At 46.9% G+C, this 72,089-nt stretch overlaps 1 protein-coding gene across 1 annotated transcript; it reads right to left on the bottom strand.

The window, feature by feature from the left end:
- Positions 1-12,911: 12,911 nt before the first annotated feature.
- Positions 12,912-65,255, bottom strand: VPS51 (VPS51 subunit of GARP complex). The gene is made up of 10 exons (XM_063944843.1): positions 65,017-65,255; positions 60,161-60,290; positions 59,798-59,944; positions 50,269-50,488; positions 47,773-48,481; positions 32,743-32,958; positions 32,334-32,552; positions 32,094-32,215; positions 31,884-31,971; positions 12,912-13,268 (listed from the first exon to the last, which is right to left on the bottom strand). Exons 1-10 carry the CDS (start codon positions 65,185-65,187, stop codon positions 13,008-13,010), a joined length of 2,283 nt encoding a protein of 760 aa, XP_063800913.1. The 5' UTR covers positions 65,188-65,255; the 3' UTR covers positions 12,912-13,007.
- Between the last annotated feature and the right edge of the window lie 6,834 nt (positions 65,256-72,089).

Raw genomic sequence — 72,089 nt, 5'->3', positions numbered from 1 at the left:
CCATCTCATTACTTATACCCAGAAAACTCTGAGACTGTTCTTCCAGAACATCTGTATCAGGGTAGATGGATCTAGCGTTTCCTCTTTCATCCTACTGGGGTCTGACATTCCCAAAATATTGCTTTACAACCGTGTGTGTAGAATAATATTAATTTCTAAACTTCATTGTTTATAAAATAAAAAAAAATAGTAATTTAATTCCTTTTCTCGCAGTCCGTAGGGGATACTGGGATGGTCCATCGTACCATGGAGTATAGATGGGTCATTTGGAGCCTTGGCACTTTAAATTCTTCAGAGTGTGTGCTGGCTTCTCCCCTCTATGCCCCTCCTAGCAGACTCCGTTTAGAAACTGTGCCCGAGGAGACAGACAAACTTTGAGAGAAGGAAAATAGCAAAGTGGTGAGGTTCCGAACCAGCACACAACAAAACAAGAGGATAGCAATGCTAACCACAACTTGAAAAATAGGGACAGCAACAGCTGCACCAAACAACAAACCTACATAAACTTGCAGGAAAACCGAAGCACAGAGGCGGGCGCCCAGTATCTCCTACAGAGTACGAGAAAAGGAATTACTAGTAGGTATTAAATTCCTATTTTCTCTAACGTTCTAGGGGATACTGGGATGGTCCATAGGTCCATGGGGAAGTCAAAAATCTCCCAGAGTGGGAGAGTGCCGAGACATCTGCAAAACTGAGTGACCAACTGAAGGACCTCAGCAGCCAAGGTATCGAACTTGTAAACTTAAAAACAAGTTCGAACCTAACCAATAGCAGCTCGGCCTAGCTGTGAAGCCGAGACTCCCCAGGCAGCTGCCCAGGAAGAACCCACCGACCTAGCGGAGTGGGTTTGAAGTGACTTAGGACTCGGTAAGGCTACCGAGGAATAAGCCTGTTGGATAGCAAGCTTGATACAACGTGCAATCCACTGCTTTGAAGCAGGGCAACCAATCTTGTTGGCATCACACAAAACAAAAAGCGAGTCCGACTGTCTGGGCGAGCAGTCTTTTCGACATACATCATCAAAACTCGTACGACATCCAAGGACTTAGGAGTATTGGACGTGTCAACAATAACCAGAACCACTATCGGCTGGTTGGTATGAAATGCTGACACCACTTTAGGCAGGAACTGCTGACGAGTCTTGAGCTCCGCTTTGACCTCATGGAACACAAGGTAGGGGCCCCTGAGAAGAAAAGGCCCCTAACTCCGAGACACGTTACGCCAAGGCCAACAGCATTGACAGTCTTCCACATAAGATACGTTACTTCAACTGAGTGTAACGGTTCAAACCTGCCAGACTGGAGGAATGTTAGAACCAAATTGAGACCCCAAGGTGCCGTGGGAGGCACAAACGGTGGTTGTATATGAAAGACACCAACCAAGAATGTCTGGACATCTGGGAGAGCAGCCAATTGTTTCTGAAGGAAAACAGACGAGGCTGAAATCTGAACTTTTAAAGAGCCGAAACGTAGGCCCATATCCTCTCCTGACTGAAGGAAGTACAAGAAATGTCCCAGCTAAAATTCCACAGTGTAATATTGTCGAATTACACACAAAGAAACATATCCCATCCAAATGCAATGGTAATGTTTAGAGAGGACCACCTTCCTGGGTTGGATCATAGTTGAGATAACCCTGCCCAGAATTCCTTTCCTGGCTAAAGACTCCCTTTCAACTTTCATGCCATAAACCATAGCCGTAAGTCGGGATAGACGAACGGCCCCTGTTGTAGAAGATCTTCCCGAAGTAGCACAGGCCAAGAATTTTCGATTGACATGGCCAGGAGGTCTGTATACCAGGCTCTCCGTGGTCAGTCTGGGGCAATTAGGATTGCCAGAACTCTGTCCCTATGTATTCTTTAGAGAACTCAGGGAATTAAAGATTCTGGAGGGAACAAGTACACCAACTTTTAAATCCATGGCACCATTAGAGTGTCTACTGCTGCGGCCTGTGGATCCCTTGTCCTGGAGCAATAACGCAGGAGCTTCTTGTTGAGTCGAGAAGCCATCATGTCGAACAGCGGATAGCCCCACTGACTTATCAGATGAAACACTTGCGGGTGGAGGCCCCAGTCCCCCAGGCGCAGATCGTGTATGCTGAGGAAGTCTGCTTCCCAGTTGTCTACTCCTGGAATGAAGATGGCCGATATGGCTTTGGCATTCTGCTCCGCCCAGAGGAGTATCTTGGACACCTCCCTCATTGCAGCCCTGCTTTTATTTCTCCTCCTTGTCTAAGTACGCCACTGCCGGTGCGTAGTCAACTGTACTTGTATGACTGATCCTGAAGGTGGTAAGAGGCCTGCAGAAGGGCATAGTAGAGCGCCCTGAGTTCTGGAATATTTATCGGAAGGGAGGCATCTTGATTTGACCACCTTCCCAGGAACTGAGCCCCCTGGATTACTGCTCTCCAACCTCCAAGGCTTGCATCCGTGTTGAGTAGAATAGAAATTTTAAAAACCCGAAGGTTCGACACTCCACCAGGTGAGAGGTCTATAAACACCACAGCAGGGAAATTCTGGCTTTTGGCGATGCGGATCATCTTATGCATGTGCAGATGAGACCCTGATCATTTGTCCAACAGAACTAGTTGTAAAGGCCAGGCATGGACTCTTCAGTACTGAATTACCTCATAAGAGGCCATCATCTTTCCCAATAGGCGTATGCACAGATGCACTGAGATCCTGATCGGCGTCAGGATGGAATGAACCATCGCCTTTGCCGTTTCCAAAGGAAGGGACTTTATAGAGACACAGGGGTAAATTTACTAAGATGGGAGTTTTTTTTTTAGAACTGGTGATGTTGCCCATAGCAACCAATCAGATTCTACTTAACATTTATTAAGCTGCTTCTAGAAGATAATAGAATCTGATTCACCAGTTCTAAAAATACTCCCACCTTAGTAAATTTACCCCACAGTGTCCATTAGCAGTCCCAGGAACTGAAAACTCTGCCGGTTCCAGGTGGTATTTCTGCAGAATTAGAACCGCCCCTGAGACATGAGCAGTCGAGGCGTGAGGCTGATGCTTACCATCAACTGTCCTCCGGACATGGGGGGGTAATTCAGAGTTGTTTGCAGCAGAAAATTTGTTAGCAGTTGGCCAAAACCATGTGCATTGCAGGTGTGGCAGATATAACATTTGCAGAGAGAGTTAGATTTGGGTGTGTTATTTTGTTTCTGTGCAGGGTAAATACTGGCTGCTTTATTTTTGCACTGCAATTTAGATTTCAGTTTGAACACACCCCACCCACATCTAACTCTCTCTGCACGTTATATCTGCCCCCCCTGCAGTGCACATGGTTTTGCCCAACTGCAAACAAATTTGGTGCTGCGATAAACTCTGAATTACTCCCATAGCCATTAGCAGGAGATTGTCCAGGTATGGAACTAAGTTAACTCCCAGATTGCGGCGTAGTAGCATCATCTAAGCCATCACCTTTGTGAACACAGTTGGTGTTGTTGAGAGACCGAGTGATAGGGCCTGGAATTGATAGCGACTGTCCTGCAGTGCAAACCGTAGATAAGCCTGATGAGGCGACCACAGAGGGATGTGAAGTACGTATTCCTAACATTTAGAGACACTAGGAATTCCCCTTTTTTAGACCTGAGACCACCACTCTCAGAGACCCCATCATGAAGTTAAACACTCGTAAGCATGGGTTCAGTGATTGGAGGTGTAAGATTGGTCTTACTGAACCGTCCGGGTATGATACCACAAACAGGCTGGAATAACCACCCCTGCTTTGGGGTTGAGGCAGAACTCGAACAATAACCTGTGTCCGTAACAGTTTTTGAATAGCTTCCTGTAAGGTTACTCTTGTTTCTAGTGAAACTGGTAAGCCTGACTTGTACAATCGGAGTGGTGGGAGATATTGGAACACTAACCTGTAGCCCTGGGATAACATCATTGACCCAGGAGATCTGGTAGGAAACCTGCCCAGACGTGGCAGAAATATTTTAGGTGAGCTCCCACCAGCAGGTCCCTCAGCCATTGCAGCAAGCCATCATGCGGAAGGCGTTGGAGAGGCCGCGCTGGAGCTCAGCTCCTGTAAACGAGCGGCTGCTGGTTTGCGAGGCTTTCCTCCTTTTCCTCCAGCAGCAATGGAGGAACCCCTTGTCTAGCCTTTTAATCTGGCACTGCTGAGAGGGACCAGGGTAATTACGTCCAGTTGGCGGCGCTGTGGACGGTAAATAGGAGAACTTACCAGCTGTAGCTTCGGAGATCCTGTTGTTTAGAGAGACCGTGTAGGAGCTCAGCTCTTGTGTTAGTCACCCAATAAGGTCTCACTTGTAAAAGGTAGGATCTCTACTCCTTTTTCGGAATCATCGACTGCTGTCCACTGACACAGCCATAAACCACTGCGTGCTGACCCTGCCCTAGTTGTAGAACGTGCACACATTATATGCGTCTCTTGGGAATAGAACCTGGGCCCCAGTGTGTGTTGCACTGGTACTTCACCCACTAGGCTATTTAGCCTATTTTGTTAATTCACTCATAAAAGCATACACAGTGACAAAACCTGTGAGAGGAGCACCTGACCATGTAGTGATGGCTCCTGTAACCCAACCACGTTAAAATGTGGGTCCCTGAGCAACTCCCACTGCTGTATAATCGATTTGAGAATACACTCAATTTTTAGGTCAGCAGAGTCTTTTAGGGTGATAGCACCAGGTACAAGTAGTACCATCTTCTGTGACAACCTGGACACAGAAGTACTCTCCACACCTACATTCACCCCCCCCCCCCTTCCCTACCAGATCTGGCCTCTCCCCTGAGCCGTGGTCTGATAAATTATCATAAAATTAGCCATAGACTTCTCAAGTCCTGCGTCACTTGCTTGGGCGCAGCCAGCTCAGTTTGTAAACATTAACGGATTCCAGCCACGCTGGCTCCTGTGTACTGCTTCAAAATCCCCCCACTAGTGATCCCCCTGTTCCCACATTTTCCACCTGGAATGTGGCAGAATATTTTGGCTTTACTGGAAAAACATTTATTTTTCTCCATATCAGGGATATTGAAGATCTCCTTAATAGAGAATAAGAGATCTTCCACACTCTGAGACAGAGTACCATCACCCATATGTTCCCTCCAACAAGATGAAACATTGTAATACAGCACCTGCACTCAGTTTTACTGCCTGTCATTAGAGTATACACACACAGGAATAGGTTAACATACAATAACCCAAGGAAAAGCCTTGTCAGGAGAGAGAGACAGAGACAGAGAGGGGGGAACCAGCACACTGTGCCGCTATTGCTTTGTTGGCAGTGGACGAAGTTAAGGATTTAATACTCATAATTTGAGCTGCACCCTGCTACAACGTCCCAGCACTGATTAGGTGCTTTTGAGGGTACTGGAGAAGCAGTGATTCCCTGCAGTCAGTGTTTGTTGATGCAGGGAGAATGTCAGAGCCTGCTGTTTCCGCTCTCGGGGCACCCCTTCAATGGCGCGCAGTCTTCCCGCACTTTTTTATACTGGCAAGTCTCTATTTCACATGAAAACGGTGTAAAAATAAGATTTTAATCCTACCGGTAAAACTTTTTCTCCTAGTTCGTAGAGCATGCTGGGGACTCCGTAAGGACCATGGAGTATAGACGGGCTCCGCAGGAGACATGGGCACTATAAAGAACTTTAGAATGGGTGTGCACTGGCTCCTCCCTCTGTGCCCCTCCTTCAGACCTCAGTTAGAGAAACTGTGCCCAGAGGAGACGGACAGTACGAGGAAAGGATTTTGTTAATCTAAGGGCCAGATTCATACCAGCCCACACCATCCATACCGTATAACTTGGAGTATACGAACCAGTCAACAGCATGAAACAAACAGCATCAGTCAAGACTGATCAAAACTGTAACATAACCCTTATGCATGCAATAACTATATACAAGTCTTGCAGAATGTTGTCCGCACTGGGACGGGCGCCCAGCATCCTCTACGGACTAGGAGAAAAAGATTTACCGGTAGGTTTAAAATCTTATTTTCGCTTACGTCCTAGAGGATGCTGGGGACTCCGTAAGGACCATGGGGATTATACCAAAGCTCCAAACCGGGCGGGAGAGTGCGGATGACTCTGCAGCACCGATTGAGCAAACATGAGGTCCTCATCAGCCAGGGTATCAAAATTGTAGAATTTAGCAAAAGTGTTTGAACCCGACCAAGTCGCCACTCGGCAAAGCTGTAATGCCGAGACGCCCCGGGCAGCCGCCCAAAAAGAGCCCACCTTCCTAGTGAAATGGGCCTTTACTGAATTAGGTAATGGCAATCCAGCCGTTGAATGAGCCTGCTGAATCGTGTTACAGATCCAGCGAGCAATAGTCTGCTTAGAAGCAGGAGCGCCAACCTTGTTGGCTGCATACAGGACAAACAGTGCCTCTGTTTTCCCAAACCCGAGCCGTCCTGGCTACATATATTTTTAAGGCCCTGACTACATCAAGGGACTTGGAATCCCCCAAGTCCTTCGTAGCCACAGGTACCACAATAGGTTGGTTCATATGAAACGAGGAAACCACCTTAGGCAAAAATTGAGGACGAGTCCTTAACTCCGCTCTATCCACATGGAAAATCAGTTAGGGGCTTTTGTGAGACAAAGCCGCCAATTCAGACACCCGCCTTGCAGATGCCAAGGCCAACAACATGACCACCTTCCAAGTGAGAAATTTAAATTCAACCGTTTGAAGAGGTTCAAACCAGTGAGATTTTAGGAACTGTAACACCACGTTAAGGTCCCATGGTGCCACTGGAGGCACAAAAGGAGGCTGTATGTGCAGCACTCCCTTCACAAAAGTCTGGACTTCCGGGAGAGAAGCCAATTCCTTCTGAAAGAAAATGGATAGGGCCAAAATCTGAACCTTAATGGAGCCTTATTTTAGGCCCATATTCACTCCAGTCTGTAGGAAGTGGAGAAAACGGCCCAGATGGAAATCTACCGGAGGAGCATTTTTGGTTTCACACCAAGAGACATACTTCCTCCAGATACGGTGATAATGTTTCGCTGTCACCTCCTTCCTAGCCTTTATCAAAGTAGGGATGACTTCATCCGGAATGCCCTTCCCAGCTAGGATCCGGCGTTCAACCGCCATGCCGTCAAACGCAGCCACGGTAAGTCTTGGAACAGACAGGACCCCTGTTGCAACAGGTCCTCTCTGAGAGGAAGAGGCCACGGATCTTCTGTGAACATGTCCTGCACATCCGGATACCAGGCCCTTCGAGGCCAATCTGGAACAATGAGAATTGCCTGTACTCCCCTTCGTCTTATGATCCTCAATATTTTTGAGATAAGAGGAAGAGGAGGGAATACATAGACCGACTGAAACACCCACGGTGTCACCAGGGCGTCCACTGCCTGAGGGTCCCTTGACCTGGCACAATAACTCGGAAGCTTGTTGTTGAGGCGTAACGCTATCATGTCTATTTGAGGAAGTCCCCACTGACTTGCAGTCTCTGTAAAGACATCTTGAAGTCCCCACTCCCCTGGATGGAGATCGTGTCTGCTGAGGAAGTCTGCTTCCCAGTTGTCCACTCCCGGAATGAATACAGCCGTCAAGGCGCTTACATGATTTTCCGCCCAGCGAAGAATCCTGGCGGCTTCCGCCATCGCCACCCTGCTTCTTGTTCCGCCCTGGCGGTTTACATGAGCCAGGCTGTGACATTGTCTGACTGAATCAGAACAGGCAGGCCCCGAAGAAGAGTCTCCGCCCGACAGAGGCCGTTGTAGATGGCCCTCAATTCCAGTACGTTGATGTGTAGACAAGCCTCCTGGCTTGACCATAGTCCCTGAAAGTTTCTTCCTTGTGTGACTGCTCCCCATCCTCGGAGGCTCGCGTCCGTAGTCACCAGAACCCGGGTCCTGAATGCCGAACCTGCGACCCTCTAGAAGGTGAGCACTCTGCAGCCACCATAAGAGAGATACCCTGGCCCTGAGGGACAGGCTGATCTTCTGATGAATATGTAGATGGGATCCGGACCATTTGTCCAGAAAGTCCCACTGAAAAGTCCTCGCATGGAACCTGCCAAAGGGAATGGCCTCGTAAGACGCCACCATTTTTCCCAGAATTCGAGTGCATTGATGGACCGACACCTTTTTCGGCTTCAACAGGTCCCTGACCAAGATCTGGAGTTCCTGGGCTTTTTCCCTCGGAAGAAAAATTATTTTTTGTTCCGTGTCCAGAATCATGCCTAAGAAAGGCAATCGGGTCGTAGGAACCAACTGTGACTTTGGCAGATTGAGAATCCAGCCGTGTTGCAACACCCTCAGGGAGAGTACTACGCTTTTCAGCAACTGTTCTCTCGATCTCGCCTTTATCAGGAGATCGTCCAAGTACGGGATAATTGTGACTCCCTGCTAGCGCAGGAGCACCATCATTTCCGCCATTACCTTGGTGAAAATCCTCGGGGCCGTGGAAAGCCCAAACGGCAACGTCTGAAATTGGTAATGACAATCCTGTACAGCAAACCCCAGGAACGCCTGATGAGGAGGATATATGGGGACATGCAGGTATGCATCCTTTATGTCCAGAGACACCATAAACCCCCCCCCCCTCCAGGCTGGCGATGACCGCTCTGAGCGATTCCATCTTGAATTTGAACCTTTTCAAGTGTAGGTTTAGGGATTTTGAATTCAGAATGGGTCTGACCGAGCCGTCCGGTTTCGGGACCACAAACAGGGTTGAGTAGAACCCCGTCCCCTGTTGAAGCAGGGGAACTTTGATCATCACTTGTTGTTGACACAGTTTTTGAATTGCATCTAAAACTACTTACCTCTCTGGGGAAGAAGCTGGTAGGGCCGATTTGAAAAACCGGCGAGGAGGCACATCTTCGAATTCCAGCTCGTAACCCTGGGATACAATTTCTATTGCCCAGGGATCCACCTGTGATTGAACCCAGACATGGCTGAAAAGTCGAAGACGTGCCCCCACTAGGGCGGACTCCCTCAGCGGAGCCCCAGCGTCATGCGGTGGATTTAGTAGAAGCCGGGGAGGACTTCTGTTCCTAGGAACTAGCTGTAGCTGGCAGCTTTTTCCCTCTGACCTTACCTCTGGCAAGAAAGGAAGATCCCCAACCTCTTTTGGACTTATGCGACCGAAAGGACTGCATCTGATAATGTGGCGTTTTCTTTGGCTGTGAGGAAACATAAGGTAAAAAAGTAGATTTACCTGCAGTAGCTGTGGAAACCAGATCCGTGAGACCTTCCCCAAATAAGTCCTCACCTTTGTAAGGCAAAACCTCCATATGCCTCTTTGAGTCGGCATCACCCGTCCATTGGAGGGTCCACAGGGCTCGCCTAGCAGAAATCGCCATGGCGTTGGCTCTTGAACCCAGTAGGCCAACGTCTCTCTGAGCATCTCTCATATATAGTACCGCATCTTTATTATGACCCAAGGTCAATAAAATGGTATCCTTATCCAGGGTATCAATGTCAGCAGACAAGGTATCTGTCCAAGCTGCTACAGCGCTACAAACCCAAGCAGACTCTATCGCCGGTCTGAGCAAGGTACCAGTATGTGTATAAATCGACTTCAAGGTAGTCTCCTGTCTGCGATCAGCAGGATCCTTGAGGGCTGCGGTATCTCGAGACGGCAGCACCACCTTTATGGATAAGCGCGTTAACGCCTTGTCCACCCTGGGGGAGGATTCCCACTGTATCCTGTCCTTAGCCGGGAAAGGATACGCCATAAGAATCCTCTTGGGAATCTGCAATTTCTTGTCTGGAGTTTCCCAAGCCCTTTCAAACAACTCATTTAGCTCATGAGAAGGGGGGAAAGTAATCTCAGGTTTCTTTTCTTTAAACATGTGGACCCTCGTGTCAGGGACAGAGGGGTCATCAGTGATATGCAACACATCTTTTATTGCAATAACCATCTAACGAATACTTTTTGCCAACTTTGGCTGCAATTTCGCATCATCGTAGTCGACACTGGAGTCAGAATCTGTGTCGGTATCAGTGTCTGCTACTTGGGATAGTGGGCGCTTCTGAGACCCAGAAGGGCCCTGTGATATAGTGAAAGGCAAGGATTGACTCCCTGCATTTTCCCTGGACTCCGCTTTGTCCAATCTCTTATGTAATAAATTCACATTTAAAACATTCCACATATCCAACCAATCAGGTGTCGGCGTTGCCGACAGAGACACCACACTCATTTGCTCCACCTCCTCCCTAGAAGAGCCTTCCGCTTCAGACATGCCGACACACGCGTACCGACACCCCCACATACTCGGGGAAATATCTAATCTGGAGACAGTTCCCCAATAAGGCCCTTTGGAGAGACAGAGAGAGAGTATGCCAGCACACACCCAGCGCCAATGACCCTGGAAAACAATTTCCCAGACCCACAGCGCTTTAATATTATTAAATATACACTTACTGCCAAATTAAGTGCCCCCCCCCCCTCTTTTTAAGCCCTCTGTCACTGTGTTCAGCAGGGACGAGTCCGGGGAGCCAGCTTCTCTGCAGTGTGCTGTGGAGAAAATGGCGCTGGTCAGTGCTGTGGTATCAAGCTCTGCCCCCTCAGCGGCGGGCTTCGGTCCCGCTCAAAAATACAATACTGGCGGGGGATTTGTATATATATATTGCCTCCACAGCCCATATATACTAAAATGCCAGCCTAGAGGTTATATATTGCTGCCCAGGGCGCCCCCCTGCGCCCTGCACCCATCCGTGCCTCAGTGTGTGTTTGTGTGTGGGAGCAATGGCGCGCAGCGTTACCTCAGTGAAGATCTGAAGTTTTCTGCCGCCTGTGATGTCTTCTGTCTTCTAATACTCACCCGGCTTCTATCTTCCGGCTCTGCAAGGAGGACGGCGGCGCGGCTCTGGGACAAACGGCTAGGGTGAGACCTGCGTTCCGATCCCTCTGGAGCTAATGGTGTCCAGTAGCCTAAGAAGCAGAGCCTATCACTTAAGTAGGCCTGCTTCTCTCTCCTCAGTCCCACGACGCAGGGAGCCTGTTGACAGCAGGGCTCCCTGAAAACAAAAAACCTAACAAAATTCTTTTAATCAGAGAAACTCAGGAGAGCTCCCCTGTAATGCACCCAATCTCCTCTGGGCACAGGATCTAACTGAGGTCTGGAGGAGGGGCATAGAGGGAGGAGCCAGTGCACACCCATTCTAAAGTTCTTTATAGTGCCCATGTCTCCTGCGGAGCCCGTCTATACCCCATGGTCCTTACGGAGTCCCCAGCATCCTCTAGGACGTAAGAGAAACCCCCTTTTCTGCACCAGCGCCAGTACTGTGTACACATGCGGTGTACTGCTTTTCCTGAGACCCAGCCGCCATTTTCTGGAGCAGTGTGTCTCAGTACCCTTATGCCGCCATTGTAACCGGTGACCTGCTAATCAGGACACCGGCTAAGTGCTCATCACTCAGCTGTTAGGGGTGGCGGGTCTTCAGCTGTTAGGGGTGGCGGCATGTTGCAGGAATGTACACATGCCACTGTGGGCTTGCGAATAGTTCCCTCAGGACTGTGTCCTGTCAGCGGGGATCGGAACCATTAACCCTAGGTTGGTACTGTCCCCACCCTAAGACTCTCAAAGCAGGCAGGCTGTTGCCAATCAGCCTGCCTGAAAATAATAAAAGTAAACTGCAGAACTGCAAAATCTCTGGAGCTCAAGAGGATGTGACCGGCTCCTTTGGGCACATTTTTGATGATGTATGTTGAAAGGACTGCTCGCCAGACAATCGGACTCGCTGTTTGTCTTGTGTGATGCCAACAAGATTGGTTGCCCTGCTTCAAAGCAGTGGATTGCACGTTGGATCAGGCTTGCTATCCAACAGGATTATTCCTCGGTAGCCTTACTGAGTCCCAAGTCACTTCAAACCCACTCCGCTAGGTCGGTGGGTTCTTCCTGGGCGGCTACCTGGGGAGTCTCGGCTTCACAGCTAGGCCGAGCTGCTATTGGTCAGGTACGAATACGTTTACAAGTTCAATACCTTGGCTGCTGAGGTCCTTCAGTTGGTCACTCAGTTTTGCAGATGTCTCAGCACTCTCCCACTCGGTTTGGGAACTTTTGGACTTCCCCATGGACCTATGGACCATCCCAGTATCCCCTAGGATGTTAGAGAAAATAGGAATTTAATACCTACCGGTAATTCCTTTTCTCATAGTCCGGAGGGGATACTGGGCGCCCGCCTCTGTGCTTCGGTTTTCCTGCAAGTTCATATAGGTTTGTTGTTTGGTTCAGCTGTTGCTGTCCCTATTTTTCAAGTTGTGGTTAGCATTGCTATCCTCTTGTTTTGTTGTGTGCTGGTTCGGAACCTCACCACTTCACTCTATTTTCCTTCTCTCAAAGTATGTCTGTCTCCTCGGGCACAGTTTGTAAACTGAGTCTGCTAGGAGGGAAGGAGACATAGAGGGAAGGAGACAGCACAGCCTCTGAAGAATTTAAAGTGCCAAGGCTCCAAAGGAGCCATCTATACCCCATGGTACTATGGACCATCCCAGTATCCCCTAGGACGCTAGAGAAAAATGTGTTTGTCCATGGAGGAGATCTAAATAGTGGAACCACTAGAGACCATTTTCTGTGGCTTCCTAGCAACCACCCGGGAGCGTTAGGTTAGGTTTAGGCACCACCGGGGAGGGTTAGGGTAGGGGCGGGGAAGGGTTAGGGTACGTTAGAGTGGGCTGTTGGGACTCTGATGACCGCCAACATTCCGTATATCGGTAAATCATACTGATCCCACCCTAACACTTGTGATGTGGCTGATGTACAAATTGTAACAAATGTCAGTTTCTGAGGACTGTCTTAAAAGGAGATTGGTCTAAAAAAATAAAAAACAGCTGATGTGTACAGAAGAGTATAATTTCTGCCCAAGATTTATGCAGAAATACAAGTGCTGGTTTATAGGCAGACTGTAGAACACACACGTGGTAACAGGATACTAATATGCTGAATATACAGAAAAATACTGCCACCCAGTGACCATTATGTTTATTTCACCAGTTTATTCCATACTTCTATATACAGATCACACAGTAGTGCATTAGCATATATACAATAGACAGGTTGTCCATCCACGTGTCAGCCTCTTTCGCAGATGACCTCTATAACACTCTGCTCCATGGGTGCAGGATCCAAGCATCGGTGGGCAGCACTGCCCACCACCTCATCTAAGAGGCAATGGACGAGGTTCTCATCGCTGACAAAGCGCCACAGATAGAGCTGCAAGTAGTGGCAATCTACCTGTATCTGCTGCAGGCCAAAGCGGCCAAATGTTCGCAGGCGGACACACTCAAGGAAGGTCTTCAGGCTGATTTTTATAATACCAGTAAGAATGGAGACCTGAGATGAGAAAATGCAGTGTTAGGCAGTATTAAAATTTAATTTAATAAAGGTTTTCAGTCTTACAAATTAAAATGATAAAAACAGCAAAAAACTGTTTAAACGTCGCTAACATTATAAATGTTTGGAACTCAGTTTCCATATAAACAGATATCTTATGGAATGTAAAAATAAGATTTTAAACCTACCGGTAAATCTTTTTCTCCTAGTCCGTAGAGGATGCTGGGGACTCCGTAAGGACCATGGGGAATAGACGGGCTCCGCAGGAGACATGGGCACTAAAAAGAACTTTAGATATGGGTGTGCACTGGCTCCTCCCTCTATGCCCCTCCTCCAGACCTCAGTTAGAGAAACTGTGCCCAGAGGAGACGGACAGTACGAGGAAAGGATTTTGGTAATCCAAGGGCAAGATTCATACCAGCCACACCATCCACATCGTATAACTTGGACTATACGAACCAGTCAATAGCATGAAACAAACAGCATCAGTCAAGACTGATCAAAACTGTAACATAACCCTTACGCAAGCAACAACTATATACAAGTCTTGCAGAGAGTAGTCCGCACAGGGACGGGCACCCAGCATCCTCTACGGACTAGGAGAAAAAGATTTACCGGTAGGTTTAAAATCTTATTTTCTCTTACGTCCTAGAGGATGCTGGGAACTCCGTAAGGACCATGGGGATTATACCAAAGCTCCAAACCGGGCGGGAGAATGCGGATGACTCTGCAGCACCGAATGGGCAAACATGAGGTCCTCATCAGCCAGGGTATCAAACTTGTAGAATTTCCGCAAAGGTGTTTGAACCCGACCAAGTCGCCGCTCGGCACAGCTGTAAAGCCGAGACACCTCGGGTGGCCGCCCAAGAAGAGCCCACCTTCCTAGTGGAATGGGCCTTTACCGAATTTGGTAACGGCAATCCAGCCGTAGAATGAGCTTGCTGAATCGTATTACAGATCCAGCGAGCAATAGTCTGCTTAGAAGCAGGAGCGCCAACCTTGTTGGCTGCATACAGGACAAACAGTGCCTCTGTTTTCCTAACCCGAGCCGTTCTGGCTACATAAATTTTCAATGCCCTGACCACATCAAGGGACTCGGAATCCTCCAAGTCCCGCGTAGCCACAGGCACCACAATAGGTTGGTTCATATGAAAAGAGGAAACCACCTTAGGCAAAAATTGAGGACGAGTCCGCAACTCAGCTCTATCCACATGGAAGATCAGATAGCGGCTTTGTCTCACAAAAGCCCCTAACTCAGATACTCTCCAAGCAGATGCCAAGGCCAACAACATGACCACCTTCCAAGTGAGATACTTTAATTCCACCGTTTGAAGCGGCTCAAACCAGTGAGACTTAAGGAACCGTAACACCACGTTAAGGTCCCATGGTGCCACTGGAGGCACAAAAGGAGGCTGGATATGCAGCACTCCCTTCACAAAAGTCTGGACTTCTGGGAGAGAAGCCAATTCCTTCTGAAAGAAAATGGATAGGGCCGAAATCTGAACTTTAATGGAGCCTAATTTTAGGCCCAAATTCACTCCAGTCTGGAAGAAGTGAAGAAAACGGCCCAGATGGAATTCTTCCGGAGGAGCATTCTAGGACTCACACCAAGACACATACTTCCTCCAAATACGGTGATAATGTTTCGCCGTCACCTCCTTCCTAGCCTTTATCAGAGTAGGAATGACCTCATCCGGAATGCCCTTTTCAGCTAGGATCCGGCGTTCAACCGCCAAGCCGTCAAATGCAGCCGCGGTAAGTCTTGGAATAGACAGGGCCCCTGTTGCAACAGGTCCTCTCTGAGAGGAAGAGGCCACGGATCTTCTATGAGCATTTCCTGCAGATCCTAATACCAGGCCCTTCGAGGCCAATCTGGAACAATGAGAATTGTCTGTACTCCTCTTCGTCTTATGATTCTCAATATCTTTGAAATGAGAGGAAGAGGAGGGAACACATAGACCGACTGGAACACCCACGGTGTCACCAGGGCGTCCACAGCTATCGCCTGAGGGTCCCTTGATCTGGCGCAATATCTCGGAAGCTTCTTGTTGAGGCGTGACGCCATCATGTCTATTTGAGGCAGCCCCCACTGACTTGTAATCTCTGCAAAGACTTCCAGATGAAGTCTCCACTCTCCGGGATGTAGATCGTGTCTGCTGAGGAAGTCTGCTTCCCAGTTGTCTACTCCCGGAATGAAGACTGCTGTCAGAGCGCTTACATGATTTTCCGCCCAGCGAAGAATCCTGGTGGCTTCTGCCATTGCCACTCTGCTCTTTGTTCCGCCTTGGCGGTTTACTTGAGCCACTGCGGTGATGTTGTCTGACTGAATCAGAACCGGTAGGTCGCGAAGCAAATTCTCCGCTTGACGAAGGCCGTTGTACATGGCCCTTAATTCCAGTACGTTGATGTGTAGACAAGTCTCCTGGCTTGACCACAGACCTTGGAAGTTTCTTCCCTGTGTGAAAGCTCCCCATCCTCGGAGGCTCACGTCCGTGGTTACCAGAACCCAGTCCTGAATGCCGAACCTGCGACCCTCTAGAAGGTGAGCACTCTGCAGCCACCACAGGAGAGATACCCTGGCCCTTGGGGACAGGCTGATCATCTGATGTATATGTAGATGTGACCCGGACCACTTGTCCAGAAGGTCCCACTGAAAAGTCCTCGCATGGAACCTGCCGAATGGAATGGCCTCGTAAGACGCCACCATCTTTCCCAGAACTCGAGTGCATTAATGCACCGACACCCTTTTCGGCTTCAACAGGTCCCTGACCAAGCTCTGGAGTTCCTGGGCCTTTTTCATAGGGAGAAAAACCCTGTTCTGTATCCAGAATCATGCCTAAGAAAGGCAAAGGTGCGTTGGAACCAACTGTGACTTTTGTAGATTAAGAATCCAGCCGTGCTGCTACAACACCCTCAGGGAGAGTGATACGCTGTTCAGCAACTGCTCTCTTGATCTCGCTTTTATTAGGAGATCGTCCAAGTACGGGATAATTGTGACTCCCTGCCTGCGCAGGAGCACCATCATTTCCGCCATTACCTTGGTGAAAACCCTCGGGGCCGTGGAAAGCCCAAACGGCAACGTCTGAAATTGGTAATGACAATCCTGTACAGCAAATCTCAGGAACGCCTGATGAGGAGGATATATGTCCAGGGACAGCATATAATCCCCCCCCTCCAGGCTGGCGATGACCGCTCTGAGCGATTCCATCTTGAACTTGAACCTTTTTTAAGTACAGGTTTAAGGATTTTAAATTCAGAATGGGTCTGACCGAACCGTCCGGTTTCGGGACCACAAACAGGGTTGAGTAATACCCCATCCCCTGCTGAAGCAGGGGAACTTTTACCACCTGTGATTGAAACCAGACATGGCTGAAAAGTCGAAGACAAGCCCCCACTGGGGCGGACTCCCTCAGCGGAGCCCCAGCGTCATGCGGTGGATTTTGTAGAAGCTGGGGAGGACTTCTGCTCCTGGGAACTAGCTGTAGTTGGCAGCTTTTTCCCCTTGCCCTTACCTCTGGCAAGAAAGGAAGATCCCAGAACTCTCTTGGATTTATGCGACCGAAAGGACTGCATCTGATAATGTGGTGTTTTCTTAGGCTGTGAGGAAACATAAGGCAAAAAAGTTGATTTACCTGCAGTAGCTGTGGAAACCAGATTCGCGAGACCTTCCCCGAATAAGTCCTCACCTTTGTAAGGCAAAACCTCCATAAGCCTCTTTGAGTCTGTCCTTAGCCGGGAAAGGATACGCCATAAGAATCCTTTTGGGAATCTGCAGTTTCTTGTCTGGAGTTTCCCAAGCCCTTCCAAACAACTCATTTAGCTCATGTGAAGGGGGAAAATAAGAATTTACTTACCGATAATTCTATTTCTCATAGTCCGTAGTGGATGCTGGGGACTCCGAAAGGACCATGGGGAATAGCGGCTCCGCAGGAGACTGGGCACAAAGTAAAAGCTTTAGGACTAGCTGGTGTGCACTGGCTCCTCCCCCTATGACCCTCCTCCAAGCCTCAGTTAGGATACTGTGCCCGGACGAGCATACACAATAAGGAAGGATTTTGAATCCCGGGTAAGACTCATACCAGCCACACCAATCACACCGTACAACCTGTGATCTGAACCCAGTTAACAGCATGATAACAGAAGGAGCCTCTGAAAAGATGGCTCACAACAACAATAACCCGATTTTTGTAACAATAACTATGTACAAGTAATGCAGACAATCCGCACTTGGGATGGGCGCCCAGCATCCACTACGGACTATGAGAAATAGAATTATCGGTAAGTAAATTCTTATTTTCTCTAACGTCCTAGTGGATGCTGGGGACTCCGAAAGGACCATGGGGATTATACCAAAGCTCCCAAACGGGCGGGAGAGTGCGGATGACTCTGCAGCACCGAATGAGAGAACTCCAGGTCCTCCTCAGCCAGGGTATCAAATTTGTAGAATTTAGCAAACGTGTTTGCCCCTGACCAAGTAGCTGCTCGGCAAAGTTGTAAAGCCGAGACCCCTCGGGCAGCCGCCCAAGATGAGCCCACTTTCCGTGTGGAATGGGCTTTTACAGATTTTGGCTGTGGCAGGCCTGCCACAGAATGTGCAAGCTGAATTGTACTACAAATCCAACGAGCAATCGTCTGCTTAGAAGCAGGAGCACCCAGCTTGCTGGGTGCATACAGGATAAACAGCGAATCAGATTTTCTGACTCCAGCCGTCCTGGAAACATATATTTTCAGGGCCCTGACTACGTCCAGCAACTTGGAATCCTCCAAGTCCCTAGTAGCCGCAGGCACCACAATAGGCTGGTTTAAGTGAAATGCTGAAACCACCTTAGGAAGAAATTGAGGACGAGTCCTCAATTCTGCCCTGTCCGTATGAAAAATTAGGTAAGGGCTTTTATAGGATAAAGCCGCCAATTCTGAGACACGCCTGGCTGAAGCCAGGGCTAACAGCATTACCACTTTCCATGTGAGATATTTTAAGTCCACAGTGGTGAGTGGTTCAAACCAATGTGATTTTAGGAATCCCAAAACTACATTGAGATCCCAAGGTGCCACTGGAGGCACAAAAGGAGGCTGTATATGCAGTACTCCCTTGACAAACGTCTGAACTTCAGGAACAGAAGCCAGTTCTTTTTGGAAGAATATTGACAGGGCCGAAATTTGAACCTTAATGGACCCTAATTTGAGGCCCATAGACAGTCCTGTTTGCAGGAAATGCAGGAAACGACCCAGTTGAAATTCCTCTGTAGGGGCCATCCTGGCCTCGCACCACGCAACATATTTACGCCAAATACGGTGATAATGTTGTATGGTTACATCCTTCCTGGCTTTGATCAGGGTAGGGATGACTTCATCCGGAATGCCTTTTTCCTTCAGGATCCGGCGTTCAACCGCCATGCCGTCAAACGCAGCCGCGGTAAGTCTTGGAACAGACATGGTCCCTGCTGGAGCAGGTCCTTTCTTAGAGGTAGAGGCCACGGGTCTTCCGTGAGCATCTCTTGAATTTCCGGGTACCAAGTCCTTCTTGGCCAATCCGGAGCCACGAGTATAGTCTTTACTCCTCTCCTTCTTATGATTCTCAGTACTTTTGGTATGAGAGGAAGAGGAGGGAACACATACACTGACTGGTACACCCACGGTGTTACCAGAGCGTCCACAGCTATTGCCTGAGGGTCCCTTGACCTGGCGCAATATCTGTCCAGTTTTTTGTTGAGGCGGGACGCCATCATGTCCACCTTTGGTTTTTCCCAACGGTTCACAATCATGTGGAAGACTTCTGGGTGAAGTCCCCACTCCCCCGGGTGAAGATCGTGTCTGCTGAGGAAGTCTGCTTCCCAGTTGTCCACTCCCGGAATGAACACTGCTGACAGTGCTATCACATGATTCTCCGCCCAGCGAAGAATCCTTGCCACTTCCATCATTGCCCTCCTGCTTCTTGTGCCGCCCTGTCTGTTTACGTGGGCGACTGCCGTGATGTTGTCCGACTGGATCAACACCGGCTGACCCTGAAGCAGAGGTCTTGCCTGACTTAGGGCATTGTAAATGGCCCTTAGTTCCAGGATATTTATGTGAAGTGACGTTTCCATGCTTGACCACAAGCCCTGGAAATTTCTTCCCTGTGTGACTGCTCCCCAGCCTCTCAGGCTGGCATCCGTGGTCACCAGGACCCAATCCTGAATGCCGAATCTGCGGCCCTCTAGGAGATGAGCACTCTGTAACCACCACAGGAGAGACACCCTTGTCCTTGGAGACAGGGTTATCCGCTGATGCATTTGAAGATGCGATCCGGACCATTTGTCCAGCAGATCCCACTGAAAAGTTCTTGCGTGGAATCTGCCGAATGGAATCGCTTCGTAAGAAGCCACCATCTTTCCCAGGACCCTTGTGCATTGATGTACTGACACTTGGCCTGGTCTTAGGAGGTTCCTGACTAGGTCGGATAACTCCTTGGCTTTCTCCTCCGGGAGAAACACCTTTTTCTGTACTGTGTCCAGAATCATCCCTAGGAACAGCAGACGTGTCGTCGGAATCAGCTGTGATTTTGGAATATTTAGAATCCATCCGTGCTGTCGTAGTACTACTTGAGATAGTGCTACTCCGACCTCTAACTGTTCTCTGGACCTTGCCCTTATCAGGAGATCGTCCAAGTAAGGGATAATTAAGACGCCTTTTCTTCGAAGAAGAATCATCATTTCGGCCATTACCTTGGTAAAGACCCGGGGTGCCGTGGACAATCCAAACGGCAGCGTCTGAAACTGATAGTGACAGTTCTGTACCACAAACCTGAGGTACCCTTGGTGAGAAGGGCAAATTGGGACATGGAGGTAAGCATCCTTGATGTCCAGAGACACCATATAGTCCCCTTCTTCCAGGTTCGCTATCACTGCTCTGAGTGACTCCATCTTGAACTTGAACCTTTTTATGTAAGTGTTCAAGGATTTCAGATTTAAAATGGGTCTCACCGAGCCGTCCGGCTTCGGTACCACAAACAGCGTGGAATAATACCCCTTTCCCTGTTGTAGGAGGGGTACCTTGATTATCACCTGCTGGGAATACAGCTTGTGAATGGCTTCCAATACCGCCTCCCTGTCGGGGGGAGACGTTGGTAAAGCAGACTTCAGGAACCGGCAAAGGGGGAGACGTCTCGAATTCCAATTTGTACCCCTGAGATACTACCTGCAGGATCCAGGGGTCCACTTGCGAGTGTGCCCACTGCGCGCTGAAATTCTTGAGACGGGCCCCCACCGTGCCTGAGTCCGCTTGTAAGGCCCCAGCGTCATGCTGAGGACTTGGCAGAAGCGGGGGAGGGCTTCTGTTCGTGGGAAGAGGCTGTTTGCTGCAGTCTTTTTCCCCTTCCTCTGCCCCGGGGCAGATATGAGTGGCCTTTTGCCCGCTTGCCCTTATGGGGACGAAAGGACTGAGCCTGAAAAGACGGTATCTTTTTCTGCTGCGAGGTGACTTGGGGTACAAAGGTGGATTTTCCAGCCGTTGCCGTGGCCACCAGGTCCGATAGACCGACCCCAAATAACTCCTCCCCTTTATACGGCAATACTTCCATATGCCGTTTGGAATCCGCATCCCCTGACCACTGTCGCGTCCATAATCCTCTTCTGGCAGAAATGGACATCGCACTTACTCTTGATGCCAGAGTGCAAATATCCCTCTGTGCATCTCGCATATATAGAAATGCATCCTTTAAATGCTCTATAGTCAATAATATATTGTCCCTGTCCAGGGTATCAATATTTTCAGTCAGGGAATCCGACCAAGCCACCCCAGCACTGCACATCCAGGCTGAGGCGATTGCTGGTCGCAGTATAATACCAGTATGTGTGTATATACTTTTAAGGATATTTTTCCAGCTTCCTATCAGCTGGTTCCTTGAGGGCGGCCGTATCAGGGGACGGTAACGCCACTTGTTTTGATAAGCGTGTGAGCGCCTTATCTACGCTAGGGGGTGTTTCCCAACGCGCCCTAACCTCTGGTGGGAAAGGGTATAATGCCAATAATTTTTTAGAAATTAGCAGTTTTTTATCGGGGGAAACCCACGCTTCATCACACACCTCATTTAATTCATCTGATTCAGGAAAAACTACGGGTAGTTTTTTCACACCCCACATAATACCCTTTTTTGTGGTACTTGTAGTATCAGAAATGTTCAAAACCTCCTTCATTGCCGTGATCATGTAACGTGTGGCCCTACTGGAAAATACGTTTGTTTCCTCACCGTCGACACTGGAGTCAGTGTCCGTGTCAGTGTCTGTATCGACCTGAGGTAACGGGCGTTTTATAGCCCCTGACGGTGTTTGAGACGCCTGTACAGGTATTAACTGATTTGCCGGCTGTCTCATGTCGTCAACAGTCTATTGTAAAGTGCCGACACTATCACGTAATTCTTTCCATAAGACCATCCAGTCAGGTGTCGACTCCCTAGGGGGTGACATCACTAACACAGGCAATTGCTCCGCCTCCACACCATTTTCCTCCTCATACATGTCGACACAGCGTACCGACACACAGCTCCTTATAATGAATAAAAGGTGCAAAAGAATAACTAAAAGAATATAGTAAAGGTGAGATGAAAAAAGCGTCCAGTCAGGCGACCGGAAGTGACCCGGACCTAGTTAACACACCATGAAACAGCATCATTATTTGCTAAAGGAACCATTATGACTATTTCCGGCTTCAGTGACCTATGACCCGGAACTACCATCCCACCATCTTTAAAAGCCATCTCTGAGACAAGCCACACCATCAAGCCCTGAGGAAGAGATTGGATATCTCGAAACGCGTTGGCTATCCTGGACCCAAGAAGGAACTTGAACTTTTTCATCCTTTGGACATCTGCCTTGTGGTCAGCTTGGGAGCCAGAGCAGGGTGAAGTCTGGACCACCCTGCTTATCATAACACCTGCGGCTCCTTAGCTACCCCTCCGGTATGCTTTCCATTTTAATTTTAATTATTACCTGTGACGATACCTGAGATGTTTTGAATATCCATCCACATCTACCCAGGGGTTCACTACCCATCACTAAGCTTAGGAGCCCGAGCAGAGTGTATCTTTGATCGCCCTGCCACCTAATACACCTGCGGCTCCTAGCTTACCTTTATGGTATGCTTTTATTGTTACATTTGTGATTTATCATTGTATTAAATTATATCTTTTTTTATGTGACACCCACTGTAATTCATACCTTCTTATTTGGTCAAAGGGGACCATTGCTTTGGTCTTCACACAAATACCACAGAAAGAGGGCGCCCTGGTTACACCACTCCATATTTGCAGTCCATATGCAGTAACATGTAACATGGTCATTGCGGTTTGACTACCAATTACTGTACACACTGGATCTTCATTACTGACTTACCGAGTAATGGTATTTTACACATATCTGTGGCATCACAAATATCCCAGAGCGCACCAATTTCTCAGTACTGCACCAATGCAGTATACTAGGCTAATATGCATGAGGTTCTTGTTCCTGCTAAATGGGCTACATTCTCATTTATACTTAGTGTTCACTTTAGGATTTTTTTAGGGCAGGGTGCTGATCACTGAGGAAGGCACATTTTAATTTTGAAGGGCACATTTTTGGTGTGACGCTTTGCGCACAAAGCATAGCGCATATGTCTATAGTTGTTATACATATATTTTCCCCTTAGTGTATCATATACCGATACATACATATAGGAGACCCATCTAACACCCAACATCTGTACTAAGAAAAATACTGTATATGTCCAGTCGTCTTGAAAGAACGGCTGTAGCATATAAATAATAAGTAGATAATGAAGGTTTCTTCCAGTACTGAAGTAGTTCTAATCCTTATGAAAAGTTAAGCAGAGACTTAAAATACACTGCTCAAAAAAAATAAAGGGAACACTTAAACAACACAATGTAACTCCAAGTCAATCACACTTCTGTGAAATCAAACTGTCCATTTAGGAAGCAACACTGATTGACAATCAATTTCACATGCTGTTGTGCAAATGGAATAGACAACAGGTGGAAATTATAGGCAATTAGCAAGACACCCCCAATAATAAGATTTTACTTACCGATAAATCTATTTCTCGTAGTCCGTAGTGGATGCTGGGGACTCCGTCAGGACCATGGGGATTAGCGGCTCCGCAGGAGACAGGGCACAAAACTAAAGCTTTAGGATCAGGTGGTGTGTACTGGCTCCTCCCCCTATGACCCTCCTCCAAGCCTCAGTTAGGATACTGTGCCCGGACGAGCGTACACAATAAGGAAGGATATTGAATCCCGGGTAAGACTCATACCAGCCACACCAATCACACCGTATAACTTGTGATCTAAACCCAGTTAACAGTATGACAAACGTAGGAGCCTCTGAACAGACGGCTCACAACAAATAACAACCCGATTTTTTTGTAACAATAACTATGTACAAGTAGTGCAGACAATCCGCACTTGGGATGGGCGCCCAGCATCCACTACGGACTACGAGAAATAGAATTATCGGTAAGTAAAATCTTATTTTCTCTGACGTCCTAAGTGGATGCTGGGGACTCCGTCAGGACCATGGGGATTATACCAAAGCTCCCAAACGGGCGGGAGAGTGCGGATGACTCTGCAGCACCGAATGAGAGAACTCCAGGTCCTCTTTAGCCAGGGTATCAAATTTGTAGAATTTTACAAACGTGTTCTCCCCCGACCACGTAGCTGCTCGGCAGAGTTGTAATGCCGAGACCCCTCGGGCAGCCGCCCAGGATGAGCCCACCTTCCTTGTGGAATGGGCCTTGACAGATTTAGGCTGTGGCAGGCCTGCCACAGAATGTGCAAGTTGAATTGTGCTACAAATCCAACGAGCAATCGTCTGCTTAGAAGCAGGAGCACCCAGCTTGTTGGGTGCATACAGTATAAACAGCGAGTCAGATTTTCTGACTCCAGCCGTCCTTGAAATGTATATTTTCAATGCCCTGACAACGTCCAGCAACTTGGAATCTTCCAAATCGCTAGTAGCCGCAGGCACCACAATAGGCTGGTTCAGGTGAAACGCTGACACCACCTTAGGCAGAAACTGAGGACGCGTCCGCAGTTCTGCCCTGTCCGAATGGAAAATCAGATATGGGCTCTTATACGATAAAGCCGCCAATTCTGATACTCTCCTGGCTGAAGCCAGGGCCAGTAGCATGGTTACTTTCCATGTAAGATATTTCAAATCCACCGATTTGAGTGGCTCAAACCAATGGGATTTGAGAAAATCCAAAACTACATTCAGGTCCCACGGAGCCACTGGGGGCACAACCGGGGGCTGTATATGTAGTACTCCTTTTACAAAAGTCTGGACTTCAGGAACTGAAGCCAATTCTTTCTGGAAGAAAATCGACAGGGCCGAAATTTGAACCTTAATGGACCCCAATTTGAGGCCCATAGACAATCCTGTTTGCAGGAAATGTAGGAATCGACCCAGTTGAAATTCCTCCGTGGGGGCCTTCCTGGCCTCACACCACGCCACATATTTTCTCCAAATGCGGTGATAATGTTGTGCAGTCACCTCCTTCCTGGCTTTAACCAGTGTAGGAATGACCTCTTCTGGAATGCCTTTTTCCTTTAGAATTCGGCGTTCAACCGCCATGCCGTCAAACGCAGCCGCGGTAAGTCTTGGAATAGACACGGTCCCTGCTGAATCAGGTCCCGTCTTAGAGGTAGAGGCCACGGATTTTCCGTGAGCATCTCCTGAAGTTCCGGGTACCAAGTTCTTCTTGGCCAATCCGGAGCCACGAGTATCGTTCTTACTCCCCTTTGCCGTATAATTCTCAGTACTTTGGGTATGAGAGGCAGAGGAGGAAACACATACACTGACTGGAACACCCACGGTGTTACCAGAGCGTCCACAGCTATTGCCTGAGGGTCTCTTGACCTGGCGCAATACCTGTCCAGTTTTTTGTTGAGGCGAGACGCCATCATATCCACCTTTGGTTTTTCCCAACGGTTCACAATCATGTGGAAGACTTCTGGATGAAGTCCCCACTCTCCCGGGTGTAGATCGTGTCTGCTGAGGAAGTCTGCTTCCCAGTTGTCTACTCCCGGAATGAACACTGCTGACAGTGCTATCACATGATCTTCCGCCCAGCGAAGAATCCTTGCAGCTTCTGCCATTGCTCTCCTGATTCTTGTGCCGCCCTGTCTGTTTACGTGGGCGACTGCCGTGATGTTGTCCGACTGGATCAACACCGGCTGACCCTGAAGCAGGGGTTTTGCCAGGCTTAGAGCATTGTAAATTGCTCTTAGCTCCAGTATATTTATATGAAGAGACATCTCCAGGCTTGACCATACTCCCTGGAAGTTTCTTCCCTGTGTGACCGCTCCCCAGCCTCTCAGACTGGCATCCGTGGTCACCAGGACCCAGTCCTGTATGCCGAATCTGCGGCCCTCTAACAGATGAGCACTCTGCAACCACCACAGAAGAGACACCCTTGTCCGTGGCGATAAGGTTATCCGCTGATGCATCTGCAGATGCGATCCGGACCATTTGTCCAGCAGATCCCACTGAAAAGTTCGTGCGTGGAATCTGCCGAATGGAATTGCTTCGTAAGAAGCCACCATCTTTCCCAGGACTCTTGTGCATTGATGCACAGACACTTTTCCTGGTTTTAGGAGGTTCCTGACAAGTTCGGATAACTCCTTGGCTTTCTCCTCCGGAAGAAACACCTTTTTCTGAACCGTGTCCAGAATCATTCCCAGGAACAGCAGACGTGTTGTCGGGGTCAACTGAGATTTTGGAAAATTCAGAATCCACCCGTGTTGTTGCAGCACTACTTGGGTTAGTGCTACTCCGTCCTCCAGCTGTTCTCTGGACCTTGCCCTTATCAGGAGATCGTCCAAGTAAGGGATAATTAAAACGCCTCTTCTTCGCAGAAGAATCATCATTTCGGCCATTACCTTGGTAAAGACCCGAGGTGCCGTGGACAATCCAAACGGCAGCGTCTGAAACTGATAATGACAGTTTTGCACCACGAACCTGAGGTACCCTTGATGTGAAGGGCAAATTGGGACATGCAGGTAAGCATCCTTTATGTCCAGGGACACCATAAAGTCCCCTTCTTCCAGATTCGCTATCACTGCTCTGAGTGATTCCATCTTGAACTTGAATTTTTGTATGTACAGGTTCAAAGATTTCAGATTTAGAATAGGTCTTACCGAGCCGTCCGGCTTCGGTACCACAAATAGCGTGGAGTAATACCCCTTTCCCTGTTGTAGGAGGGGTACCTTGACTATCACCTGCTGAGAAAACAGCTTGTGAATGGCTTCCAATACCGTCGCCCTGTCTGAGGGAGACGTTGGCAAAGCAGACTTTAGGAACCTGCGAGGGGGAGACTTCTCGAATTCCAACCTGTAACCCTGAGATACTACCTGCAGGATCCAAGGGTCCACCTGTGAGCAAGCCCACTGTGCGCTGAAATTCCTGAGTCGACCCCCCACCGCTCCTGAGTCCGCTTGTACAGCCCCAGCGTCATGCTGAGGGCTTTGCAGAACCCTGGGAGGGCTTCTGTTCCTGGGCAGGGGCTGCTTGCTGCCCTCTCTTACCCCTTCCTCTGCCCCGGGGCAGATATGACTGTCCTTTTGCCCTCTTGTTCTTATAGGACCGAAAGGACTGCGGCTGAAAAGACGGTGTCTTTTTCTGTTGGGAGGGGGTCTGAGGTAAAAAGGTGGATTTTCCGGCAGTTGCCGTGGCCACCAGATCCGATAGACCTACGCCAAATAATTCCTCCCCTTTATACGGCAATACTTCCATATGTCGTTTGGAATCCGCATCACCTGACCACTGTCGCGTCCATAAACTTCTTCTGGCAGATATGGACATCGCACTTACTCTCGATGCCAGAGTGCAAATATCCCTCTGAGCATCTCGCATATAAAGAAAAGCATCCTTTAATTGCTCTATAGTCAATAAAATACTGTCCCTATCCAGGGTATCAATATTTTCAGTCAGGGAATCCGACCAGACCACCCCAGCACTGCACATCCAGGCTGAGGCGATGGCTGGTCGCAGTATAACACCAGAATGTGTGTATATACTCTTTAGGGTAGTTTCCAGCCTCCTATCAGCTGGATCCTTGAGGGCGGCCGTATCAGGAGACGGTAACGCCACTTGTTTTGATAAGCGTGTGAGCGCCTTATCCACCCTAGGGGGTGTTTCCCAGCGCGCCCTAACCTCTGGCGGGAAAGGGTATAATGCCAATAACTTTTTTGAAATTAGCACTTTTCTATCTGGGTTAACCCACGCTTCATCACATACATCATTCAATTCCTCTGATTCAGGAAAAACTACAGGTAGTTTTTTCACCCCCCACATAATACCCCTTTTTGTGGTACTTGCAGTATCAGAGATATGCAAAGCCTCCTTCATTGCCGTGATCATATAACGTGTGGCTCTACTTGAAAATACGTTTGTTTCTTCACCGTCGACACTAGATTCAGTGTCCGTGTCTGGGTCTGTGTCGACCGACTGAGGTAAAGGGCGTTTTACAGCCCCTGACGGTGTCTGAGACGCCTGGGCAGGTACCAACTGGTTTTCCGGCCGTCTCATGTCGTCAACTGATTTTTGTAATGTGCTGACATTATCACGTAATTCCATAAACAAAGCCATCCATTCCGGTGTCGACTCCCTGGGGGGTGACATCACCATTACCGGCAATTGCTCTGCCTCCACACCAACATCGTCCTCATACATGTCGACACACACGTACCGACACACAGCAGACACACAGGGAATGCTCTTATCGAAGACAGGACCCCACTAGCCCTTTGGGGAGACAGAGGGAGAGTTTGCCAGCACACACCCAAGCGCTATAATATATATGGGAACAACCTTATATAAGTGTTGTATCCTTATAGCAGCTTAAATATATAAAATATCGCCAAAAAAGTGCCCCCCCTCTCTGTTTTACCCTGTTTCTGTAGTGCAGTGCAGGGGAGAGTCCTGGGAGCCTTCCTCACAGCGGAGCTGAGCAGGAAAATGGCGCTGTGTGCTAAGGAGAATAAGCCCCGCCCCCTATTCCGGCGGGCTTTTCTCCCGTAGTTTGTAATATCTGGCAGGGGTTAAATACATCCATATAGCCTCAAGGGCTATATGTGATGTATTTTTTAGCCATAAAAGGTATTTACATTGCTGCCCAGGGCGCCCCCAGCAGCGCCCTGCACCCTCCGTGACCGTTGGTGAGAAGTGTGTGACAAACAATGGCGCACAGCTGCAGTGCTGTGCGCTACCTTCAAGAAGACTGAAGAGCCTTCTGCCGCCGGTTTCTGGACCTTCAATCTTCAGCATCTGCAAGGGGGGTCGGCGGCGCGGCTCCAGGACGAACCCCAGGGTGAGACCTGTGTTCCGACTCCCTCTGGAGCTAATGGTGTCCAGTAGCCTAAGAAGCCAATCCATCCTGCACGCAGGTGAGTTGAACTTCTCTCCCCTAAGTCCCTCGATGCAGTGAGCCTGTTGCCAGCAGGACTCACTGAAAATAAAAAAACCTAAAAACTTTTTCTAAGCAGCTCCTTAAGAGAGCCACCTAGATTGCACCCTGCTCGGACGGGCACAAAAACCTAACTGAGGCTTGGAGGAGGGTCATAGGGGGAGGAGCCAGTACACACCACCTGATCCTAAAGCTTTAGTTTTGTGCCCTGTCTCCTGCGGAGCCGCTAATCCCCATGGTCCTGACGGAGTCCCCAGCATCCACTTAGGACGTCAGAGAAAAAGGAGTTGTTCTGCAGGTGGTGACCACAGACCATTTCTCAGCTCCTATGCTTTCTGGCTGATGTTCTGGTCACTTTTGAAAGCTGGCGGTGCTTTCACTCTAGTGGTAGCATGAGACGGAGTCTACAACCCACACAAGTGGCTCAGGTAGTGCATCTCATCCAAGATGGCACATTAATGCGAGCTGTAGCAAGAAGGTTTGTTGTGTCTGTCAGCGTAGTGTCCAGAGCATGGAGGCGCTACCAGGAGACAGGCCAGTACATCAGGAGACGTGGAGGAGGCCGTAGGAGGGCAACAACCCAGCAGCAGGACCGCTACCTCCGCCTTTGTGCAAGGAGGAACAGGAGGAGCACTGCCAGAGCCCTGCAAAATGACCTCCAGCAAGCCACAAATGTGCATGTGTCTACTCAAACGATCAGAAACAGACTCCATGAGGGTGGTATGAGGGCCCGACGTCCACAGGTGGGGGTTGTGATTACAGCCCAACACCGTGCAGGACGTTTGGCATTTGCCAGAGAACACCAAGATTGGCAAATTCGCCACTGGCGCCCTGTGATCTTCACAGATGAAAGCAGGTTCTCACTGAGCACATGTGATAGATGTGACAGAGTCTGGAGACGCCAAGGAGAACGTTCTGCTGCCTGCAACATCCTCCAGCATGACAGGTTTGGCAGTGGGTCAGTAATGGTGTGGGGTGGCATTTCTTTTGGGGGGGGCCACAGAGCCCTCCAAGTGATCGCCAGAGGTAGCCTGACTGCCATTAGGTACAGAGATGAGATCCTCAGACCCCTTGTGAGACCATATGCTGGTGCGGTTGGCCCTGGGTTCCTCCTAATGCAAGACAATGCTAGACCTCATGTGGCTGGAGTGTGTCAGCAGTTCCTGCAAGATGAAGGCATTGATGCTCTGGACTGGCCCGCCCATTCCCCAGACCTGAATCCAATTGAGCACATCTGGGACATCATGTCTCGCTCTATCCACCAACGCCACGTTGCACCACAGACTGTCCAGGAGTTGGAGGCTGCTTTAGTCCAGGTCTGGGAGGAGATCCCTCAGGAGACCATCTGCCACCTCATCAGGAGCATGCCCAGGAGTTGTAGGGAGGTCATACAGGCACGTGGAGGCCACACACACTACTGAGCCTCATTTTGACTTGTTTTAAGGACATTACATCAAAGTTGGATTAGCCTGTAGTGTGTTTTTCCACTTTAATTTTGAGTGTGACTCCAAATCCAGACCTCCATGGGTTAATAAATTTGATTTCCATTGATAATGTGTGTGTGATTTTGTTGTCAGCACATTCAACTATGTAAAGAACAAAGTATTTAATAAGAATATTTCATTCATTCAGATCTAGGATGTGTTATTTTAGTGTTCCCTTTATTTTTTTGAGCAGTGTATATAGGTACAAAATAAGTCTGTTCTTCTACTAGGGAAATAGTGTAAGCAGTACATGCTCACTGCTTACCCTGTTCTTTCCCTCTATCAGAATGCTGTGTTATACAGGAGCCACAGCAGTGATGTCATTTCCTCCTCTGCTATCCCATTCGCAGAGGACAGAAATGGTGTTCCAATTTCAGAGATGGGCAAGGAGTAGACCACTGCAGTGTAACATGCACTCTGACTGTTGCATTCTGTATACAAGGGAGTGATTTCTGATCCTGCAGGGTGCACTGAAAAAGGTTCAGGGTGCTTTTTCACATTTGAAAAATGGGCAGGGTGCAGCACCCTGCTGAAACAGCCTAGAAGGAACACTATATACTGGTTCAGCCCTCAGCAAGTATGCAGTCACTGTGTAGATAATCTTCACTTTAAAGTCTAAGGTTAAAAGGATGAATGAATGAACTGCATTTTCAAACAAAATTAAAAACGATCACATCATACTCATTACAATATATTTTTTACTTATTCCACTACAAATATTTTAATACCATCTTCTTTTCCAATAGTTTTAGTAGCCATGGAAGTGAGCTTTCAGGCAAACAAACGTTTATTTGTAGGACACATGATCTGGTGCAAACAGCTGTTGGCTGTAAACAGTATAACCAAAGCAGCAAACCAGCAACTTAACCCTACTACCCAAGCAAGCCTTCAAGATCAAAATGTGAAGAGGTCAAATTACTATATGCACTTGCAAATACAACTATACTGTATCATCATAAAGCCAATGTGAGACAGGTGAACACACTGATAAGGAGCAGAAAGTTGAGTGAATAAAGGATCAGGATATATTATGTGGGGAGACGACAAATGGTGGAAAGGCAGACACACCAAGGGGTATATTCAATTGAGGTCAGATCCATTCCGACAAGCATTTGTCGGAATGGATCCGGCAAGGCCTATTCAATGCCCATCTCAATATGACTATAAAAAAGTCGAATTGAGATGAGAGACCGGAGAGGGAGAGGGAGGGGGAGGAGCCACGGGCAGACGGGGGAGAGTTGCGGGCAGACGGGGGAGAGCCGTGCTTGCAGGAGGATGTGGCACAGCTGCCAGACCTCACGGCAGCGTCCACCCGGCTCCAGCAACCTCACTTGCTGGAGCTGGGTGGACTCTGCTGTGAGTGGCGGCTATGACACAACCTCCTGCAGCGCTGTGCTGTAGCGCTGCTGTCCCTCGTCTGCCCGCGGCTCTCCTCCTCTCAGTCCGACACCTGTCGAATTTGGCCCCGTTTCCCTCAGAAGTACGCAAAATCGGCAGCTATACCACCGATTCACGTACTATTTGACAAGTCGAATTCCCCGACTTGTCGAATAAAAATGCTCGGGACCCCTTCCGACCTGAAAAAGTCGAAAACTGCAGTCTTTTCGACAAGATGGCAGTTTTGACCTTAACTGAATAAACCCTCAAGAGACCACCATGCAGCAGGCCCAAGCTGTGCACTAAACACAAATATTTTTACCTTGTTGAATTGGACGGTGCTGAAGATGTCTATCCTTTCTGAAAATAACTTCTGTATGTTATTTAGAAGGTTGGTGTCAAGAGGGGCACTAGAAGCAAGAAAACGAAAGCAATTCATATTGGTCTGCTGTCCATAAAGTAGGACAGAAAATATATAGTGTGGCATACAATATAAAGAAGCACAGCACTTGCACCTGTTCACCATATTTACCTTGGAGTATAGCTCTGTGCATATCTACCCTGCAGGCGAGAGCTGCTGTATACAGAGAACGTACGCTTACTGGAATCACTGCTGTGAGCTTTTCGGACCCCTTCCTCATATAGAAGTCCCACCTGTGAAGATCAAAGACAGCTGCAGCGTCATTGGGTAGTAGAACGACCGTATGCCGCTTATGTGTGATAACAGCAGAGGGATGGGGAAAGCTGTGCGTAACAAAACATTTTGCGTCACCTGCACATCCACACCAGTGATGTCCTCCACTACTCGCTTCATAACTGCTCGGACGTTTCGCGGTTCAATGGTTGCCACCCAGTCCCGGGTCTCAACACTCTTGCGCAGCATTTGGGAAATGACTAGACCCTGAGACTTGACATACTGATTGAGGAGACTCTGCGCAGTGGCTCGAGCCAAGGAGCAGAGAGTACTAACTGGAGTGACTGCAGAATGGTCCTGGGGAAAGTATGATGGAAAAAAATAATAATTAAAGCGCAAAAAGTTAGTACCGGACATAAAAGTGAAAGAGAAAAGCAAGCTAAATAGTTGGAATAAAATAAATAAATAACAAACAATAAAATAAGTTTTATGGTACTTGAAATATCTATTTTTTTATAGCAACAGAAACAATCTTTTTTCTCTTTACCTGACCCAAAAACTGTTCATCTGTCAGAGTCAGTATGTAGCTGATGGTTGATGTCTCATAGTCTAGGCATAGGCGAGAGAGAAGCAACAAGAGCAATGGAGGAGTGTTGGCACCCTTTTCTCCAGGGGAATCACAGAACTGTCGGGCTGTCTGGCACACAGACTTGATAAAAGCTACAATCAGTCCCTCTCGGACACCCTGACTGCAGAACTCACCCTGGGAAAGAGACGTGAAAACTGTTAGGAAGAAAAAAAAAAATTGGAAAAATATGGAAAAGTTTGTACAAAAGACTTTTTGCTAAGGCAAAAGTAGTAAGACTACTAAGTAGTAAGTCTAAGTTATGAATTGTTTATTTTAAAATGTAACTTATTTCCATACAATTAAAATGAATAAAGAACTAATATGGTATTTTGCTACCTGTTCTTAATCCTAAAATTACTAGTAATACTCAGTTTTACTATGTAAGAAGAAATTGTGTAGAAACTCTTATTGTACTTTTTTCCTAAAGTAAGTGAAAATGGATCTTGAAATATGTTTTATTTTATTCTTACCAATGTTAATCATGACTTGCTATATGTATACTATTATACAGTGGGGATTGAAAGTTTGGGCACCCCAGGCAAAAATTAATTTTAATGTGCAAAAAGAAGCCAAAGAAAGATGGAAAAATCTCCAAAAGGCATCAAATTACAGATTAGACATTCTTATAACATGTCAAAAAAAGTTTGATTTTATTTTCATCATTTACACTTTCAAAAGAACAGAAAACAAAAAATGGCGTCTGCAAAAGTTTGGGCACCCTGCAGAGTTAATACCTTGTACTGCCCCCTTTGGCAAGTATAACAGCTTGTAAACGCTTTTTGTAGCCAGCCAAGAGTCTTTCAATTCTTGTTTGAGGTATCTTCGCCCATTCTTCCTTACAAAAGTCTTCCAGTTCTTTGAGATTCCTGGGCTGTCTGTGACACACTGATCTTTGCAATGCATCAGGCTTGTCTATATGTTCATTTGCAAACTTCAAACGCTGATTTTTGTGGTGAGGACGTAGAAGAGGTTTTCTTCTGATGACTCTTCCATGAAGACCATATTTGTACAAGTATCTCTTTATAGTGGAATAGTGTACCACAACTCCAGTGTCTGCCAGATCTTCCTGGAGGGATCGTGCAGTCAAACATGGATTTTGACTTGCTTTTCTCACAATCCTGCGAGCTGTTCTGTCTGATATTTTTCTTGGTCTTCCAGATCTTGCTTTAACTTCCACTGTTCCTGATGACTGCCATTTCTTAATTACATTCCGAACAGAGGATATGGGCATCTGATAACGCTTTGCTATCTTCTTATAGCCTTCTCCTGCTTTGTGAGCGCCAACTATTCTCAGTTTCAGTGTTCTACACAACTGCTTAGAGGAACCCATGGTGCTGATTGTTGGAGCAAGGTCAGATGAGTCTGGGCTTTTAAAACCTTTGAGATTGACATCACCTGGTCTTTCCAGACGATGTTTGAGAACAATCCATGACACTGCCAGGTCTCAGCTGTCCAAAGGGGGCAGTACAAGGTATTAACTCTGCAGGGTGCCCAAACTTTTGCAGACGCCATTTTTTGTTTTCTGTTCTTTTGAAAGTGTAAAATGATGGAAATAAAATCAAACTTTTTTTTGACATGTTATAAGAATGTCTAATCTGTAATTTGATGCCTTTTGGAGATTTTTCCATCTTTCCTTGGCTTCTTTTTGCACATTAAAATGAATTTTTGCCTGGGGTGCCCAAACTTTAAATCCCCACTGTATATGGTACTATTCCCAGACACAGATCTGTAATGGTCACTATGGCTTAGAGACAATAAAGCATGTGACAAATGACCACAGGTAATGACGCTTAAACCTAGTACCTGGATTATTAATCACCACAGCTCTTATTGTTACCCAAAACATGGACAGGATATCCAGCTCAACCACGTACAAAGACGTCATATTGATTTATCAGTGACATACATAACAATTAGCACAGGAATGTACTTCATTCCACATGAGCTACTATATACAGATGCATGCTATGTGAATTTACCACCTGCTGGCTGCATTGTATGGTTTGGTTTTTTTTTATCAAGAAATAAGCAAGCATGTTTGATGGACACATACCTATAAATATTTGTTTTAATATTCTGCCGATTGCATTTAATTTGATGTGAAGGCATTTGATATGGTTCTATTTTAATGCTTTATGCTGTGCACAGCCTTTTGTATGCTTTGTGTGTTAAATAAATGGAAATTGTTTATGCATTTTATTTAGTCTGTCCATGTCACCATTAAAAGGGTATATACAAAATCCCTCATCGGATTTACACCAGATTGGCCCATTGTGAGCGTCAGAGGAGTATATCGCAAATATTTCTATTGTTTGTTAAATCATGTAATAAAAGAACCCTTGATTGAATCATTTTACCCCCAACAGTGGCTCGCGGTTTGGCATAGTCTGGTGCAGTATAGAAAAAGTTGTGCGGATTTTCTCATTGAGTGTCTATAAAACACAGTAGTGCCTCTCTGTTTCTATTGTCACCCATTGTACCATGTATTGAACGGATTGTGAGAGAACAGTGAATCGAAGTTTATGAAGGAAGAAAGAGAGTAGGTGCCTGTTCAGACTCTGGGATTTGGATACCCCCCTGGGTGCCACATGGTATTGTAGGAGTCAAATACACTCAGAATGAGCAGACAGAACACTAGGAAAAAAAGAGAAGTATCACCTGTAGTGTATACAAGTTAAAGTGCGTCTCCGCATGTGTCTGCAGACAGATGTATACACAATACCACCACCAGAAATTGGCTTCTGGGTAGCTAAGGCTAGGAGAAACACTGTTTTCCAAGTTAGAAACTTAAACATTCACATGTTGTAAGGGTTCAAAAATTGAAGACTGCAAAAAAACTAAAACTAGATTCAAGTCCCATGGAGCTGTAAGTGGTATGAATGGAGGTTGCAGGAAAGTGTGAACTTTTGGCAAAAGAGCCAAACGCCTTTGAAAGAAAATTGACAAGGCAGAGACCTGCACATTTAGCGTAGCTAAATGTAGTACTCCATCGAACCCTGTCTGTAAAAATAGCAAAAGATGGGATAACTTGAAAGATGTCGGAAGCATCCAAGCTTCATACCAACCTATATAAGCTCGCCAAATCCTGTGATAATGAGCTGCTGTAACTGCTTCGTAGCACTTAACTCTGGAATGGCCGCTCGTCTTAAGAGAGCGGTTTCAACAGCCACCCCGTCAAACGCAGCCGCGCTAAATCTGGGTAAAGGAACGTACCCTATTGTAGTAGGTCTGGACATAGCGGAAGCGGCCACAGATCATCTGCGAGTAGACCGCGGAGATCAGTGAACCACGCTCTCCGAGGCCAATTTAGCGCCACTAGTATGACGGTCGTGGACTCTCTTTTGATCCGCTTTGGCAAACGAGGAAGCAGCGGAAATGGTGGAGAGAGATACACGAGGCCGTACGGCCACGCTATTGTGTGAGCATCCACTGCCACTGCCTTTGGATCTCTTGCTCTGGACACATACAGGGGTGTTTGATGATTTTGGCGAGATGCCATTAGATCCACCTGTGAGTAACCCCACCGCTGGACCAACATCTGGAACAGTTCTGGATTTAAAGCCTATTCTCTGGGATGAAAATCCTGACGGCTGAGATAATCTGCTTCCCAGTTGTCCACTCCTGGAATGAACACTGACGACAATATCGCTTGGTGTTGGTAATGCTCGGCCCAATTCAGGATTCAAGCAACTTCTCGCATAGCCATGCGACTTCGAGTCCCACCTTGTTTGTTGATGTATGCAGAGCGTTGTAAATTGCCCTGAGTACCAGGACATTTATTGACAGTAATCTTTCTCGGTCTAACCATAGACCCTGAAGCTGACCATTTAGGACCACTGCTCCCCACCTCTGAGACTTGCGTCTGTCATTAGAATTATCCAATTCCAGACTACGAACCTTTTTCCCGCGGTTAGATGTTGTATTTGGAGCCACTAGAGTAGTGATACCTTGGCCCTTGGAGACAACCGCACCATCTGATGAATTTGTAGATGAGAGCCCGACTACTATGCGAGAAGATATAGTTGAAAAGGAGGCGAGTGAAATCCTTCCAAACTTGAGTGCTTCGAAAGATGCCATTATCTTTGCTAACAGTCGAATGCACAAGTGCACCGAGACTGTCCGTGGTTTGAGCACTAAGTGTACCAGATTACGAATACTTTGAGCTTTTTCTTCTGGCAGGTAAATTCGGTGATCCAGTGTATCCAGATTCATTCCTAGGAATTTATTTATTTATTTTTTTGAGATGGTACCAGGCTTGATTTGTGAAGTGACAATCCAACCGTGCTTAACTAGTACCTTGTACATCAGTAAGGCATTTTGAAGGAGTATTTGTTGAGACAAAGCCTTGATGAGAAGGCCGTCTAAGTACGGAACTATTATCACTTCCAGAGACTCGAGATGAACAATCATCACAGACATTATATTTGTAAATACCCGAGGCGCTGATGACAGGCTAAACGGTAGAGCCTGAAATGGATAATAGGTTTGTTGAACTGCAAACCTTAAGTATGCCTGATGAGGTAAGCAAATTGGAATGTGTAAGTACCCAATTTTAAGATATAGAGAAATCATGAATTCCCGTGGTTCTAAACCTGCAATCACTGACTGCAGGGATTCCATCTTGAATCTGTAGTAAGTAACGTATTGACTGAGCCTGTTTAGGCTCAATATCAGTGTGACTGGGCCGTCGGGCCTTGGTACTACAAAAAAAAAAAAAAAAAATTGGATTCAAACCCTTGAAGTTGTTGGTGTACTGGTGCCTAATTTAAAACTGCTGAATCTACTAGAGACTAAATAGCGGTCTGCAGAACTGCCTTCCTGTCTTGAAAAACCGCATTGGTGGTAGACAATTGAACTCTATTTTGTAACCTTTGAACACTGAATTGTGGACGTCTGAAAGCACGCCCAGCGAGTTGTAGGCGTGCTCCTACAACTGAAGATCCGAGATGGTCTGGAAGCCCGTTATGCCACTGGTACGTCAGCTGGCTTTGTCTTGACGACGGTTAGTGGTTTGTTGGAAACCACATTCTCTACCAGACCACTCCTTGAGCACGGCCTCAATAGAATTGAGGTCTAAATTACTTGAACACTGGTTCAACACATTTACATTTCGGAAATGGTGCGGGCAACGGTGGGAAAACAGACTTTCCCAGAGTAGCCTGAGAAATACATTTGTCCAACTGAGGGCCAAATAACATATCGGCAGTATAAGGCAACGCCTCTGGACTTGATTTGAATGAGCCTCCGCCTGCCAATAACGTATCAAAAAGTGTCCGTCTGGCCGCCATTATTAAAGCTGAAAACCGAGAACTAACTTGTCCGACAGCCCTAGAAGTCGTACCTAAATACTCAGCCAATTCACAATGTGATCGGTGAGGAGAAATATAAGATGGTCTGGGGAAAGACCCTGTTGTAGGCCTAACCTGAGCTGTTTCGCCCATGCAACTACAGCCTTGTTAACCCAAACTCCAACTAAATTAGGTCTAAACAACACCCCTGATGCTGTATACATGGACTTTAGCATGGCTCCAGTTAACGCGCAGATGGGTCTTTAAGCATCGTTGCAGCTGGGACAGGAATGGTTAACTTTTTTTTTTTGGAAAGTTTTGAAACTGAGGAATCCACTGGTGGCGAATCTTCCTATTTAGGTGTCAGACACTGGTAGTTAGACAAAAACCACCTAGGCATAGAAAAACATCTGGATTTTCCATGCTTCCGTCAACTGATTCTTAAGAGAACCTGACTAAGGAAACACAGTCGCATTTGTCTTTTAGCAAAGAAACCTCTTTGCTACCTGGTGTACTGTCCTGATTGAGCTATCAGGTCTTCAGAATGCAACACTGGTGAAACCGGTAAATTATGAGACAAATGACGACTACTTTTAGGAATTTAACTATACATGGACTTTAGTAAACCCTACCAAGTTCTAGAAATATCCTGAGCCCACTCTGGCTGCTTAGACGGTATTAACCGGGAATTAGACTTAGCCGCCTCACGTTCTCTCCATGCAGCGGACAACTCTGATATAAAATCAGCTATCACACCTCATGCACACAGACAGTAATTCAGTGAAAGAACGGCCGCACGACTCAGCAAAGAATAACTGAAGTGTGTATAATACTGAGTGCCCACACCATGGTACAACTAAGTTCTGTTAGCTTGTGCTTCACTGTAAAAAAAAACCTACTAACATCCCTGCCTCCTCCAGTGGCCGTGCGTTGTAGGACAGACACCAAATTCCTGTAGGAAGAAGCAGGAAGTGGTGTTAAAATGGCGTCCAGCAAGTGCTTTTTTAAACAAATGTTGTAAGCTGACCGCCGTGGTAATCCACAGCAGCGTTCTGAGGAGAGGTTGTCGGGCGCAGCGCCTGTATATATTGTAAGCATAGGCTTAATAGCCTGGTTTCTTAAACTATGCATAAAACTATACATACATGTAACCACACAAAGCACCCTGCCAGGACCCCCTTTTATGTGTGAAATCGCTGGCGGGGGGCGCCATTATATCTTACCCCCACCACTTATAATGACCAGTGCAAAGAGCCGTGGCTTCCCATTGAGCGTAGGAAGCTCCGGCTATTATCTGTGAGAGTGACTGCATGCCCTAATCACAGGAAGCGGCGGGAGCTGACCACCACGTATTAGGTAGCAGGATCTGAGGGGAGCGGCAGCAGCTGACCTCCACGTCTTCCCTGTGAGCGAAGCACACACACAGTGATGATCAGGGAAGAGTGTGTGTGGATCGGCGGTAGCGGGAGCTGACCGCCGCGGCTTTCCCTTGATGAGTGGAGCGGCGGAAGCCGATGGCCGCACACAGTGAAAATCAGGGGTGTGTGTGAGCGGAGCGGTGGTCAGCTCCGTCTTTCCCCTGATGAGTGGAGCGGCGGCAGCGGGAGCACACAGGTGAGCCGGGGAGAGTGTGCAGTGATCTATTCCACATACACACAGGGCGGCGGCAGCAGGAGCTGACCGCCGTGGTAATCCACAGCAGCGTTCTGGGGAGAGGGTGTCGGGCACAGCGCCTGTAACCCTCAACATAGTGAAATTAAACACACATACAGAGCAGCGGCAGCGTGAGCTGACCGTACGCTCCTTACTCACCGCACCTGCCGGGATCTGGAGGCAATGACGGGGTTTCTCTGTAAGTTCCGTCCTGCTCCTGCAGCCAAGGCTGAGTCAGCAATTGCTGATGAAGGCCTATGGCGGTGCTTCTCTTATTAAGCGCCGACAAGCCTTATGCTGCTATAGCACCACACACAGTCCCGGACCCACGGTTCTTACTAAGCTGGGAAGGGACTGTGGAAAAAGAAAAAAATAGGAATTTAATACCTACCGGTAATTCCTTTTCTCATAGTCCATAGTGGATACTGGGGATCTGTACTTTAGTACCATGGGTATAGATCGGGTCCACTGGAGCCAGCAACTTTAAAACCTTTTGTGTGTGTATGTGTGTGCAGGCTCCTCCCCTCTATGCCCCTCCAATCAGACTCAGTCTAGGAAAACTGTGCCCGAGGAGACAGACATACCACGAGAGAAGGAATAATACAACAGCAGTGAGGCAACAAGCCAACACACAACCATAAACAAAAAGGAGGGCGCTAACCGGAACAGAGGATAGCAACACCAACCCAACCAGGATAGCACAGCCATCCCAACAACATAACTGGACCACAACGGCGGACCAACCAAAAACTTACTCAGGTAAAAAGGAATCGAAGCACTGAGGCGGGCGCCCAGTATCCAATACGGAAAAGGAGAAAAGGAATTACTGGTACATATTAAATTCCTATTTTCTCTAACGTCCTAGTGGATACTGGGAATCTGTACTGTAGTACCATGGGGAAGTCCCAAAGCTCCCAAATGGGTGTGAGAGTGCTGAGGCCCCTGTAAAACCACCTGACCAAACTGAAGGTCATCCTTGGCCAAGGTGTCAAACCGACAGAATTTCACAAAAAAGTGTTCGAACCAGACCAAGTAGACGCTTGGCACAACTGTAATGACGAGACACCTCGGGCATCCGCCCAGGAAGAGCACACAGACCTCGTTGAGTGGGCCTGAATAGACATCGGCAAAGGCAGAGCAGCAGAAGTATAGGCCTGTTAGATGTTCAACCTGAGCCAGCGAGCAATGGATTGCTTGTAAGCCGGACGACCAATCTTGGTGGCATCATAAAGGGCAAACAGCGAGTCAGATTTCCGATGACGAGCCGTCCTTTTGACATAGATCTTCAGAGCCCGCACCACATCCAAGGACTCTGCCCAAAGGAAGCGTCAGACAACACCGGAACCACAATGGGTTGATTGATATGAAAAGCTGAAACCACTTTTGGCAAAAACTGAGGAAGGGTCCTGAGTTCTACCCTGTCTTCATGAAAAACCAAATAAGGGCTCTTACAGGAAAAGGCCACCAATTCAGAGACACGTCTTGCAGGCGCCAAAGCTAAAAGCATCACCGTTTTACAGGTGAGAAATTTGAACTCCACCCTATGTAAGGGTTCAAACCAGTCCGACTGAAGAAAGGAGAGAACCACACTGAGATCCCACGGAGCCGTGGGAGGGCGGTTGAATATGAAGCACTCCTTTTAGGAAAGTTTGTATTTCCGGCAATATGGCAAGTTGTTTCTGGAAGAAAATAGCGCCTAAATCTGGACTTTGATGGAGCCTAAACGTAGGCCCATATCCACTCCCGATTGCAGGAAAAGTAGAAAACGACAGATTCTAAATTCCACGGGAGATACCTTTCTACTTTCACACCAGGAAACATACTTTTTCCAGATACGGTGACAATGTTTAGACGTAACCATCTTCCTGGCTTGGACCATGGTGGAAATAACCCGGAACGGAGGACCTTTTCTTGCTAGAATCTCCCTCTCAACATCCAAGCCGTCAAACGTTGCCGCAGAAAGTCTGGATAGACGAACGGACCTTGTTGAAGAAGATCCAGAGCCATGGTTAGGAGGTCGGAGTACCACGCCCGACGAGGCCAATCTGGGGAAAATAGAATTGCTAGAACGCTTTCCCTTCTTAGTCTTTTTACAACCCTTGGGATTAGCAGTAGAAGAGGGAACAGGTACACAAACAGGTACGTCGTCAGTGCGTCTATTGCTACAGCCTGCGGATCCCTCGTCCTGGAACAGTAACAGCATAGCTTCTTGTTGAGACGAGAAGCCATCAGGTCTATCTGCGGACAGCCCCACCGGTGAATCAATTGTTGAAACACCTGGGGACGTAGGCCCCATTCCCCCGGATGGAGGTCATGTCTGCTGAGGAAGTCCCCTTCCCAGTTGTCCACTCCTGGAATGAATATGGCTGAGATGGCCCTTGCATTGGCCTCTGCCCAGAGGAGGATTTTTGACACTTCTCTCATCGCTGCTCTGCTTCTTGTTCCCCCTTGCCCGTTTATGTACGCCACCGCCGTCGCATTGTCTGATTGAATCTGGATTGCCCGATCCCTCAGGAGATGGGAAGCTCGCAGAAGGGCATTGTAAATTGCCCCGAGTTCCAGGACATTAATCAGCTGAGTAGATTCCTGAATTGACCATATCCCCTGGAACTGGGCCCCTTGGGTCACAACCACCCAACCCCGGAGGCTGCCATCAGTTGTCAGTAGAATCCACGAGTGGGTATTGAAATTCCTGCCTTCTACCAGGTGAGGAACTTGTAGCCACCATAATAGAGAAATCCGGGCTTTCGGAGATAAGGTCACTTCCCGATGCATGTGAAGGCGAAACCAAGACCATTTGTCCAGCAGATCCAGCTGAAAAGGCCGGGCATGAAATCTGCCGTATTGGATTGCCTTGTAAGCAGCAACCATCTTGCAAACCATGCTTGCAAACCCAGCAAACCTATGTAAAGATGTATGGACACCTTGCGAGGACGGAGCACTGAGCGGACCAAAGCCTGGATGGCCAAGGCCTTGTCCATCGGGAGAAATATCTTTTGAGACAATGTATCCAGTATAATTTCCAGGAATTGGAGACGTTGGGTCAGTTCCAGGTGAGATTTCTGGAAGTTTAGAATCCACCCATGATCCATAAGCAGGCGAGTCGTCAGATCGGTGCTGTGCAATAGACACTCCTTGGACATAGCCATTATCAGGAGATCGTCCAAGTAGGGGACTATGTTGACTACCATCATGCGCAGTTGCAGCATCATCTCCGCCATGACTTTAGTGAAGACACTCGGAGCTGTGGACAGGCCAAAGGGCAAGGCCTGAAACTGGAAGTGGTCGTCCAAGATGGCTAACCTGAGGTAAGCCTGATGAGGGGGCCACATGGGAATGTGTATGTAAACATCCTTGACATCCAGGGATACATGAATTCCTCCTCCTCCAGACTGGACACCACTGCCCGCAGGGATTCCATCTTGAATATGAACACCTGCAGACACGGGTTGAGAGACTTCAGGTTTAAGATGGGTCGCACCAACCGTCCGGTTTTGGAACAACAAAAAGACTGGAGAAAAAAAACCTTTTGAGTAAAGGAGGAGGTATTGGGACCACCACCCGTTCACAAAAGTTTTTGAATAGCCTCTTGCAAGGTAACCCTTTCTGCGGGTAAAACTGGTAAGCCCGATTTGAAAAATCTGTGAGGAGGGAGTGCTTGAAATTCCAGCATGTATACCTGGGAAATGAGGTCCCACACCCAAGGATCCCGGCAGGACTTTGCCCACACGTGTGCGAAGTGTTGAAGGCGAGCACCCACCTGAAAGTCGCCTTGCCGCTGGGGCCAACCGTCACGCGGAAGGCTTAGTGGCAGGGGATCCGGTGGTCTGGTCCGGGGAGGCAGCAGCTGCAGGTTTATGGGACTTACCACGAGATCCTCTCGGAGTGGTGGAGACGACCCTGCCTCTGAACCTTGCCACACGAAAGGACTGCAAGGAGGGTTCTGTGTAAGAACATTGAGCAGGTGGCGCAGCCGATGGCAGATAGGTAGACTTCATGGAAAACAAAAAATGAAACAATGACTTGCGCCCTAGCTGCAGCTTGATATACGTCCAAAAAGAACACCACTTCTCTCTACATACAACAATACACTGGTGGACGATCTCCAAGCGCTGCTAAGAAAATCTGGAATCCTTGTGTTTTAAGAGTCCTCAAAAAAACAGAGTGAGATTGTATTTATAAAGGAGTCTCTATAGTTGGCCGTTCACTTGTAATTTCACCAACGACTGACCTTTATTCAGTACCCTATGTTCCCATAAAGGTTTCTTTCTCACTCTCTTCAATTCAAGGCACTATGACATCCTCATCTATAGCATACAGGTCATTAGAACCAAGCTTACCTGAATGATAAGCCCTATGTGCATCCAAAGGTATCTTTAATGGGCCCTCCTTTTCTGGAGTCCTCTAACGATCTTGTATATGTTAATACCACTTCTTAAAAAAACTCCATCAGTCCGTATATATAAAAAACAATGGTTTCTCTTTAATTACCACAATCCACATAAAAGAGGTTTAAAACTCCATACAAAAAATGTATATAGAAGTACCCAATTAATGGACAGGCAGGACCACTTCCACTTACACCCCTAGGATGGAATGGGGGGTATGGTACAACCCACTACTGGAAAAAGATGTTAAAGCCAATCAAGTAGGTGTCCAACTAAGTGGTTGGTTCAAGCCTGGGGTCTTCTCATCTAGTCACCTGGTGACTAGATGAGAAGACCCCAGGCTTGAACCAACCACTTAGTTGGACACCTACTTGATTGGCTTTAACATCTTTTTCCAGTAGTGGGTTGTACCATACCCCCCATTCCATCCTAGGGGTGTAAGTGGAAGTGGTCCTGCCTGTCCATTAATTGGGTACTTCTATATACATTTTTTGTATGGAGTTTTAAACCTCTTTTATGTGGATTGTGGTAATTAAAGAGAAACCATTGTTTTTTATATATACGGACTGATGGAGTTTTTTTAAGAAGTGGTATTAACATATACAAGATCGTTAGAGGACTCCAGAAAAGGAGGGCCCATTAAAGATACCTTTGGATGCACATAGGGCTTATCATTCAGGTAAGCTTGGTTCTAATGACCTGTATGCTATAGATGAGGATGTCATAGTGCCTTAAATTGAAGAGAGTGAGAAAGAAACCTTTATGGGAACATAGGGTACTGAATAAAGGTCAGTCGTTGGTGAAATTACAAGTGAACGGCCAACTATAGAGACTCCTTTATAAATACAATCTCACTCTGTTTTTTTGAGGACTCTTGAAACACAAGGATTCCAGATTTTCTTAGCAGCGCTTGGAGATCGTCCACCAGTGTATTGTTGTAGATAGGTAGACTTACCCGCCGTCGCCTGGGAGAGCCATTTATTTAACTCGTCCCCAAACAAGGCATCACCTGCAAAGGGAAGATTTTCCACCTTTTTGGAATCGGCGTTCGCTGACCATTGACGTAACCACAGAGGTCTGTGTGCCGAAACAGCCATAGCAGTAATGCGGCCATTTATCTTACACAATTCCTTAATAGCCTCGCTCATAAAATTAGCAGCATCCTGTATGTTTTACAGCAGAGTAATTACCTCATCCTGGGGCAGATTGTCTAAACCATTTATAATATGATCTGACCACTTGGCCATTGCCCTAGAAATCCACCCACAAACTATTGTGGGGCGCTGTGCAACGCCCACTGCCGTATAAATTGCCTTGAGAGTGGTCTCAATTTTAGGGTCAACCGGCTCTTTTAGGGATATAGCACCTGGCACCAGCAGTACCAATTTCTTAGACAGTCTGGACACAGACGTATCGACTGACGGGGGTTTTTCCATTACCTTCGTGTCCCCAACGGGGAGGGGAAAGGTAGCTAAAAAGCTTTGAGGAATTTTACATTTCTTATCAGGGTTTAACTACGCTTCCCTGGCCAGGGAGTTTAACTCTTTTGACATAGTAAAAGTTGCTGAGGTCTTTCGTCTAACATTAAAGTAAACTCCTCATCTGGTTCTGCCTCCTGATCCGGTATGTGAAGAACCTACCTTACAGCAAAAATGAGGGCCTCCACCCCTGGGGACAGAGAGCTGTCCTCATCCATATCATCATCATCATCCACATCAGGCTGATCAGAATCAGATTGGAGCACCTGTGGCAGGGAGCGTTTATGTGAAACCAACAGAGGGGGCTGAGAAGCCTTTCTGGTATCTGCTGCTTTAGCCATACAATCAATAGACTGTTTCAACACCCGTCTCTCCTTTTTAGCTGCAGCTAATTCTGAATTGACATTCTGAATCATGCTTTTAAAATTATCTAACCAGTCAGGGGCCTGTGAACTGTGTCCCTGTGGAGATAAGGAGCACTGTTCACACATGAGGGACCTCGCTGAAGAAGGGGTAGAGTTACAAGCAGCACACATAATCATGTCCACAGACATATTTACACAACTGAGAATACAGCGCAGGTCACTGAAAACACCTCCACACAGGCCCTAGAGAGCCCCTGGAGTGACACTTAGGAAACGGAGACCAGCACACAAACACAGCAGCACAGTGTGTGAATTTAAGTGTACACCTGATATAAGTGCAGCGGTGATGCCGCTGGAGAGCTCCCCCCCTGCTATGAACCCCTGGTACCAGTAGAGAAGTCTGAAACAGCGTGGGTCCCTGGAGGAGCAGCGTGCATGCAGCCTGGATGAACCACAGCAGCAGGAAATGGCACCTTCCCGTCTCTGGTCCCGCTCCGAGAAGCCCCACCCCTTGCAATGGCGCGCGGTCCCTGATGTTTGTTTCTTTATACTGGCCATGTTAATACACAGTAAAACCATAACAGTACACACAAAGCCTTGTTTGACAGGGAGCACTGCGGAGGAAAGCCAGTTTGTCCGCGGCGGGCACTGCAGCTCGTGGCCCGTGACATGACACCAAAACTGCAACGGGAACCCGCTAACTGGGACCCCGGTATAATACTCAACGCATCTTGATCTTCGGCATCTATTAGAGGGTGGTGGCTAGCTGCCAGCGTGGGCACACATACCAACGATGTGTGATCAGCACCTCAGGAGCTCAGTGTCCTGTCAGCTGGGATTACGAACCAGTAAACCTCAGGCGGTTGGTTCGGTCCCCCAAGTCCCACAAAGCAGGTAACCTGGGCTACCTGAAAATAATTAAAATAAAAAAAATAAAGGAAACTCTCTGGAGCTCCAGAGAAATGCACTCGGCTCCTTGGGCACATTTTTTTAAACCGAGTCTGGTAGGAGGGGCATAGAGGGGAGGAGCCAGCACACACATACACACACTAAAGGTTTTCAAGTGCCAGGCTCCAGTGGACCCGATCTATACCTATGGTACTAAAGTACAGATCCCCAGTATCCACTAGGACGTTAAAGAAATTAAAATAAAAGTCTTGGAGACTTCCCTGTTAGGCACAAAAAACACTGTGGCATCTTGGGAGTATGTAGGGGAGGGAGGGTTACACATTTAAATATTTAAATGTGCCTGTCCCTGCTAACGCCCCGTCCATATCTAAGAGTACTCCAGTAGCCCCCTTGTGGATAAAAAAGAAAAGTAAATCTAGAGCTTCTACACACTTTCTTTTCTCACATGGTAAGATTATTACCAGTCATTTTAGGATTAAGAACAGGCAGCAGTACCCCATATGTGTTCTTTATTTATTTGTAAGGCCCAGAAATAAAAGTATAATTTTAAAATAAACAACCAATTAATAACATAGGTTTAAGTGTGTCCTACACAAGAGTCTACTTCATTTGCCTTTGTAGAAAATATTTTGTACAAATTGACCCCATTGACTACTGGAAGCACCACCAACTACATAAATTGAGAGGCAATTATATTCCCCATATTGTCAATATAGTTTTTTTTTTATATTTCCATAATTTTCCTGTGCAGGAATCATTCCCAATCCCCTAGTGCAATGTCATACAACAGGCAGTAAAATAGCAGCTGCAAATGTAGGAAGTGTTACCCACAGATTACATTTTCCCTCACAACTGTAACTGTGCTTACCTTAAAGTATGGCTTGTCTGAGAATGCCACATCTTTAGCTGTGAACAGATGTACAGAAGCCAAAACAGATTTAATTTGGTTTAAAACAGAGCCAGAGAGCATTGCCAATAAATCCCCCAATGCTGGTGCCTCCTTCCCAGGTACTCTTGGAGCTGCAAGGGCCTGTCGGACATCAGTAATACAACCCTGGAAGAAGTCCTTCAAGGCCTGCAAGTACTGAGAAAGCCGCTCCTGTGCAGCCCTAACCACAATCTCTGTGCCTCTCCTATTAAAACTGCATCGTGGTACCAACTTAGATGGTGCCTGTAAACGCCTGTGGAATCGATCCAGTGCCCGCACTAAAAGAGAGTTGTCTCCTGGATTCTTCTCTTGTCGCAGGCGCTTTTCCACCAGCTCAAAATAACCTTTACTCAGCTCATCTAGGAATGTGGTCAACTTTTCCTCAGCCATTTTGGCTGTGCTCCCTGGCTCCTTACAGAAGAGGTTTTGGTATGAAGCTGCCAGAAGGCAGGCATCGCTGATAAAGCCACCACAGCCACGGTCCACAAACTCCAGTATATCACTTTCCTCCCCAAGCTCGGAGAGGTGAGAGGCCAGGCGTCCACACCCATGGGCTAGAAATTCATCACACAGAAGATGAGCTGGTTCCTCCAAGCTAAGAAGAAGCTCCACACACTCAGAGAGGTCCTGCGGGGAAGAGGAAGAATCCCTGTAGAAGACAGCCTATTATCAGTGCAAGATATGGAAATATGAAAGGAACAAAGTCAAGCAAAGCAACAGATCTACATTTACAAATCAGCTAACAGGCATATAAGTATATCAAGATCAATTGAAATCATTTTGGGATATTAACATATATTACAATGAATTGTGAGGATTTTCTTTTTTCTTTAATAAGTCAGCTTCAGGTTGGCCTGTGTTTTCGAAATAACAAAACTATTAGTCTTTACTCTGAAGATTCAGCATGGTAGGTTAATACCTCTCTGTATATTATTTATGCTGGGGAACATGCAGTCTCCCAGATACTATTTTTTAACTATATCTATCCAAAGAAAGAGACAATTACCAACAGACATGGACCTAACTGTGCCCAGTCCACCGGTTCCAAAATGGAGATTTCATTGGTTAAAAATGATAGTACCATTTATACAGCCTGGCTAATTTAACAAATTAATTTAATATAGTCAGTTAAAAAAACAAAACAAAACAAAAACACATTCATTAGAAATCAATAAAATAGGAAATGAGGAGTTAAAAAACCCCTCATAATCAGAAATCTGATGAACTGTACTGGACAGAGGAGCAATTATATAAACGGATGAGTGTGTAACTGGGTTCCTGGATGTGTAGTTATTGTAATACACTAGTTGTTTTATAAACTGCACTCCCACACAGTGCACGGTCCGCTAGGACATACTGTAGAGCACAATGGCGTTCTGTGCATCCTAAATCTCTACTATTATGCAATACCCATAGGAAAATAACAAATAACTATAATAAACAAAGCAACAATAATTACACGAGCAATAGTCACAAAGTGACACAGGGCCTAATTCAGACCTGATCACAGCAACAAATTTGTTCTCTAATGGGCGAAACCATGTGCACTGCAAGGGGGCAGATACAACATGTGCAGAGAGAGTTAGATTTGGGTGCGGTGTGTTCAAACTGAATCTAAATTGCAGTCTAAAAATAAAGCAGCCAGTATTTACCCTGCACAGAAATAAAATAACCCACCCAAATCTAACTCTTTCTGCACATGTTATATCTGCCCACCCCCTGCACTGGGCATGATTTTTCCTATTAGCTAACAAATTTGCTGCTGCAATCAGATCTGAATTAGGCCCTCAGTCAGCAAAGAAACATGAATGCGGAATGTGACATAACCAATCAGTGCTAATGTGGTGTTGTACAGGTTGTATTGTTGTAATATGAAAACGTATAAAAAAAAATGAAGCCTCTAGATAATGTATGGTCTAATGAATCCGGAGCAATGGATTCAAGCCTCAGATATACTGCTCTGCTGCTTTAAAGATTAATAAATATTTTTGTTTTACCAATGGGTTCACTTGACAGTTGGCAACAAGACTCTACTTTCTTCGTGGTAAATTTACTAAGGTGGGAGTTTTTTTTAGAACTGGTGATGTTGCACAGAGCAACCAATCAGATTTTATCTTATTTTCTAGAAGCAGCTAGGTAAATGTTAAGTAGAATCTGATTGGTTGCTATGGGTAACATCACCAGTTCTAAAAAAAACTCCCACCTTAGTAAATTTACCCCTTCTTTTACCCACATTCTTTTCTATGCATTGCAAACCTATTCTCTTCAATAGCTGATACATAAACTTGTGGCTATAGGGTGCTTTCTTCCTATTTATCCCTCAATCCATCACAAAATTCTCCATATCCTGTTTTATATTGGTGTCCTTGTTTTTTTGGTATCTTATTTAAAACCATTAAGATTTCAGAATAAAAAAGAAAGAAAGAATGCCAGTACCTGAACCTCTGGCGAAGTGTGTCTGCCAGACCTGCCATGATAGCCTGGCAGTCAACTTGGATGCCATGGAAGGAGGGCATATGCTGGTACTGATGAAGTACACTGCGGGCTTTAGCATGGTAGGACACAGCCTGGACATATGCACCAAGTTCAATGCATTTCTTCAAGCGAGCTGGGAGTTCAAACAGGAACTGCAGCTTACGCAGGAGGGTGTGGACACCTGGAGGACAACAGTACCGATAGGCATTAACAACAGGCATGCTCTGGGATATTACGGTGATCATGTAATGTTCCTTTAATGGAAGTCTGCAAGCTAGATTTTCCTTCCCCCAGAACACTGATGATTAGACAACGTACAGTGATTTCTACTATGTTCATGCTGTCTACATGCTCCAGCTAGCAGCAGATGTGTGTCTCCTGTGACATTCCTCCATTATTACACTGTATCCTGTATATACCATCATATCGTGCACATTCTAAGCAAGCCCAGGATCCATAGTGAGATGCGGGACTACTAACTTATCAGCCTCTATAATGTTGGAAGAAGTGCATCTAGAGCACAAGTTTTGTGGGATACTTGTAAGTAGCTCCAATACCATGGACTCCCCTTAAATGCTTCTTTTTACCTCCAGGCATTCTACCAATATTCCAAACATCACTTATTTCCCTCTTGAAGACCATGTAGTGTTAGTACTGAAAAGAGATACAGGGGCAGATGTATAAAGCATGTTGAAGTGGTAAAGTGGAAGGTGATAACGCACCAGCCAATGAGCTCCTAACTTCCATGTTACAGGCTGGGTTTGAAAAATGACAGCGATAATGTGGCTGGCTGGCACGTTATCACCTTCCACTTTATCACTTCCCCAGGCTTTATGCATCTGCCTGTCAGTAACAAAAGCCATCAACACGCACAAGGGAAAACAAGAATCCTTGTTTTCTCCCTACAGTCATTTCTTGGTCTTAACTACTTTGTCAAGGGAATGGCAAATCTACAGATCCCGATTCTTAAATACTAATTCAATAACCACAGATCGTATAAAATTTGAAGTATAACTTGTAAAATAGGATTTTGGTACTCACCGATAAATCCTTTTCTCCTAGTCCGTAGAGGATGCTGGGGACTCCAATAGGACCATGGGGGTATAGACGGGATCCGCAGGAGCTTGGGCACACTGAAAAGACTTAATCTGGGTGTGAACTGGTCCTCCCTCTATGCCCCTCCTCCAGACCTCAGCTATAGGAACTGTGCCCGGGAGAGACGGACTTTTCAAGGAAAGATTTTTGTTTAAACTAAGGGCTACCAACATACCAGCCCACACCACAACCATACCGTACAACCAGAGTAACCTTAAACCAGATAACAGTATGAATTAACAGCAGCAACAAGCTGAAACAAGAAATACACAACCCGTGTATAAACTAGTTAAACTAGCAAGAAAAAACTGCAAGTAACAGTCCGCACTGGGATGGGCGCCCAGCATCCTCTACGGACTAGGAGAAAAAGATTTATCGGTGAGTACCAAAATCCTATTTTCTCTTACGTCCTAGAGGATGCTGGGGACTCCAAAAGGACCATGGGGTTTATACCAAAGCTCCAGAACGGGCGGGAGAGTGCGGACAACTCTGCAGCACCGACTGAGCAAACGCAAGGTCCTCATCAGCCAAGGTATCAAACTTATAGAACTTAGCAAAAGTGTTTGAACCCGACCAAGTAGCTGCTCGGCAAAGCTGTAACGCCGAGACGCCTCGGGCAGCCGCCAAAGATGAGCCCACTTTTCTGGTAGAATGGGCTTTTACTGACTTCGGCACCGGTAGTCCGGCCGAAGAATGAGCCTGCTGAATCGTACTACAAATCCAGCGTGCAATAGTCTGTTTTGAAGCAGGATGACCAATTTTGTTGGACGCATACAAGACAAAAAGCGCCTCAGTTTTTCTGGCAACAGCTGTCCTAGTGACGTAGACCTTCAACGCTCTTACAACATCCAGAGATTTTGGAATCGCCACAGCCTCCGTAGCCACCGGGACCACAATAGGTTGGTTAATGTGAAATGAAGAAACCACCTTCAAGCAGAAATTGTTGACGAGTCCTCAATTCCGCCCTATCCGAATGAAAAATCAAGTACGGGCTCTTATGAGACAAGGCCGCCAACTCTGACACCCGCCTGGCAGACGCCAGCGCCAACAGCATAACTACCTTCCAAGTGAGAAATTTCAATTCAACCTTACGCAAAGGTTCAAACCAGAAAGACATGAGAAACCGTAAGACCACATCCAGCTGCCATGGAGCTACAGGAGGCACAAACGGAGGATTGATATGCATTACTCCTTTCACAAAAGTCTGAACCTCTGGGAGGACAGCTAATTCTTTTTGAAAGAAAATAGACAAAGCCGAAATCTGCACTTTGATGGAACCTAATTTCAGGCCTGCATCTACTCCCGCCTGTAAAAAGTGGAGAAAGCGCCCCAAGTGAAAATCTTCCGCAGGAGCCATTTTAGACTCACACCAGGAAACATACTTCCTCCAAATACGGTGATAATGTTTCGCCGTAACCTCCTTCCTAGCCTTAATGAGAGTTGGAATGACCTCCCTGGGGATACCCTTACGAGCTAAGATCTGGCGCGCAACCTCCATGCCGTCAAACGCAGCCGCGGTAAGTCTGGAAACACGCATGGACCCTGCAACAACAGGTCCTCTCTTAGAGGAAGCGGCCAAGGATCTTCCACCAGTAATTCCTGAAGATCCGGGTACCAGGCCCTTCTTGGCCAATCTGGGACGACGAGAATCGCCTGAACCCTTGCTCGTCGAATGATCCTCAGTACCTTTGGAATGAGAGGAAGTGGAGGGAACACATACACCGACTGGAACACCCACGGAGACACCAGGGTGTCCACTGCACTGGCTTGGGGGTCCCTTGACCTGGAACAATACCTCGGGAGCTTCTTGTTGGGACGCGACGCCATCATGTCTATCAACGGAATTCCCCAACGTTTTGTCACCTCTGCAAATACCTCTTGGTGAAGAGCCCACTCTCCCGGATGGAGATCTGCTTCCCAGTTGTCCACTCCCGGTAGGAAGACTGCTGACAGGGCGCTCACGTGTTGTTCCGCCCAGCGAAGGATTCTTGTGGCCTCCGCCATTGCCGCTCTGCTCCTTGTTCCGCCTTGACGGTTTATATGTGCCACCGCTGTGATGTTGTCTGACTGTACCAGGACAGGTCGACCCTGAAGAAGGCTTCTTGCTTGCAGCAGGCCGTTGTAAATGGCTCTTAACTCAAGAACATTTATGTGGAGACAAGCTTCCTGGAGCGACCATCTCCCCTGGAAGTTCCTTCCTTGGGTGACTGGGCCCCAGCCCCGGAGACTTGCATCTGTTGTCAGAAGCACCCAATCCTGGATACCGAACCGGCGTCCCCCTAGGAGGTGAGGACTTTGTAGCCACCACAGGAGAGAAATTCTGGCTCTGGGAGATAGACTTATCTTCCTGTGCATGTGAGACCAGGACCATTTGCTCAGCAAGTCCCACTGAAACACCCGGGCATGAAACCTGCCAAATGGAATGGCTTCGTACGCCGCAACCATTTTCCCCAGAACCCGAGTACAGTGATGGATCGACACACTCGTCGGCCTCAGAAGTTCCCTGACCATCGTCTGCAGTTCCAGAGCTTTTTCTTCTGGAAGAAACACTTTCTGTAACTCCGTGTCCAGAATCATGCACAGAAAAGGCAGCCGAGTGGTCGGAATCAACTGAGATTTTGGCAAATTGAGTACCCAACCGTGCTGTCGCAGAACCGACAGTGACAAATTTACACTTCTCAGTAACCGTTCCTTGGACCTCGCCTTTATCAGGAGATCGTCCAAGTACGGGATAATTGTAACCCCTTTTTTGCGAAGGAGAACCATCATTTCCGCCATGACTTTGGTGAAAATCCTCGGAGCCGTGGAAAGCCCAAACGGCAACGTCTGAAATTGGTAATGAGAATCCTGTATCGCAAACCTGAGGAAGGCCTGATGTGAAGGACATATCGGGACATGTAAGTAGGCATCCTTTATGTCGACTGACACCATAAAATCCCCCCCTTCCAGGCTGGCAATTACCGCTCGAAGAGATTCCATCTTGAACTTGAAAACTTTCAAGTATAGATTGAGGGATTTTAGATTTAGAATTGGTCTGACCGAACCGTCCGGTTTCGGCACAACAAAGAGGCACGAGTAGAACCCCTCCCCCCGTTGGGACGAGGGAACGGGAACAATGACCCTCTGTAGACACAATTTTTGTATCGCTGCCAGCACCACCTCCCTGTCCGGAAGAGCTACTGGTAACGCCGAAATGAAGAACCGGTGAGGGGGTATCTCCCGAAACTCCAGCTTGTATCCCTGAGACACAATCTCTAGGACCCAAGGATCCAGGTCTGATTGAATCCAGACCTGACTGAATATTTGTAGACGGCCCCCCACCGGTCCGGACTCCCCCAGGGAAGCCCCAGCGTCATGCGGTGGACTTGGTAGAAGCAGGGGAGGACTTTTGGTCCTGGGCGCCTGACACTGCAGGTGGTTTCCTTCCCCTTCCTCTACCTTTTGAAGCGAGGAAGGACGAACCTTTTCCACGCCTGTATTTATTGTGACGAAAGGACTGCATCTGCTGATGTGGTGCCCTTTTCTGTTGTGTGGGAACATAAGGAAGAAAAGAGGACTTACCCGCAGTCGCGGTCGAGACCAAGTCAGCCAAGCCGTCCCCAAACAAGACAGTACCTTTGAAGGGTAACGCTTCCATCGCCCTCTTGGAGTCGGCATCAGCATTCCATTGATGGATCCACAACGCCCTCCTGGCTGATATCGACATGGCATTGGCTCTTGATCCCAAGAGACAGACATCCCTCGCCGCATCCTTCAGGTAATCTGCAGCGTCCTTGATATAACCAAGAGTCAAAAGAACATTATCTTTATCAAGGGTATCCATATCATTAGCTAAATTCTCAGCCCATTTAGCAATAGCACTACTCACCCATACCGACGCCACAGCAGGTCTGAGCAATGCACCCGAATTAGTGAAAATGGACTTCAGAGACGTCTCCAGCTTGCGATCCGCCAGATCTTTGAGAGCGGCCGTATCAGGAGACGGAAGCGCCACTTTCTTAGACAAGCGAGATAGAGCTTTATCAACATTTGGAGACACCTCCCATTTTTCCCTGTCATCAGAGGGGAAAGGATACGCCATGTAAATCCTCTTGGGAATCTGCCACCTCTTATCCGGCGACTCCCAAGCCTTTTCACAAAGAGTATTCATTTCATGAGAGAGGGGAAACTTCACCTCAGGTTTTTTTCCCTTAAACAAGCAAATCCTTGTTTCCTGTACCGCAGGTTCATCAGAAATGTGTAAAACATCTTTTATAGCCACAATCATGTACTGAATACTCTTAACTAATCGTGGATGTAAAACAGCCTCGGTGAAATCGATTTCGGAATCAGAGTCCGTGTCAGTATCCGTATCTACCACTTGAGTAAATGGCCGCTTTTGTGACCCCGATGGGGTCTGTACCTGAGACAAAGCCTCTTCCATGGACTTTTTCCACAGCTGTGTATGTGACTCAGACTTATCTAACCTCTTTGATAAAGAAGCTACATTCGATTTATCGTACTGAGCAATGCGAGTAAATCAGGTGTTGGCTGCGTCGACAGTCCCAAATCTAGCCCCGCCTCCGCTCCCCCAATAATCTCCTCTGCTGAATAACATTCAGCCTCAGACATGCCGACACGTAGTACCGACACTCAGATACACACCAAACGTCCCAGCTAGGTGACAGGCCCACAATGAAGCCCAGATAGAAGACACAGAGGGAGTATGCCAGCTCACACCCCAGCGCGCATATATCCTGACAAAAGATATATGTACCCAGCGCTGCTTTTATAATGACAATAAGCACCACACTGCAGCCCCCCCCTTCTGAATATGTCCCCGTTACTTGATAGAGGAATTGTGGAGGTCCCGGCAGCGTCTCCTTCAGCCGCGTGTTGGAGGAGAAATGGCGCCTGTGAGCTGCGGGACGAAGCTCCGCCCCCTTACCGGCGCGCTTCGGCCCGCCAAATTTGAAAAGTAAAAGATGCCGGCGGGGGTTTAGAAACAGTGCCGAGGCACCGAAAGCCTTCTGCCGGTCGTCTAACTTCAGTAACATGCCCCCCCCCCCCCCCCCCCCCTGTAACTAGCATTGGTGAAGTGCGTGGGAGCATGGAGCACAGCGTTACTGCTGTGCTGTACCTTCCGTCACTGAAGTCTTCTGCCGTCCTGAAGTCTTCTGATCTTCTGATACTCACCCGACTTCTGTCTTCTGGCTTTTGTGAGGGGGCGACGGCGTGGCTCCGGGAACAAGCAGCTAGGCGCACCAAGTGATTGAACCCTCTGGAGCTAATGGTGTCCAGTAGCCGAGAATCAGAGCCCTTAACTAAGAAGAAGTAGGTCTGCTTCTCTCCCCTCACTCCCACGCTGCAGGGAGCCTGTAGCCAGCAGGTCTCCCTGAAAATAAAAAACCTAACCAAAAGTCTTTTCCAGAGAAACTCAGGAGAGCTCCCCTGTGAGTGTCCAGTCAGTCCTGGGCACAAAGTCTAACTGAGGTCTGGAGGAGGGGCATAGAGGGAGGAGCCAGTTCACACCCAGATTAAGTCTTTTCAGTGTGCCCAAGCTCCTGCGAATCCCGTCTATACCCCCATGGTCCTTTTGGAGTCCCCAGCATCCTCTAGGACGTAAGAGAAATAAAATGTATAGTATATTCTACAAAATACAAGTAAATTACTGCAGCAAGATTTTGCAAGGTCATAACCACTTGGCATCCAAAGTAGTTAGATCTAGAGGTGGGTCCTTAACGCTCAATGTAAGTCCGCCTTCTGTTGCTTGGCGATCAGTGTGTATTTTCCATCTGGCCAATAACAAAACATTTTGCCCAGCAGATTGCCCTATGCCAGTACAAAGGTAGTATTCTATACATAAATAAAATGCAGAAGCTGTGTTACACACTTTTGCAAATATATAAGCCACCCACAACTTCACAATGGTGCTGTTAAGTGTGGTCCCAACGCTAAGAGTCCCTACACTGTGTCATACACTCATGTTTTTAAACTGAGCGTTAACTTACCCAGAGGTACCCCAAAAGCCTCCTACGTGGCACTACATGCTACCTACCAGCTACTGTCATAAGCCAGTAAAAAAAAGAAAGAAAAGTAACATTCTTTATGTTGACTGGCCTACGGAAGTGTGATGGGGAAAATGTAGTGTGTTTCTTGTGTAGATAATCCATCCTTTTCAAGCACCTGTCTCAGCCTATAAACTGACGGGCAACATCCATTCTCTGTATCACTGTCTGAGAGGCAAATATGGAATCATTAGCTGTCAGGGAGTGCTGGTCCTTGCAGTGGAATGTCAGATTTTTTTGGGATACTTCCCAGTAACTCTCAAATTAAAAACACATGACTGTATGACCCAATACTCTCATTGTTTAGAGTTAGTACCATGATTCGCAGACACTCCATGAGGAGTTTATTATATATTTGCAAATGTGTGTAACTAAGTTTCTGCATTTTATTTACATATGGAATGTTGGCTTTTTACAAGTATATGTCAGTATGCTGTGTGATAGTGTTGTGTTTTTCTTGTCTAGATAACCACTCCCTTCCAAGGACCTGTCTCAGCTCTTCCACATTGGTGGTCAGTGCATCTGCCAGAAGCCATTTTATTTTGCTCCCCGCATTCTAACATAAGGAATTCAATTGTTTTACACACCAGCAGCCACTAGATTGCGCCCAACAGAGCAACTGAATTGTTACTTTGTTCAGACACTAACAGCTGACCGCATTCAGCTCACAGCCCCCCATGCTGACAAGCTGAAATGAGCGAAAAGTGACCCATTTGGGTGCAATTTTCGCGTCGTGACCAGCACTTTGGCCGGGATGAGCTGTATTACACGGCTAAACCCGGGCTGTCTGGGCGTGATCAGCACCCGAAAAAAATTGAATATCGGCCTCCCGTCACTTTAGGCAGGAGATCGGGTGCAACAAAAAATGTAATCACCTCCATAGAGTGCTGTGTGCAGGAACTAGAGGGCCTCTTCCCCATCACATTGGGGTTGCAGTGACAGAAGCAGAGTATTTGAATACCTCTATAGTCTCAAATATGAACTTAGAAGTTAAGAGCTCCCTGTATATAGTTCTAACATTGAATTAAATAAAAACTGTTTTAGCTCACAAAATTATACTTTAAACGTTTTAATAAGTACACGTTGTGGTAACACTCTACACATTCCAAGTTTTGAAGGGGTTACATAAGCTTGATCTTGGCTGTCATATCCCCTTCAGGAGTCTAATAGATGTTCATTTGAATGTAATAAAAAACATTCAACCCTACTAAAAGTGTTGTCTTCATTTATTCACTGTAATATTCGGGTTATGGATCAATGGAGCCACCTGGATAATGTCGACCACTAATGGTCGACATGGGAAAGGTCAACACAGTGAAAAGGTCAACACGAGATTTTTTTTTAATGTTTTTGGTGTAGTTTTTCAGTAACATGATCAGGAACCCCAATTAGTGCACTGCGTCCCCTAGCTTGGCTTGCTTCGCTCGCTGCGGGAAGATGCCTCGCTGCGCTCAGGACGAGTTACTATTCCCAATCGTAGTCCATGTTGATGGTAAAGTATGAAAAAGTTTAAAATCAAAACAAATTGTAAAAAAGTCATGTCAACCTTTTCATGTGTCGACCTGTTTCATATCAACCTTTTTCCCTTGTCGACATTGTCCATGTTGACCAAAAGTGGTCAACATTTGACTGTCGACCTACCATCCAGATATCAATATTCTTTAATGTATTCACAGTGACCGCTAGATGCATGGATGGTTTTGTCGGTGGGCTTATGGAAACAATCTCAAACTGAAAGTTTTAAACCACAAGTCTAGCGCATATGAAACACTCTGCTCTTTTGTTTTCTTTTTTTTCTTTCTTTTTTTAAATAGAGAATGGTACCATCTACTTTCAGGGTTGGCCGTGGGAACCACTGTGGTCTCTACCTGTGCCAATTTCCTCTTGGGGAGACTTGAGATTACCATATATTCTGAGCAGAATTAATTTCAAGGATCAAGAGTGGACCAAATGAATTAATAAGAACATCAGTGAAATCATATTTTAAAGGTAACAACCTCTCTTTTCTTCATTACACAATATTTTCCTACAGTTACAAATCTATTGGTGTGGTATGTCGACATTGTGGTTTTGTATGGACTTTGCTTCTAACCCCATACCTAAGCTAACCCCAAAATAAGGTGTTGATTTCTGTCTGCCGATATTCTGACAATGTTGTATGAATGTAGACATTATGTACATGTTGACATACGACCATGTCAACATTCTGAGTGCACACCCAAATCTATAACAAGCTTATAACCATGCAGAACCTCATAATTGTTGTGCTACTGTCCACTATAACTCCGCTCTGATATGAATGATACAAATCATAACTCTTGATAATGACATAATGAGTGGCCACTCACCACTAAGCTTGGTGATGTGCTGGTGTCTCTCCTGCAGGGTGCTGCTGATACGGGCACTAAACTCGGTGATTACCGCCATGTTTGTTGCCAGTCCATCCATCTCATCCTCCATCTTTTTAAAATCATTTTTCATCTTACGAATGGTGTCTGAGGAATGCCAGAACAGTTATTACCACCTCGTCCTCTGGATATACTTTATTTTACCCTCATTATATCTGCTGTTTCCTGTACCTAAGAAGAGGACAGACCATTGTCTACCCAGTAGGAAATATAAGCGAGCAATTACAGTAAGTTGTCCCTTACAGTGCAACTCTAGACAAATGATAGTGACCCCATTCTCCCATATCCCATTCCAGGATTTACCTGTTGCAGATATGAATTTATTATAATTCTCATAGACCAGTGTCTGCATGTCGCTGTCCAAAGCTCGTATCTGACGTACCATATCGGCTTCAATGTCCATCAGCTCAGCTAATGAGCTCTCTTTCCTCAGCTGTGTATACAAATATACAGATTAAACACCACATTTGCTAAATCAGCACATATTATTAATTGGTTCTACAGAGTATTGTGTCACAATATAATGCACACATATACAGAGTTGTTGCCATACATCCAGCCTCAATATGCCATGTTTGTTGCCAGTCCATCCATCTCATCCTCCATCTTTTTAAAATCATTTTTCATCTTACGAATGGTGTCTGAGGAATGCCAGAACAGTTATTACCACCTCGTCCTCTGGATATACTTTATTTTACCCTCCTTATATCTGCTGTTTCCTGTACCTAAGCAATATGCCTAGTGTGAGTGAGCCACCAGGTCTCGTAAAACTCTGCAAACTTTGGGCATCTTTTTCTTTCTTTTTTTTTGCCACATATGTATCTGATTTGAAACACAATGCAGCTAGAACGCACAAGAACGCTGTGCTGATTAATTTGATATGACACGTGTATGGTTATGGTATAATAGGTTGACACCAAATTATCGATATGCACACGGTCGACACAAATGGTCGACATGAGGTTTTTTGGTGTAAAATTTTGTCTTCCAGCATGTGGAACCCTAATTGGTGTACCACTTTGCTCGCCATGCTTCGGGTAAGGTGACTCATTCCGCTACCGATGCGGTCGGCAAAGGTAACTACTCCCAATCATAGTCCACATGGATGGTAACGTATGAAAAAGTTGAAAATAAATAAAAAATAAAAAATCATGTTGACCATATGCTGTGTTAACTATTGTCATGTCGACCATCTGAAATGTTGACCATTTGGTGTTGACCTATTGACTGTCGACCTATCATCCGGATGCCCACTTGTATATTGTGTGTGATGGAGTCTGTACACCAGGGCTGGCCAAACCAGTCCTCGAGATCTACCAACAGTTCACATTTTCCAGAACACCTAGCTGGTGCACAGGTGTAGTCATTACTAATTAAGATGTGATGCATTCATTCCTAACTGACAATTCTACAGATCTCCAGGAGGCCTGGAAAACATGAACTGTTGGTAGATCTCGAGGACCGGTTTGGCCAGCCCTGCTGTATACGGAGCAGAACAGAACTTGTATTGGAAAAAAGGTTGTTGCTGCTACATTGTAGCAATTCGTATGCAGATTCAGAGACTCAGTCACACACAGATATACAAGTGTCATATATTAAATTAAACAGCACAGTCCCACCGTGTGTCCTAGTCGGGATTACAGTTATTAGGTCGACCACTATTGGTCGACATGGCCACTAGGTCGACATACGTTTTTCACGTTTTTTCAATTTATTTCACTCTCTCATACTTTACAATCCACGTGGACTATGATTGGGAATAGTAACCTGTGCCGAGCGCAGCTGTAGCGGAACGAGGCACCTTGCCCGAAGCATGGCGAGCGAAGCAAGGGGACACGGTTCACTAATTGGGGTTCCTCGTTACTTTACGAAGAAAACCCCCCAAAAAAGAGAAAAAAAATTCATGTCGACCCTTTTCAAAGTCGACCTTGTTCATAATGACCATGTCGACCAATCTTGGTCGACCTAATGACTGTCGACCTAAGTGTGGTCGACCTAATGACCCATACCCATCCTAGTCGCATTGCATTGCAACTAAGACACATTTTCAGCAACACAAATTACATATGACACGAGAAGATTCTCATGCGACCTGGCGTGCCAAGAGGGGCTGTTTGAAGTAACTGCAGCAAAGACGTATGAGGCCACACCAACCGGCCGTTCCATGTGTCTGTCCTGATGTCACAAGTGAGTGGGCATTTTAATTTACCCATCCAGCTGTGATGTCAGTCCCTGCAGCTTGTGTACAGGCAGTTGGCAGGACACCCGTACACAGCGCCAGACACGCAAATATATCTACAACACATATCGGGTGTAGTATGGCATGCCGGCGGCCGGGCTCCCGGCGACCAACATACCAGCGCTGGGAGCCCAACCGCCGGCATACCGACAACGTGGCGAACGCAAATGAGACCCTTGCGGGCTCACTGCACTCCCCACGCTATTTATTCTCTCTCCAGGGGGGTCGTAGACCCCCACAAGGGAGAATATCTGTCGGTATGCCGGCTGTCGGGATTCCGGCGCCGATATACTGTGCGCCGGGATCCCGACAGTCGGCAACCTGAAGACCACCCCACATATCGGTATTGGCTGTGCTGCAGGTCCAAATAAATATGTCTGTGAATGACATAGTTCACAGACAGATCAGGTGTACACGCCCGCCAATGCACTTCAGATATATCGTCCGTTCAATAAACGGGACGATTATCTATTAGTGTGTGTGAGCAGCGTTAGGGGGGTAAAACAATCCAACTAGATTCATGCATGTTCCTTAACCAGTATCACAAGTTTACGCTCATACCCCATAGGGCACATGTTCTCAAACTCAGTCCTCAGGACCTCGAACAGCTCATGTTTTCCATATGCCTCCTCATAGAATCACAAGTGAAATAATTAGCTCCATCTGTGGATCTTCTAAAATGTGTCAGTGAGTAATAAGTACACCTGTGCATCTGGGTGACCTGGAAATCGTGAACGGTTTGGGGTCCTGAGGAGAGTTTGAGACCCACTGACTTAGAGGTATGCAGGGAAACCTTCGATGACAGCACTAACCTAGTTTACAGGTGTGTGTGCAGCAGCAGCACCTCACCAGCAGTTGAATTCCCCCCCAAAGAATTGCAACCAATATAGCAAGGGAAGTAGTACTGAGCAACCAATCAATATCCAAAGCCAGGTGGAAATTATTATGTGGTGTCTTCCCCAGAAACCAAGGATAGTTGGCAACTATGAATTTATGTCCCTCGTTAATGCTTAGAATGTGACCTACAGGTAATGAGTACATATGCATGATTATACTTTTCAGAGGGCTGACATTTCTGTATTTAAAAATCCTTTTTTTTTATTGATTTTATGTAATATTCTAATTTTCTGAGATTTTGGATTTGGGGTTTTCTTAGGCTGTAAACCACAATCATCAAAATTATAACAAATAAAGGCTTGAAATATGTCACTTTGCAAATAATGAGTCTATATATTATTTCACCTTTTAAGTTGAATTACTGAAATAAATGAACTTTTGCACGATATTCAAATTTTCTGTGTTTCACCTGTATATAGATATATACTTTGACAAAAGAAAGGTTGCTAGCCATCAGTAAACTTATGGACAGGAAGTAGAACCAATTTTAAAATGTTTGCACCGTTCCATGTCCAAACATGGACCTCAAGGCACGGAATTGTCCAGGCTTTAAAGGAATCCATGGCTCAGCACATATGATTTAATAAACATTACTGAGCTACTACTTAAGTCATCTGTGGTTAAGCATGGATATACTTAAAACCTTGTCTGTTCGGGTGCCTGGAGGACTGTATTTGGGAACCTAGGTATAATGTTTCTCTACCATCAATGGCAGAGATTCAGCAATTCCCCCTGGCAGCGGCACACAGCGCTTATCCCTGTGCCATTCACTGATTGGCCAGCCACATTCTTGTGACCAACAGCAAAGATGCCATTTGATGGTTCAAACTATCAATGGCTGTCTGTCACTAGTTTCCTACCATTGATGCAAAGTACGAATGGCACCATTGATGGTGAAGCATCCGGTGGCAATGCCTAATTATTGCCTTCTTATTGTCCAATTACCAGACAGGGGGCAAGGATAAGAGGAATAACAAGGGAATGGGACAAAGGGACACAGCTTGGGGAGCGTAGCTAAGGAACATGGCTAAAAGGCATGGCAAGTGAGGTCACTGGGTCCAGACCCCCCAACACAAACAAAGAAGAAGCGTTGCCAATGACAGGATGCAAAAATCTTTGCTTCCTGTTTTCATTCCTCTCCATCCACACTCACGCACTTTGAGTTAAAGCTGTAGGGAGTGTGCAATGTTAAGTTTTATTGTGCATCGTGGGTTAAAGATGGCACTGCGGATTCCAAGATATTTAATGTCCAGGATTAGTTACCACCTGGGCGTCCGAGTTATATTCTGATTACCGGACTGTCGAAGTAATCCGCACAGGTGGTGACCCTACTGCCATTATAGAACTATCAAAGCAATTCTGACTACCTTGATCCCTTTCCCTGGTAGTAGTTGCTACTTATTATAATGGTTGAAAATGTAACAAGGTGTTAGTGAAAACAGGTACTATGTCAATTAGAGGAATTTGCATGGGGCGGCAGTGTGCTGGGGCGGTGGTGCTGTGGTAATGGATGGCAGAGCAGCAGTGCTGTGGTAATGGGGCGGCAGTGCAGCAGTGATGTGGGTGTTGGGGTGGCGGTGCTTTGGGTAATGGGGTGGCAGTGCAGTGGGTGTTGAAGTGACAGTGATGTGGGAGCTGGGATGGCATTGCAGTAAGAAATGTGGTGGCAGTGCTACAGATAATGTGGTGGCAGTGGTGTTCATGGGTAATGGGGTGGCAGTGCAGTGGGTGTTGAAGGGACAGTGATGTGGGTGCTGGGATGGCAGTGCAGTGGGTACTGAGGTGGCAGTGATGTGGGGACAGTGCTGTGGGTACTGGGGTGGGAGTGCAGTAGCAAATGGGGTAGAAGTGCAGTGGCAAATTGTGTGGCAATGCTGTAGGTAATGTGGTTGCAATACTGTAGGTAATGTGGTGGCAATACTGTGGGTACTGGGGTGGCAGAGCTGAGGCGGCAGTACATTGTGCATAGAGATTAGAAGTGGCTTCGGGTGTAAACAGTCTCTGTATGTTCCTGGAACGTCACCTTAGTGAGGTACAGCTCCGGGCTGAAATGCACCCCATCGATATCTGTAGGCTCAAGCAGCCTCTCCCCGCCCTTCCCTTCCTCTGTTATTCCATAATAAAGCTTTAACATTCCGTGAGCTTTCCTTCTTTTCCCAGCCTCCTCTTCCTCAGTACCGCCGGTGGCCGCCATCTTTGATATACAGCTAGGACAGCGACACTGAACTACGCATGCGCATTCACAGAGCCTCTCCACCCTCTCCCAGCTCACGCAGTCGCACTCAGACTAGCCTAGGACAGGCGCACACTAGTTACGCAACCGCGTTTGTGTGTGTACAGTATGCGCGTCTGTGTGTGTACAGTATGTATACAGTACAGAGGTTGACGACGAGAATGAAAATTACATTCCCGTGGCGCCATTATAAATGCAATATATATATATACTCATGCAATAGGCATATGGTCAAATAATAGAGATGTTATGGTTTGATTTCAATTAAATAATAAGATTTTAATACCTAGCGGTAAATCCTTTTCTCTTACGTCCTAGAGGATGCTGGGGACTCCGTAAGGACCATGGGGCATAGATGGGCTCCGCAGGAGACATGGGCACTATAAAGAACTTTAGAATGGGTGCGCACTGGGCAGCAATATAAACCTCTAAGGCTGGCATAGGAGTATTATAGGCTGCGGAGGCAGTAGTTATATAAATCCCCCGCCAGTAATATAAAATTGAGCGGGACCGAAGCCCGCCGCTGGAGGGGGCGGAGCTTGGTCCCACAGCACTAACCGGCGCCATTTTCTCCACAGAGAGCACTGCAGAGACGCTGGCTCCCCGGACTCTCCCCTGCTGAACACGGTGACACAGGGCTAAAAAGAGGGGGGGGCACTTGTGAGGCGCAGTGAATGTATTATACATAATTATATAGAAAAGCGCTATATATTCTGGGAATTTGTTTTCCAGTGTCAGTTGGCGCTGGGTGTGTGCTGGCATACTCTCTCTCTGTCTCTCCTAAGGGCCTTATTGGGGGACTATCTCCAGATAAATATCCCTGTGTGTGTGGGGGTGTCGGTACGAGTGTGTCGGCATGTCTGAAGCGGAAGGCTCATCTAAGGAGGAGGTGGAGCAGATGATTGTGGTATCTCTGTCGGCAACGCCGACACCTGATTGGTTGGACATGTGGAACGTTTTAAATGCAAATGTGACCTTATTGCATAAGAGGTTGGATAAAGCAGAGTCCATGGAAAAAAACAGGGAGTCAATCCATGGCTTTAAATGTGTCACAGGGCCCTTCAGGGTCTCAAAAAGTCCCCTGTCCCAAATAGCAGACACAGATACCGACACGGATTCTGACTCCAGTGTTGACTACGATGATGCAAGGTTACACCCAAGGGTGGCCAAAAGTATTCATTATATGATTATGGCAATAAAAGATGTTTTGCATATCACAGATGACCCCTCTGTCCCTGACACGAGGGTGCGCATGTATAAGGAAAAGAAACCTGAGGTAACCTTTCCCCCATCTCATGAGCTGAACGAGTTATTTGAAAAAGCTTGGGAGACTCCAGACAAAAAACTGCAGATTCCCAAGAGGATTCTTATGGCGTATCCTTTCCCTGCACAGGACAGGGTACGGTGGGAATCCTCACCCAGGGTGGACAAGGCTTTAACGCGCTTGTCCAAGAAGGTGGTGCTACCGTCTCCCGACACAGCAGCCCTCAAGGACCCTGCTGATCGCAGACAGGAGACTACCTTAAAATCTATTTATACACATACGGGGGCTTTACTCAGACCGGCAATAGCATCGGCATGGGTATGTAGCGCGGTTGCAGCTTGGACAGATACCTTGTCCGCTGACATTGAGACCCTAGATAGGGATACCATTTTATTGACCTTAGGTCACATTAAAGACGCAGTCTTATATATGAGAGACGCTCAGAGAGACGTTGGGCTGCTAGGTTCAAGAGCCAACGCCATGGCGATTTCTGCTAGGCGAGCCCTGTGGACCCGCAAATGGACGGGGGATGCCGACTCAAAAAAGCATATGGAGGTTTTACCTTACAAAGGTGAAGTTTTATTTGGGGAAGGTCTCGCGGACCTGGTTTCCACAGCTACCGCGGGTAAATCTACTTTTTTGCCTTTTGTTCCCCCACAGCAAAAGAAAACTCCACAATATCAGATGCAGTCCTTTCGGTCGCATAAGTCCAGAAGAGGTCGGGGCTCATCCTTCCTCACCAGAGGTAAGGGTAGAGGGAAAAGAACGCCTGCTTCGGCTAGCTCCCAGGAACAGAAGTCCTCCCCGGCTTCTACTAAATCCACCGCATGACGCTGGGGTTCCACTGAGGGAGTCCGCACCGGTGGGGGCACGTCTTCGACTCTTCAGCCAGGTCTGGGTTCTGTCAGACGTGGATCCTTGGGCGATGGAAATTGTATCCCAGGGCTACAAACTAGAGTTCGAAGAGGTGCCCCCTCGCCGATTTTTCAAATCGGCCTTGCCAGCTTCTCCCCCAGAGAGGGCAGTAGTGTTAGCTGCAATTCAAAAGCTGTGTCAACAGCAAGTGATTGTCATGGTTCCCCTAATCCAACAGGGAAAAGGGTACTATTCAACCCTGTTCGTGGTCCCGAAGCCGGATGGCTCGGTCAGACCCATTTTAAATCTGAAATCCCTAAACCTGTACTTGAAAAGGATCAAATTCAAGATGGAATCGCTCCGGGCAGTGATCTCCAGTCTGGAAGGGGGGGATTTTATGGTGTCACTGGACATAAAGGATGCATACCTTCATGTCCCCATATATCCTCCTCATCAGGAGTACCTGAGATTCGCTGTACAGGACTGTCATTACCAATTTCAGACGTTGCCGTTTAGGCTTTCCACGGCCCCGAGGATTTTCACGAAGGTGATGGCGGAGATGATGGTGCTCCTGCGCAGGCAGAGAGTCACAATTATCCCATACTTGGACGATCTCCTGATAAAAGCGAGATCGAGAGATCAATTGCTGAAAAGCGTGTCGCTCTCCTTGAGAGTGCTACAACAGCACGGTTGGATTCTAAATCTGCCAAAGTCGCAATTGATTCCAACGACTCGACTATCATTCCTAGGCATGATTCTGAACACGGAACAGAAGAGGGTTTTTCTCCCAATGGAAAAAGCCCAGGACCTCCAGAACATGGTCAGAGACCTGCTAAGACCAAAAAGAGTGTCGGTTCATCAATGCACTCGAGTTCTGGGAAAAATGGTGGCAGCCTACGAGGCCATCCCCTTCGGCAGGTTTCATGCGAGGACATTTCAGTGGGACCTTTTGGACAAGTGGTCAGGGTCCCACCTTCAAATACATCAGAAAATAACCCTGTCCCTCAGGGCCAGGGTGTCTCTCCTGTGGTGGCTGCAGAGTGCTCACCTTCTAGAAGGTCGCAGGTTCGGCATTCAGGACTGGGTTCTGGTGACCACGGACGCGAGCCTCCGAGGATGGGGAGCAGTCACACAAGGGAGGAATTTTCAGAGACTGTGGTCAAGCCAGAAGGCTTGTCTACACATCAACATACTGGAATTAAGGGCCATATACTACGGCCTACGACAAGCGGAGAATCTTCTTCGCGACCTACCGGTTCTGATTCAATCAGACAACGTCACAGCCGTGGCTCATGTAAACCGCCAAGGCGGGACAAGGAGCAGAGTGGTAATGGCGGAAGCCACCAGGATTCTGCGTTGGGCAGAAAATCACGTAAGCGCTCTGTCAGCGGTATTCATTCCGGGAGTGGACAACTGGGAAGCAGACTTCCTCAGCAGACACGATCTCCATCCTGGAGAGTGGGGTCTTCATCAAGAAGTTTTTGCAGAGATAACAAGTCATTGGGGACTTCCTCAAGTAGACATGATGGTGTCACGCCTCAACAAGAAGCTTCGGAGGTATTGCGCAAGGTCAAGGGACCCTCAGGCAGTAGCGGTGGACGCCCTGGTGACACCATGGGTGTTTCAGTCGGTCTATGTGTTCCCTCCTCTTCCTCTCATCTCAAAAATATTGAGAATCATAAGACTGAAAAGAGTTTGGACAATACTCATTGTTCCAGATTGGCCTCGAAGTGCCTGGTATTCAGATCTTCAGGAGATGCTCACAGAAGATCCGTGGCCTCTTCCTCTCAGGGAGGACCTGTTGCAGCAGGGACCCTGCGTGTTCCAAGACTTACATAGTATCTAAGGTTGAAAAAAGACAATTGTCCATCGAGTTCAACCTATTTGTGGTCTTCTATGCACGATTATTTTGTATAAAATTTTGACTGAAGTTGATGACTGCCGTTATGTTTTACCCCTTTTTTTTATAATAACCATAGTGCGTGACTATGCCCCGTAACCCTGGATATCCTTATCCATTAGGAATTTATCTAACCCATTCTTAAAGGTGTTGACTGAGTTGGCCATTACAACTCCCTCAGGCAGGGAATTCCAAACATGTATCGTCCTTACCGTAAAAAAAACCTTTACGCCTTATTGTGCGGAATCTCCTCTAACCTGAGCGAGTGTCCACGAGTTCTCTGTGTTGATCTAACCAAAAACAGGTCCTGCGCAAGATCTGTATATTGTCCCCTTATATATTTGTAAATGTTGATCATGTCCCCTCTTAATCTACTCTTTTCCAGTGTAAACATGCCTAGTCTTGCAAGCCTTTCCTCGTATTCCAGCGTCTCCATACCCTTAATTAGTTTGGTCGCCCGCCTTTGAACCTTTTCTAGCTCCAGGATATCCTTTTTGTAGTAAGATGCCCAGAATTGTACACAGTATTCAAGGTGTGGCCTCACAAGTGATTTATATAATGGGAGTATAATACTCTCGTCCCTAGCATCAATTCCCCATTTTATGCATGCTAATATCTTATTAGCCTTCTTTGCTGCAGTCCTACTTTGGGTACTACTGCTTAGTTTGCTATCTATGAGGACACCTAAGTCCTTTTCCAGTATAGAATCCCCTAATTTTACCCCATTTAGTAGATAGGTGTAATTTTTGTTCTTGTTACCACAGTGCATTACCTTACACTTGTCTGTATTGAAGCGCATTCTACATTTCGCTGCCCAAGCTTCTAGTTTAACTAAGTCGTTCTGAAGCGACTCAGCATCCCCCTCCGCATTTATAACTTTACACAATTTGGTATCATCTGCAAAAAATGACACCATGCTCTCTAGACCTTCTGTAAGGTCGTTAATGAAAATATTGAACAATAGCAGTCCTAATACTGAGCCTTGCGGCACACCACTTAGCACTTCAGTCCAAGTTGAAAAAGATCCATTAACCACAACGCGCTGCTCCCTATTATTTAACCAATTTTTGACCCAAGTGCATATTGTGCTTCCTAGCCCTAATTCTTGTAGCTTGTAGATAAGTCTCATGTGTGGTACAGTGTCGAATGCTTTGGCAAAATCTAAAAGATTACATCCACCTCTTTACCCTGATCTAGGTTTGCGCTTACTGTTTCATAAAAGCCAAGTAAGTTGGTTTGACAGGATCTGTTCTTCATAAACCCATGTTGATTCCTTTTAATTACCTTATTGACTTCAAGGAACTTCTGAATACTATCTCTTAGAATACCTTCCAATACTTTCCCCACTATAGATGTAAGACTAACTGGTCTATAATTACCTGGTTCAGCTTTACTTCCTTTTTGAATATAGGCACTACTTCCGCTATACACCAGTCTTTGGGAACCATACCTGATATTACTGAATCCTTAAAGATCAAAAATAGCGGTTTTGCAAGTTCAGAGTGAAGCTCCATTAGAACCCTTGGGTGAATACCATCGGGACCTGGTGACTTATTAATCTTTAAATGTTTTTACCGCGGTTACGTTTGACGGCATGGCGGTTGAACACCGAATCCTAGCGGGGAAGGGTATTCCAGAATAAGTCATCCCTACTCTGATAAAGGCTAGGAAGGAAGTGACGGCGAAACATTATCACCGTATCTGGAGGAAGTATGTATCTTGGTGTGAAGCCAAGAATGCTTCTACGGAAGATTTCCACTTGGGCCGTTTTCTCCACTTTCTACGGACAGGAGTGGACATGGGCCTAAAGCTAGTCTCCATTAAGGTACAGATTTCGGCCCTATCTATATTCTTCCAGAAGGAATTGGCTTCTCTCCCAGAAGGGAGTGCTACACATCCAGCCTATTTTTGTGCCCCCAGTGGCACCATGGGACCTTAACGTGGTGTTACAGTTCCTAAAATCTCACTAGTTTGAACCTCTTCAAACAGTTGAATTAAAGTTTCTCACTTGGAAAGTGGTCATGTTGTTGGCCTTGGCATCTGGAAGGCGGGTGTCTGAATTGGCGGCCTTATCTCATAAGAGCCCCAATCTCATTTTCCATGAGGATAGAGCAGAGTTGAGGACTCGTCCTCAATTTTTGCCTAAGGTGGGGTCATCTTTTCATATGAACCAACCTATTGTGGTGCCGGTGGCTACGGGAGACTTGGAGGATTCCAAATCCCTTGATGTAGCCAGGACGGCTCGAGTTAGGAAAACAGAGGCACTGTTTGTCCTGTATGCAGCCAACAAGGTTGGCACTCCTGCTTCTAAGCAGACTATTGCTCACTGGATCTGTAACACGATTCAGCAGGCTCATTATACGGCTGGATTGCCATTACCAAATTCAGTAAAGGCCCATTCCACTAGGAAGGTGGGCTCTTCTTGGGCGGCTGCCCGAGGCGTCTCGGCCTTACAGCTTTGCCGAGCAGCTACTTGGTCGGGTTCAAACACTTTTGCAAAATTCTACAAGTTTGATACCCTGGCTGAGGAGGACCTCATGTTTGCTCAATCGGTGCTGCAGAGTCATCCGCACTCTCCCGCCCGGTTTGGAGCTTTTGTATAATCCCCATGGTCCTTACAAAGTCCCCAGCATCCTCTAGGACGTAAGAGAAAATAAGATTTTAAACCTACTGGTAAATCTTTTTCTCCTAGTCCGTAGAGGATGCTGGGTGCCCGTCCCAGTGCGGACATATTTCTGCATGACTTGTATATAGTTATTGCTTACATAAGGGTTATGTTACAGTTAAGATCAGTCGTTGGCTGATACTGTTTTGTTCATGCTGTTAACTGGTTGCGTACAGTCC

This window comes from Pseudophryne corroboree, chromosome 11 (genome assembly GCF_028390025.1).
Source record: "Pseudophryne corroboree isolate aPseCor3 chromosome 11, aPseCor3.hap2, whole genome shotgun sequence".
Lineage (NCBI taxonomy): Eukaryota > Metazoa > Chordata > Amphibia > Anura > Myobatrachidae > Pseudophryne > Pseudophryne corroboree.
This window is presented reverse-complemented; position numbering and strand designations above follow the sequence as displayed.

Bases quoted from the DNA above. Each gene is read 5' to 3' on its own strand.
- VPS51 (XM_063944843.1), bottom strand. From the start codon at position 65,187: ATGGCGGCCACCGGCGGTACTGAGGAAGAGGAGGCTGGGAAAAGAAGG. The intron at 32,553-32,742 runs GTAAAGAGAAAA...TACTTTCCCCAG, and splicing joins ATGAACAGTTTTTGGGTCAG to GACCATTCTGCAGTCACTCC. The intron at 32,216-32,333 runs GTGACGCAAAAT...TGATCTTCACAG, and splicing joins TCACTGGTGTGGATGTGCAG to GTGGGACTTCTATATGAGGA.